Source organism: Lissotriton vulgaris, chromosome 6, assembly GCF_964263255.1.
Source record: "Lissotriton vulgaris chromosome 6, aLisVul1.2, whole genome shotgun sequence".
NCBI lineage: Eukaryota > Metazoa > Chordata > Amphibia > Caudata > Salamandridae > Lissotriton > Lissotriton vulgaris.
Genome location: NC_141694.1, coordinates 1067585173 through 1067657261, shown reverse-complemented (window position 1 = coordinate 1067657261; position 72089 = coordinate 1067585173). Strand labels below are relative to the sequence as shown.

At 43.2% G+C, this 72089-nt stretch overlaps 1 protein-coding gene across 1 annotated transcript; it reads left to right on the top strand.

Annotated features, from left to right (window-relative positions):
* Window positions 1–39091: 39091 nt before the first annotated feature.
* Window positions 39092–40015, top strand: LOC147708424 (uncharacterized). The gene has a single exon (XM_086925342.1). The coding sequence runs from the start codon at window positions 39092–39094 to the stop codon at window positions 40013–40015; it is 924 nt and encodes a 307-aa protein (XP_086781468.1).
* The last annotated feature ends 32074 nt before the right edge of the window (window positions 40016–72089 follow it).

Below are 72089 nucleotides of genomic sequence, written 5' to 3'. Positions count from 1 at the left end.
TACCGAATCGGTAAATACCGATTCGGTAATGCCCATTGATTCCTATGGGCTTCAATGCCCATTGGAATCAATGGGCATTACCAAATTGGTATTTACCGAATCGGTAAATACAGATTCGGTAATGCCCATTGATTCCTATGGGCTTCAATGCACATTGGAATCAATGGGCATTACCGAATCGGTATTTACCGAGTCTGTATTACCTACACCCCCCCCCTCTATTTTGCCACTTCTTAAATATCGATTCGGTATCATTCGGTATTTAAGAAGTGGTAAAATAAAATTACCTACATCGGGCCCTATGTCTTCTGTAACGCTTGATTTTAACCAGTGTGATTTGTGACTAAATATACCAAAGAGTGCACTACCTCTTGACGTTAACTCCCTTCCTTGTTTATGCTCCATCAATCATCCTTGAATAATCCCACCACAAAAACTCCAGCACCACCAAATGTAGAACATAGAACGCTTGGATGTATGTTTACTGGCACTGGGGGAAACTGGGTTATCGTGCAGCTCCGTCTCATCCAAAGAGCCAGGTCTTGAGACACTTCCTGAATGCTTGCGGAGTGGAGGCTCATCTGATGCTGAGCTGGAGTTCGTGCCAGGTCTTCTTTGTCGCGATGTAGGAGTAGGTTCTTCCTCTTGTTCTGGTCCTGTGGATCCGAGGGGTTTTGGCCAGGGTGAGGTTGGCGTAGTGGAGGTTTCTCTTGGGTGCGTAGAAGGAGACTCTTCATTGAGGTATTGGGGCCCTTTGTTGTGAAGGGATTTGTAGGCGTGAGTGAGCAGCTTGAAAGTCACTCTCTTCTCGATGGGGAGCCAATGCAGATCTTGCAGGTGCTGAGTGATGTGTCTTGTTGTGGGATTCTGAGAACAAATCTGGTAGCGGTGTTCTGGATGGCCTGGAGTTTGCAGAGTAGGGATATGTTGATTACGGCATAGAGGGTGTTTCCCTAGTCCAATATGCTGGTTGTGAGTGCATGGTTGATGGCTTTTATGGTTTGAGGGGGGATCCATTTGAAGGTCTTGCAGAGGATGCATAGGGTGTTGAAGCACTTGGAGGAGATGGCGTTGATCTGTCAGGTCATGGTGATGTAGGAGTCGAGCATGATGCCGAGGTTGCGGGCGTGGTCCGTGAGTGTCGGGGGGGTTGCCTAGGGTGGTAGGCCACCAGGTTTGTCCCATTCGGAGGGGGTAGATCCGAGGACGAGGACTTCTGTCTTCTCTGAGTTGAGCGTCAGGCAGCTACAGCTCATCCAGGATGCGACGTCTTTCATCCCTTCCTGGAAGCTGAGTCTAGTGGTGTTGGGTTCTTTGGTGAAGCAGAGGATGAGCTGGGTGCTGTCAGCATAGGATACTGTGCTGAGTCCATGCTTTCGGATGATGGCGGCTAGGGTGGGCCCTGTAGATGCTGAAGAGAGTGGGGCTGAGCGTGATACTTGGGGTTTTCCGCAGCTGATGTCTGTGGATTCGGAGAGGAAGGGCGGAAGTCTGATTTTTTGGGGTTCAGCCGGTGAGGAATGAGCAGATCCAGCCTAGGGCAGTTCCTTGTATGCTGGCGTCGGGGAGTCTGGTGGTGAGTGTGCATTGGGAGAAGGTGTCAAAGGCTGCCATGGGGTCAAGGAGGATGAGGGCCATCATGTGGCCCTGGTCCAGGAGAGTGCGGATGTCATCTGTGGTGGCTAGGAGGGCGGTCTCAGTGCTGTGGTTGCTGTTCATGTAGTGGGATAGTGCTTAGATGGTAAGGGAATATGACTTTTAATAGAACTGCGTTCTGATCTGCTAAAATTGTAATTCTTTTTCTTAATGCATGATGATTTTGCAGAAAGTAATGATTTTCTATGCAAGAATACTGTATATACACCCTTAAATGGGGGAGGGGTGTTGTGCCAAATGACTTTCTTGGTTCACTTGGGGGATACTAGGGATGTAGTACAATTTCTTACTGATTTTGCTGCTCATTTGGGACTTGAACCTTTTCTGATTTTGCACTTTTTAATTGCTATATTTGTTGAAGTCATCATGCCTGCAGCTTCATGCATTCACCGTTATAATTTCTATACCACACATTTTTAATTTTTTTTAATTAATCATTAAAATTTCTGTTCCTGCCCTTAGAACTCAATTATTGATCCGTCCATACTTAATATTCTGTATATTTGATATGCTGTATTGTGCCTTATCACGGAGACACGTTGTCTCATGAAATTGAGGTTTAACACTGTCTCTCAGATTCATACACCAGTGGAAGTGTTATTGCAGTATTATTTTAGGTGTACACTTTTGGGCGTTTCCCATGCTCACACTACATATCTATTTACCTTAACAATATGTTTCTAGTTGAGCGCAGGTCGATATAAAAAACGAAATATTTTGGTTTTATTGTGTTTTGATGTAATTTTTTTCTAAATTTTCAGTAACAAGCATTATTTCAAAACTCCTGTAGGAAAGGCACCCTTTTAGTGGGCACAAATGTCACCCTAATGGAACTTGGAGACTTGAATTCCAAAATTGGAGCTTAGGACACGGCATTCCTTCAAAAGCTGGTACTCCACTGAAGAGTGGAGTAAATAAAGGAAAAGAGATGAAGAAAAGATCAAAAGATACAATGATGGATAGATAGTCTGATGCTCTTCGGTTTTCATTTCTCCTGGGGAGTGGGAGCGGCCTTGTTCGTCTCTGGGAGATTGACATGTTGCTGTTTCCTGCCTTTTTCTGGGTTCAGGGTTCATGCTTTTGAAATATGTTTAAAAGCCATTCAACGGTCTCTGCACCTGCTCCCAATAATCAATCGGCACAGCCAGCGAAGTAAAGTTAGGCAGACATATAATTGTCCGCACTGATGTCTTTAAACAGGGATTAGCGCTTGGTTGTTTAAGATGTCAAGAAACAAAGACATTTCACCAGCCAGCAATGATTTCATTGACACAAATGCGCCACTAGCATTGTTTATTCATACCCAGAGCTAGGTATTACAATGAGGGCAGGCTTCAACGTGAATTCTAGAGCTTTGCGTGAAAGTCCTCACCTGCTTGTAGGACTAAAAATAGCTTTAAAAAAACACAGTAATTGACGAATAATTAAGATTTAGCAGAAACGGGTCCGTTTTTTACCCCAAACATTCCTTCTTTATAATGTACGCACTTGCAATCTTTGCACTTTTCACCAAATAAAAGGTTTTCTATGTAAATGTAATCACAATGACAATTTCAAAAGAGATACCCAGATTCGCCTTATTAAATGCAAACAGCAGCTCAGTGAGAAACATATTTTAGGACAAGTGGTGCAAACGCAAACTAATAATCCATTGCCAAGTATGGCTTTAAATTGTACAGACTCATTGTTCTTAATAATTAGAAATTTCCACCTTAAGATCCAAAAATTTGCAGATTTCATTTGTAGTTTACAAAAAAAAGGTGCGCAATAGTTTAATTAATTTTTTTTAAAAAAGAAACATGGATTGGCAACAAATCGGAAAGAACCCTTACATCATATTTCCACCTACTTGGAAGAACAGGGTGATTGCTAAAAAAATGTACTCAACACCCCCATTCTGCACCTTCATTGTTTCTGTAAAAAACTGGAAACCCGACTGTTGATACTCTGTAGTAAGTTTAGAATTCGAACAGACATCACCACAGAGTGTTTGCAATTCACACTTGATAGAATTGAAGCTGGTTATAAAAGCAAGCCTATAAAATGCAAATATAGTACTTCTTTAAAACACTGTCTGTTGCTTGAGCAGTTTAGGCTTAGTGATGTACTTAATGGATTGTTTTGCAGAATACATTGTACCACATATGTTAGACTAGATGCATTTTTTTGTATAACAATGTTTTTATTTGAGTTACATACGGAACTTATAAAACACCAGCTGATCAGGTTTCACAACATATATCAAATCAAAAGACTTGCTAAAAGAGAACAATCTTGCTTTACATAATTTCATAATTTTAGACCTCCGTTTTTGTTTACCAAATGTCATGTTACTTGCGGGGTTGGGGGGGAGCATTTGCAAAGGTGAATTTCCACCAGTGAATACATAATCAGGATTGGTTGAATTTTACACTGGAGAAGGGCATTTTCAGTTGGCAGAAATTCGACCAGTATGGTAGAATTTTCTCATTCAGAATTGTGATGTATGGGAACTGGATTTGTGAGCCTTCTTAAGAGGTTCTGCCTCAAAAAGGGGGTAATCACCCAGTACTTACCCAGTAATTACCTCCTTTACATAGTTGTCCACCCTGGAAATGTTTGCCGATGTATTCATGTCGAGGGCCAGGAGTGAGTGTGTATCATATGTAGGCATGGGGAGTGAAGACACCCACCCTCATTCTACACTAGCCAAAGAAGGTAAGCTGCATACTGCCTCTAGCCTGCCTGTTTACTTGCATGGTTATCAATGCTCTGTCGCTCATACCATTTATCAGGCATATGCCATTCTAGCTAAATCAACATTTTGCATTTCTTTGCTCTCAAATGTCTTACGGCCTATAGTCCTCAACCCATCCAGGCGGATTTGTCACTGCCTTTGCAGATTTATTTTACCCGTTTGTGCCTCCAATCCTCAAACGTTCTTGCTCTCAGCAATTTAAAAATCTGTGATTTAGAGTGCATATAAAAGTCCATCTACTTGGCACAGTGAGTGAGAAACAGCAAAATCTATCCAATCGAATGTCAGTGAGTCAATATTTGAAGTATGTGGTGGTATAGTCTTCCATGCTATTAACATGCAGAGAAATCATATTGATGTCTCTTGGCGCACTGTACACTGCAGGGAGAAATCACTATATTTGGAATTTCACTATATATAGTTATAAACCAATTCTGCATCCTCACTTCACTCACAAGTATTATATGTATGCCCTTGTGACTAATGGTGACACAAGACTTTTTGTGCAATAAATGTAAGGATATGCACCAGAATCCATTTTTTCACCACACACTTGACTTGTATTTTGATGTAAAAGGAGATAAGGGGCCAGATATATCAATAGTTTGCCATAGTGAACACTCACAAGAAGTGACACAAACTGGCTCAAAGTGTTGATAAAGTATTTACTTTTTGGAGCAATTTATTTTAACTGTAACCTAGCTCCAAAACTAACGCAAAGGGGGGCATGGCCAAGATGGTGGATTACTAGGAGCTCCTCTATGAAGCTCCCCAGCCTGAAGACACCAGCAGCCAGAGCAGCCCATTTATTGGACCTGAAGCACTGTAGGGGGCCTGGTGAATAGGAGCAGACCCCTCCCCCATGACAGCAGGCATGCCTCAGAGATCCCAAGCTGCCTCCTTCAGCAAGAGAGCGGCAGCCGCCTCCCACCCAGGAAGTGGTGCTGCAATTTTGAAGAGGGCTGAGCTGGAGATTGGCAGTCCTCGGCCTGTGGAGCCATGGGGGCCCATGGGTGGGCCGTGCACTGCTTCAGCCCTGGCCCAATTCCACTGTGCTGCACTTGGGTGGCCATGACAAGACCAAGGAGGCTGTTGTTAGGGGCCTGACCATGGCAGGTCGCCCCACTGCCTGATGCAAAGAGGGCCACTGAGGCCGAGAGAGCTGGGGCCTGCTATGGGGCCTGCACCACCCCTGCCACCTCGACTTCACCGTCACAGATTGCGTTGATCTAATGTCTTGCTAAGGGGCCCCCTTACTTGATGACAGGGGAGGACCTGGAGGGTCACGTCATCTGCCTATTTCAAGATGTATATCCAGAGCTGGCTGAGGAAGAGATTGTGCTTAATTTCACACACACAGAGGGCCACCCTGCTACAGCGCAGGGGCAGCTTCAGGACATCTTAACTTATTGTCATAAATACAAGATGAAGGAAGTTATAATGGCAGCAGCCAGAGAAGAAAGTCCTGTGATGTTGGAAGGAACCAAAGTGTGGCTCTATGAGGACCTGTCCCCTATCACCTTACAGTGACGCTGCCTCTTCAGACCGATAACCACTTTCATCTGGGACCATACCATAAAAGCCAAATGGGACCCTCCTCCAGGTATCTCAGGGTACTTAGACTGACTGGTAAGGATCCTCAAGAACAATAAAGAAATGGATACAACCCTGCCGATCCGCGGATCTAATGGACATACACTGAGTAATCGGATGGGCATATATTTGCCCACTTGTCACCCCTCTCTCCCTATCCTCCGCCTTTCCCCCCCCTTTCCTCCTCCCCGTACCTTTCCTTCTTCCCCCTCCTGCTGTCACATGGGGACATTGTCGTCTTCTCTAAGTTAGCATTCGCACGCTGCAGATTGCCCGCTGCTTTGCGCACGTTACTACAAGACTTTATTTTTGTAACTGTCTCTATTGCCGTTGTCACATGAGAACCCAGCGCTGTGTACACACTCTGCAGGTTCCTGGGATTTGTCTGAACATTGTAAGCAACGTCGAACAACAATGCCCCTTGTTATTTTGTTCCGGCCAGTCCCTAGCATCTAGACAAAATATAATGATGCTTCTGTTGTTTGGGACAACGTAATTTAGTCTTATTGGATTACACAAATAGGTAGCACACACTTGGAGAGGGACCTTTCCAGAGAGAAAAGCGAGATAGCACTTATAATGTAGATCTTCTATCTATAGGCTAAGGTATAGGGTCTGCAGACAAAGCCCGGAGATTTTCTAGTATATAATAATACTACTTCTATGCAAGGGGGGGTAGGTTAGGCTATACTGTCTTTTCATAGCGACATCTCTGTTCATGATTTATGGACTAACTGCTAATCTGACCGTATTTGTATTAAGCATTTTTCTGCTTGTTGTGGCACGTATACTGCATATTAGAGCATGTTAGTTAAACGAAACATTTTCAACTTGTTCGTTTCTCTGTCATATCCTATTGTGGCCAAGTGCAAGAGTGCGAGCAAAAGGATGTGTCTTGCCACCGCGATTCAGGAGTTTTGTGTTCTGGGGTGTCTAATCATTTGTTTCTCTGTGAGTGAGTAGGAGAGCCAGTGAGACACTATAGCTAGTCGGTCCAGGGCTCCTGGGTACTAAGGTAGTAGGAGGACTCAAGGTTCTCTTTCACTACCTACCCCTCTCCAACCTAAATATGTCAGTACCTCCCACCTAGTTGTTGTTCCTAGTCATATACTGCCCTCACTGGCCAATGATTGTAGGTGACTGTATGTGTTTCTCCTAAAAGTAATAAAGGGATTTGTACTATAAAACTAATGCAAATAGCTCTTTAGGCTGCTATGTGTTACTTCATATCAAGGCAGTATCCCATGGGTATTACATTGTCATTCCCTCACTACGAACCATGGTTTTTGATGCAAGGCCTTATCTACTAACAATGGAGCACAAAGCTTTTGTCTTTGAGAAAAGCAAAGGAATGCCTCATACTGAGTGAAGGAAAGCGGAAGCTCCAGTCCTGTTTAAACATGAGCATGTCGACGACGTTTGTTCAGTTCTCTTTTTAGATCTGGTGTTATCCAAGACTAGTAAAGTTATACATAAATATACTTGCTTATAAGGGCTTTCCCTAGCTATGTCTACATACAGAAAGAAGGCAGAAGAGAAGACCCTTCAAAGCAGCGGAAAATGAGGCAAAACAAGTTTACCAACTCTGAACTAGACAAAGAAACTTCTGGTCTACGTGCCTCTACTGTTACCCATGTTTAGATCCTGGAACAACATCGGAGCACAAGGAATTGGTCAGAGCTTAAGCATACAACCTCTGTAAAACAGTAACAAAGTTTCAGAAGGTAGTTTAATGCTATTATAAAAGACAGGGAAGATGGTTGCTGCATGATCAATAACACTTACTTATGGCCAGTTTACGAACATTACAGTCTTAACTACATCAAGGGCTAAGTTAAGAACTTCTTGATCCCTAAAAATCTACCAATACTTTTTTAAAACATTTTCTTTTAAAACAAATAAGTACTATGAGCAGTAGCGTTAACATAAGCCCCTGCAGCCCCCGCAGTTTGGTGGGTCCCGAGCTCCAGGTGGCCTCCTCAACACAGTAGACTGAGTGGGTTTGGGACCAGTTAGTGTTAGTTTGTGTTCAATGTTTTGGCAGTGGGACAAAGTGGTAAGTGGTGGGCCAGGGTGGGGACAACTCTATGTACTTTGCAGGGGGGCCCCCTCAAGTTTCATTACACCACTGCCTGAAATCTTTATCATACTCTTTCCATCCCACTCCCCATATTCGTCATGCACACGTTATCCTATTTTGATAGCATGATAGCATGATAGATAGCAAACGTTCAGCCATTATCGCTTGGTATTTAGAGAACCCTTTTATCGAGTTAACGGCCCAACAGAGTTGTGTATATAAATAAATAAATAAATAAATAAATAAAACCAATAACATTATGTGAACTACAACGCCAAATTTGCGATGCAGCGCGCAATGTAATTTGTTTTATTTTGTTGGGCTGCATTCAGGATTTTACTACCCCCCCTGCCCCTCCCCTGCACCGCCCGCAGCACTCCTTCAAGGAGCCGCCACTGATTGGATGCAACCCATGCAAGTGATGATGCTACAGTAGGGTCAAAAAGTGTTATTTACTATTGGCAAAATGTTGGCCTTGAGGATTCTTGCAATGCCACTGTGTGAATAGATAAAATATCATTTTCTATTTGCTTCATTCATTGTGGCCCACCTGCCCCACTTCCATACCTAACCTGGGCAGTCTTCAATCCCCTTATGGGGCCTCATTTATGAAAGCATTGCGCCACCGATGCGTCACTTTTTCCCATGTTAAAAGTGACGCACCGGCGGCGCAAGGCCTTCATAAATAAGGCCCATAGTGTTTTATGCGCAATATTAAGCAGACGTGAAACCAAACCACACATTATTACCAATCCATTGATTAAACAGCTTCCTAATATCTATAGCTTGCTACTTTGGCTTTGCAATCATTTCCTTTAGGAACAGTCGTATAAAGCCAGTTAAAAGGTAACCTTTTCTCAAATCTTTTCAGAAAATGCTAAAAAAATAAAACCAGTTTGCTGACATGAAGTCTGTTCAAACGGGGATTCCGAATAAAGGGTTTGAGAACAGTCACAATATGCGGATACAGTTTTTTTTTCCTGGAGTTTTATATGACGCGAACTTGACCCTAAGATATCACGTATCAGAGCGCTTTACATGGGCACCAGTTGTGTTACATAAGGACACATTAATTGTTGTTAGGCACGGGGAGATTAAGTGATTTGCCAATGCTGAGCATCGTTGCCGAGCCTTGAACCCAGTGTCCCACATTTGCGATGGACCACCCTAGCCGTTAGGCCACATCCTCTGTAGCGCCCGCAGTGAGCAACAGGCTGGACTTACCAGCAATTTCAACTAAGACGTGGACAATATTCGATTATAAAAGTTTTAGAAAAACTAGCCATGACATGAAGAGGACTCTTGAATCTCTCAAAGCCTCCGCCTTGCCACACAGGAACGCCACAATGGCGAGACAGCTTCTTTCAAGCACTCGGCTGAAAAGCGAGTGTGGATTTGGGAAGTGTAACACAAAAGAGTGACCCCGGGTGTGCCTTTCACGCTGGAGATGTTTTGCACTTTAATAGGCAATAATGTTGTTGATTTGCATACAAGTGAGAAGGACCTTAGCACGTTAATTATTTCCTCTCCACCTACATGAGTGAGCCTCTTCCTTTTGATGTCGTGCCACCTTTTCTCTTTCTCACTTCGCTTCATGGGAATACAACTTAATTCTCTTTTAAGCTTCCGTGTGCATATCAAAACTCTTAATGAAGTTCCCTCCTAAACGCGATTCCCAGACAACTTCTCTCATCCGCAGAGACCTCCTCCTCCGGCGCCCAGCTTTCAGTCAGACACCTCTGGCACCATTCGCAACGTCCCGCCAACCCCCGTCCAATACACACTCAGACGAAAGCCCAGTCCTGTCTGAGTGGGAGAGCAGGCCTGCACGATGCACCTTCGGCCTAGTCAGGATGAGCGCGAGCAACTCGACAAAAATGGAGAGCAGTGATTACACCATAAGAAAAAAAACACTCTCTGGGCGAGATTTAAGTGCGTTTTTCATGCCAGCCTTTTATAAGGATATTTGTTATAGGGTTGTCCCTGCTAGCAAGGCCGTGGCTTGGGGTGTGGGGATATACACGGGATGTGAACCCCTACTCAATTTAATGCACTCTTGGCTCGGTAAATGGGCCAGGGGACCAGGGTCGGATTGGGATCACAATTCGGCCCGGGCACTGACGAAAAAAGTGGCCCACATTCAAGGGGCGTGGCCCATATTTAAGGGGCGTGGCCCACATTCAAGGGGCGTGCCCTTTCATGAAACACCATGTGCACAGACAAGGAATGAAAGTGGGAGGATACTGTTCTTGCACACGACACAGGGCCAAGGTGACAATGGCCTACATGCTGAGCAACTAAAAAAAATAGCAAGGCCCCTTTTTGTCACAAAATTATTCCAGCCCTCCAGCACAGGAGCACCTGAAAAGCAGCAAAGCCCCTGCTATTACTAACCTACTCAGCCCTCCAAAGACCTTCAGCTCAGGAGCACATGAATAGAGGTAAGGCCCCTGCAATTAGTAAATTAATCAACTCTCCAGGCCTTGGGAAAATGTCCTGGCAGGGGAGCACAAAACACAGCTTTCTGGGTCATCCAAGGTAGCCAGGTAGCCAGGGGAGAGGCTGAGGTGAAGCTGGTGCATGGGAAGTGCCTTCCCAGTGTGTTCTGGCAGTTTGAATATTTACCATTTACTGTAGTATTACCCTTGTACCTGTGTATGGTACCCTTTTGTAACTTGCACAAGTCACTTTTCTCTTGTAACACACTGTTTGCTACCTCTCACTTTTGTTTGCTTTAGATACTTGCACAAGTGCCACCATTGCCTACGTAAAGTTTGTTCTTGTGCTGGAGTGTCTGCCATTAATTGCAGTATTATACCTCTACTTGTATTTTGTGCGCTTTTGTAACCTGCACACATATCTTTTTCCTCCTGTAATGTATAATTTGCTCCTCTTGTATTTTGGTTGCTCACTATTGTCACTTTTGATTCATGTAACTTAACGTTTGCTTTTGTAATTTGTCCACTTATAATTTTCTCCTCATGTATTATTGCTGTTCCTAGTGTGAAGCGCTCTGACACCTTTGGGTAAAGTCCGCGCTGTATAAAATCGCATAAATAAAACAAAAAAATTCCAAACATCACCAGGCCCCCACAGCAAGACCCATTCTTCCTCGCCCACTATGCCCTGAATGTGAAGGGCTGTGGGCGAGGTGTTAAGACTAACACTGTTTCTGGGCTGCATGGGCGCCAGGGGGCCGAGGTGCAAATGGCTCAAAGGCCTGAGAAACACCTGGCCCCCAGGGAGGCCGATTATTGCAAACAATCACCTCTCCCCAGCCCAGCCTCAGCTTGATTGCTTGGCAGGGTAGGGGTGAAAGAACCCACAGCTGACAATCGCTGTCTGGCCGCACAGCGAGGCTGCTTTCATTTCCTCAGTCTCTGTGCACTCTGTGGGCCGGTTTTTTTTCTCCCCTTTCCTAGTCCACTCTCTGTGGACTAGGACAGAGGAGAAAAAAAACGGCCCACAGAGGGCACTGAGGCACCGGCCCTTCGGCCCATTCCCGAATGCCCGCCTTGCCAATCCGCCCCTGCAGGGGACCCTGAGTCAGGGCCATGGGCGGATTGGCAAGGCGGGCATTCGGGAATGGGCCGAAGGGCCGGTGCCTCAGTGCCCTCTGTGGGCCGTTTTTTTTCTCCTCTGTCCTAGTCCACAGAGAGTGGACTAGGAAAGGGGAGAAAAAAAACCGGCCCACAGAGTGCACAGAGACTGAGGAAATGAAAGCAGCCTCGCTGTGCGGCCAGACAGCGATTGTCAGCTGTGGGTTCTTTCACCCCTACCCTGCCAAGCAATCAAGCTGAGGCTGGGCTGGGGAGAGGTGATTGTTTGCAATAATCGGCCTCCCTGGGGGCCAGGTGTTTCTCAGGCCTTTGAGCCATTTGCACCTCGGCCCCCTGGCGCCCATGCAGCCCAGAAACAGTGTTAGTCTTAACACCTCGCCCACAGCCCTTCACATTCAGGGCATAGTGGGCGAGGAAGAATGGGTCTTGCTGTGGGGGCCTGGTGATGTTTGGAATTTTTTTGTTTTATTTATGCGATTTTATACAGCGCGGACTTTACCCAAAGGTGTCAGAGCGCTTCACACTAGGAACAGCAATAATACATGAGGAGAAAATTATAAGTGGACAAATTACAAAAGCAAACGTTAAGTTACATGAATCAAAAGTGACAATAGTGAGCAACCAAAATACAAGAGGAGCAAATTATACATTACAGGAGGAAAAAGATATGTGTGCAGGTTACAAAAGCGCACAAAATACAAGTAGAGGTATAATACTGCAATTAATGGCAGACACTCCAGCACAAGAACAAACGTTACGTAGGCAATGGTGGCACTTGTGCAAGTATCTAAAGCAAACAAAAGTGAGAGGTAGCAAACAGTGTGTTACAAGAGAAAAGTGACTTGTGCAAGTTACAAAAGGGTACCATACACAGGTACAAGGGTAATACTACAGTAAATGGTAAATATTAAAACTGCCAGAACACACTGGGAAGGCACTTCCCATGCACCAGCTTCACCTCAGCCTCTCCCCTGGCTACCTGGCTACCTTGGATGACCCAGAAAGCTGTGTTTTGTGCTCCCCTGCCAGGACATTTTCCCAAGGCCTGGAGAGTTGATTAATTTACTAATTGCAGGGGCCTTACCTCTATTCATGTGCTCCTGAGCTGAAGGTCTTTGGAGGGCTGAGTAGGTTAGTAATAGCAGGGGCTTTGCTGCTTTTCAGGTGCTCCTGTGCTGGAGGGCTGGAATAATTTTGTGACAAAAAGGGGCCTTGCTATTTTTTTTAGTTGCTCAGCATGTAGGCCATTGTCACCTTGGCCCTGTGTCGTGTGCAAGAACAGTATCCTCCCACTTTCATTCCTTGTCTGTGCACATGGTGTTTCATGAAAGGGCACGCCCCTTGAATGTGGGCCACGCCCCTTAAATATGGGCCACGCCCCTTGAATGTGGGCCACTTTTTTCGTCAGTGCCCGGGCCGAATTGTGATCCCAATCCGACCCTGGTCAGGGCTGCTATGTCTGTGTCATATTTTGTCACCACACACATAGAATAAAAAACAAAACAGTGACCTTGCATGTAGCATAGGAGAGAGAGCGTGAGAAATGAATCCGGAGGATGACTTTTAAATAGTGAAACCAGATAACCTGGAATCAATAGTGGCTGCGATGCTTGTTCAAATGGTGTGATCCTAGGAAGATATTCTATTTCATAGTGCCTCTTTTTTCTTTTTTATCATATAGGAGAGCATTTTCAAATACCTGACTTCAGGATGTGCACTGTACAAACACCTCTTATGGTTGATTGAATAGATATAAAATTGCTCCATCTATAATAAGAATCTAGGCCACGTTTAGGGTTTACATAACTCCTGACTTGCCTCTTAGTTCAGGTATGGCAATGTTGTTGCAGGGGCGAGTCATTAATGTTTCTAAGTTTATGTTTTAAAAAATGTCTCTCTACGTAGTGATATAATCTGATATACTAAGGTGAAAATCTTCCCGCATGTTAAAGAAACAGACTTTTTTTAATTTTTAACAGACTGTATCATATTTTTATATTATGTTTGTTGCCACATATTTTTATGGCTTGACTTGTGCACAGATTTTTAGAGTCAAGTTAGATCCTTGACTCGCCTCTGGTTCAGCACACCCTATTAATTTGCTGGCTCGCCCACCACTATTTGCAACTCAGGCTTAGTACACAGGGCTACCAGTTACTTGATTAAATGAAGTGTAAAAGGAGAGTACTGGAAACTTGGAGCCCTGTCAATATGATCAGATTTGACAACACTACAATAATTTGAAACTCCTCTATTGAGGCTTGTCTTAGCAGAGACGAAGAAGAGTGCGTGCAGTGAAAATACATTTAAAATAAGTGATCCCAGGGCTAGAACTCCAGGCCATTGTGCTGCACATGACCATAGTCAAAAGTTCCAGTGAGAACTTTCAAGCCCGGGTAGAATGGGCAAGGATGTCGCTTCCAAGGTGTTTTTGTGGTGTGGTGCAGCCAAAATGCATTCTTGACTTGGTAGTTGGGTCTGCTATGTCTGTGTCAATTTTTCCAATTACTCTCATTACACTAAGAGCTTTTAACTTTTCATTTTTTGGAGTGCAAACTTAAACATTTATAGTGACTGGTTTACCAAAACAATGTAAATCTGATCTCATAGCTTTACTCCTTAACCGCATCGCTGCTGCGGTGATTTTTGCGCTGTGCGGCTGTTTTCCCTTTTCCGCGTTACATGACGAGCTCAGCTCGTCATCAGCACACGCCACCCGTGGCTTATGACGAGCTGAGCTCGTCATCAGCATCGAAGGGGTTAAATGGTTGCAAAGTTACTACTTTTTTAGAATTCACAAACATTGTCAGTACTAGGCTTGGAAAACTGTGTCAGCCTCAGGTTTCCAGGCATCCTACTGGCAATCAAACACTCAAAAGTTGATGAGATGAATGCTTGCAAATAGTCTAACTAGTGGCAATTGCTCAGGTTAATATTAGAGCCTATAGTTTTTCAACCACTTCGCCACACCAAATAGAGGTCCACCAAATCAGTAGTGATGCTATTCCTATTGAGAACAGTCCATCCTAAACCTTGGTAAATTCCCCCCTCCACCCTGCAGTCCACTGCTTTTTAAGCCCTGTCCAAATCTCCCTGATTACACTCCATCCTGGCCTGTTTTATGTGGTCTCATTATTGATCGTCGAAGCTGGGTCCAGGTGGCTTATCCAGGCTTCAGCATCTGAGCAACAAATTGTCAGATTCTAGGAAAATCACTTTCGTGTAGTGTCTTCCGAGTTAAAAAGTGACAGCACCCTTTTGGCTCCTGCTGAACTCCATAGATCTGTGATGTAAGTGTTAGAGCAGAATGCAATGAAGGCTGATTTAGAATGTTAATTTCGCAGATATACACAGAAGGGTCAATACGTGTAATACTAAACTCCGTGTGTGGTGTAATTATCGGCTGGTACCCAGGCTGAAGAAGATGCTACAAATTGGTGACAAAATGGTAGATAAGTAATCCAAAGATCGATAGTGTTCTCCCAGAGAGTTTGCTGTGGTCCAAGCAAGCTGCTCGTGCATGCCACATGTACCGTAGTCAAAGTACGAAATTTACACTTAATGCATGTGGAGTCAAAGCGCAGCTCCAATATCTGTGAAGCAGTTGAAGAAAATGAAAGCACTGCAGAGAATCTACACGTCGGTGGACGAGAACCTATTGGTCAGACCATACATAAAGGTACGGTTCTGGCACGCAAGATAAAGTCATACGTTATACGGAGTGGTGCTGTCAAAGGCGGATTCGTACACATACAGAAAAGAAGCACTAAAGGCTGCAGAAGTCAAATACGAATAAAATACATAAAGTGCTGGCTGACTAAACAAGTGACAAGAGAGCACTGTCATTGCACTTAGCAGATCCTCTATAACTGGAGCTCTACGACCTCAGCACTGGGCGAGGAGACCAAAGAAGAAGCACAAAGGTTGTTGAAGGAAGCTGCCTCTGTATGTGATATTGCCACTAGGAGATAATACCGTGCACAGAGTCCAGGGGTTCCCCAAAAGAGTACAAGGATCAATGTAATTCCCAAAGTTCTCGAATTAGTGGTAGTGTCTGCAAGCAGCCTTATGACTAACACAGAGGAGTGTAAGGCATTTATTACACAACAGTGATCAATAATGGACACACAACTCTAGAAGGAGATCCAGACCAATTTTAGAAAATTATACTTTGTTTCTACTTTATTTTAAGACCAAGATCTTCGTAATAAGATAAGTATGTTTTTAATTAAAAATACTTTGCACTTTGAAAAATAGACACTTAAAAACTTTTCAACACAGTCCAATGTTATCATATGGGGGAAACAATATTGCGGTTAAACAGGTAAGTACTGCACTTACAATCCCAGTCTTTGGAGCCATAAGTCAGCAAGGGCCAGGGGTCAGGTGAGTACCAGAACTGCACCACTACCAGCACAGGGCGGCCGTTTGCAGAGGGCAAAATCGGAGTAAGGACCAATGCTTTCCAATGGAGACAGGCGATGCCTGGAGCCACAATTCTCTCTGGTAAGTAGATCGGTTGCAGGGGCCAAGCTTTGGAGGTTAGGTTAAGCACAGGGGTGGGCACAAAGCAGCGCCAAACAGACTCCACCAGCGGCAGTAGGGCAGCCATGTGCAGGGTGCAAATTCGACCTCAGGCGACCAATGCTTTTTAATATCGATTCTTCTTTTGGCACAGAGGCTGCAGGAGTGGCACCGTAGGTTGCAGGAGGAAGATCAATGACAGCAAAGGTATGTAGAGATGTATTGAGTTGTATAGGCACTGTCAGTTCAGCTTACCAAGGCCTAGGGGCTTCAGATGCAGAGGTACCTTTCAACATGGGAGTCTTCTTACTAGAGCAGGTCCAGTTCAGGGCAAAGTCTCTGGATTCACAATGTAGGCGCCATCGTAGGGCTCAGGAGCAGTCAGCCAATGCTGGTCACAAGGTAAGGATCATGGGGGAGAGTTTACAGAACAGGTGAGCCATTCAGACTTCAGCTTTGGGCGTCGGATGCAGATTTGTCAGAAGAAGTGAATCCGCCTGGATCCGGAGACCTTGGAGTAGGTTTCTTCTGGACAGGTCCGCAGTCCAAGGAAGATTGGAGTCTTTTCCGAAAGAAGCCCTCCTCCCAGGGTTTTCAGAGGTTGCAGGCTGCAAGATGAGACGCAGGTTCACACAAGCTGGAGACATGCCGGTAGGGCTGGGGCCAAGGCAGTCATCATCTTCAGTCTTCTCTGCAAGACAGTCATCCTTTTTCTTAGGTCATCACAGATCTAGTTTCCAGGTCTGGGGGAGCCACCTAAATACCAAATTTAGAAGGTGTTTTAGGGGAGTAATAGGTAGGGCTAATGGCCACCTTACCTGGGGTGGCTACACCCTCTTTTATGCCACCGTCCAGTGGGAGGGGGCACAGACCTAGCCCTGAGTGGGGCGGTCTCCCCCTCTTCAAGGTGGTGGAGACTGAAAGATGTGCTTCACCCACCTTAGGGGTAGAGTTGGCATAGGTGGGCTCACCTCCTACTCTTTTGAGTTTTCCCACCCAAAGTGGGAGTGTAAACCAAGGGATGCCATCTGCTGCTAGCAGCAGAGGCTGGGGGATCACATTACAAAGGCACCAGGCCTTTGAAGCAACCCTCTTCGAGCACTGGCCATTCCTGGGGGAGGAGGCGTGATACCTCTGCCCAGGATGTGCATTGTTTCTGGTCTCAGAGAGCAGGGGCTCTCTACTTAGAGGTTCAGAAATATGCCTGGTGGTGACTGGCTACCTACAGCCAGTCAGAGACCACACCAGGGTTGGCAAGCTTTCAGGGGGTACCTCTAAGGTGCCCTCTGAGTACATGTTTTAATGAATCTCACACTGGCATCACTGGATTTATTACAAGAAGCTGTTTGGTAAAAACACTCCTGGGTTTACTGAACTCTTCATGGTGCTGTAGAATTCGAGTTTCCAAGTTCCCAGCCCATGCACTCTCTTTGGCTTCCCTGACACTTAAAATATTAAGGAAGAGACGCTAATACTGTAGGGGTGTATCTGCACATGAGGATATGCCCACCCCTGGGATACAGTGCACCCTGCCTTAGGGCTGGTAAAGGTCTACTAGACGGGTGACTTACCTATATCTTATACAGTTCTAGCCGGCATGGCACAAAGGCAATGGACCATGTTGACTTGGTTGCTTTTTTTACCTCACAGGGACAGCCTCCAGACCCTAGGTACTGAGGGTATCACATACTAGGGACTTACAGGGGGGAAGAAGTACCAATTGCAGACATGTTTTTAGGGAAATACACTGGTACTCAGAACCTGGACAGCAGGGACCCAGTACTCTACAGTCAAAGTTGCATCAAAAGCCAGGGGAAAAGTGGAGGGGGTACTGCAACATAACCTAATTTTCTCACAGTTTTGCTTACTGAGTTGTCCAATACCTTAAGTGGCACACCACCAAAGCTGTGAGGTGGCGTCTCAGAACAACTTCAGAGGTCTCCAGAAAGTGAAGGGCTCCGCTAGAAATGAAGCAGGAGATCACCTTATCACAAACTGTCCAGGACGCCGATCCATTGCAGGGCCTCAGAGATGGTGCAGAGGATGCAGGTCCTAGTGGGCAGCAGCCAATCTCTGAAAGAGTTCCACCCTAAATGTCAGCCACTCCAATAAATGGCTACAATTCTGATGCCTTCCTGAAACCACCACCACCATTCGATACAGCCAAAAAGCAAAATTTTGGTGATAGATGGATTGTTTCGATAGAGATATTTGAAGATTTCTTTGATACACTGATAACAAAAAGATTAGCATATACCTCAAAATCTTGCTGGTGATGGTGTAAAATAAGTCATAAGGAAGATGCAGCAAAATGACAAAGAAATCACTTACCATCAAATTAAATAAAGTTTGAATCTCAAATTCAATCCTATGCCCAATGTAGATTACGGAACATACATTTTAGTTAAGAATGACAGGAAGTTGATTAAGCCATCGATGAATTTGTGGAGAGCCTTGACACACTCATCAAACACTGAAGTTAAATAAATTTAATGACGAAGAAGTTATACGTCTTAGAGTTTTGAATGGATGCTTGTCAGGTTTATTCAGATGACAAATGCTTAGAGAAACTCTTAGTCCAGAGCGAGTGTTAATGGCTGCCAGAACTCACGTGTGCCGATCGACAAGCTGCCGACATGTAAGATGGAGGTGCCCAGAATGAATCAGTCATGAGTGTGAAAAGAAAGCCAAAGCAAAAGACTGAAGGAAACAAGGTGATGTCTACAAATAAAAAAAAGTTATTTTTCAGTTGTGGATTTTCATTTCCACATGAAGGTAAATGTCCCATCATTGGACAGATATTTAAAGGTTGTGGGAAGAAGAAGAATTTTGTGATGGTTTGTAAAGACAAGGGAATGTCCCAGAAGCAACATCAGTTAAAGCAAATCAACACTAAAGAAAGTCACTTTTCATCTAATTTATCATCAAACTGTTTTTCTAAATCAGTACCAAGTGAAAGTGAAGAAGATAGTTGTGTCATGTCAATGTTTACCTCAGAAAAGCATGCACATGTTGGACTGGTCGCATGTAAAGAAAAATGTCAGTCAAATAAAAGTCGACATGCTAAAGCACCAAAGTCATTCAAACAATGTCCAAAGATTACACTGAAAGTAAATGATTGTTTTATACCTTTCATCATCGACAATGGTGCTTCTATAAACATTAGAAATATAATGAACTGTCTCTATTACCACAAGACCATTAAAAACTAAATTATACACATGAGCTGTCTCCACAACCTTAGAATGTCAAGGTTCATTTGTAGCAATAATGAAACAAAAGAAAACAAACATGCAAGCACCCATCATGTGCTTCAAGGTACTGCGTCCAGTGACTGTCTACTCAGCTTCAACACTGCTTCTGATTTGGGACTGATTTCCATAAACTACAACATGAATGCTTACCACAAAATAGTAAGTCAATTCCCTTAATTATTTCATGGTTTCGGAAAGTTGTTGACAATGAAACTAATACTGCATTTTCATGAGGATGTCAGTCCTGCTTTTGCAAAGACGTAGACAAATTGTGTTTCATTTACAAGTCTCTGCTAAAAAGGAACTTGAGCAGTTACTTAAGCATGATCTCATTGAGTGTTCTACTGGTCCCACGCCCTGCGTTTCTCCCATAGTGGTAGTGCCCAAAAAAAGACACTGAAGGAGCAGTACGCTTATGCGTTTACATGCACCAGTAAAACAAGGCAATTGAACTAGAGCGACATCCAGGTCCACACATTGCTGGTGCAATTAAATGGTGCCAGTGTCTTCTATCACCTTGATTTGAGTAAAGGTTATCATCAATTGCAGGTACATCAAATTGCAGGTACATTTCAACCTTTTCTACGAATGCTGGTCTGCTTCAAAATAAAAGGGTAGGTTTTTGGGGTGTCATCAGTTTCAGAACTTTTTCAAGACGCCATCTGACGTATCATACAGCTTGTCATGAATGCGTTCAATTATAACAATGACATAATGGTTTTCGGAGCTACACAAAAGATGTATGATAAAGCTCACACACAAGTGTGTCATTTACTTGCTAATGAAGGTTTCACTTTGAATGCAAATAAATATGAGTTCTACAAGACAAAGTTGAAATTATCTGGGCATATCTTTTTTGATGGGGGTATGGCGCCTGATCCTGTTAAAGTACAAGTGCTGTTAAATGCTGAGCCCCCACAAGATGTTTCTATGGTGCGTTAATTTCTTGGCATGGCAAGCTACTGTTCTAGATGTATATTAGACTTTGCCACTGTAAGTTCTCCATTGAGAGAGTTGATAAAAAGAAAGCTTCATTTCATTGATCACATGAACGTGAGAAAAGTTTCAAGAAAATCAAACAAGCCTTTGAGAATGCTACTGAAATGACATATTTCAATCCGAAGATTCATGCAGAGGTTGCTGTTGATGTTAGCCCAGTTGGGTTATGTGCCATGCATGCACAGCACAGCGGACACCCGAATACTCAAAGGCATATTGTGGCATATGCAAGTAGGAGTTTGTCCCAAACAGAATGTGCTTATTCACAACCTGAAAAAGTAAGTGTATTCCTATATGGAAAGCCTTTTACGCTGGTCACTGATCATCAAGCTTTACTATCTATATTTGGTGATCCACAGGCCAAGATACCTCCTTGCATTGAGCGATGGGGTCTACGATTACAATAGTATAATTATAATGCTGTGCATCATCCAGGTAAGGATCAGAACCCTGCTGACTACATTTCTAGAGTGCATATACAAGGTCATTGTTCTCCATCTAAAATTGCTGAAGCCTGTATCAATTTAATTGTAAAATCAAACACACCAACTGCCATTTCACTGTCATGAGCCATTATAGTGATGTGCTGAAGTTGAAAGATATAATCACACATCTTTCATGGAACCAACTCACAGACCTCTTGTGAATATAAAAAAATAAAAAAATGTCAAAGACAAACTGTCCATATCTCAGGAAGGAGTTATATTGTGAAGTTTGAGAACCCTGATTCCAAATCGTGGAATCGTTGCCACAAAATGGGCTCTCCAAAACTGAGTCTGATTACCATATCTCGATGAGCAGGTTGAAAAGGAATTAAAAGCCTTGTTTGGTGTGTTTTATGACGGTGTTGCTCCCTGCCGGGTGTTTGTTTGCCGTGAGCATGGCTATAGGGTTCATACCTTCTAGGATCTCCCTTTCTAGCTCTAGCCATACTGGCTCGTATTCTTGTGTCTTAGTTACTCAGAAGATTCCTTGCTTTGCTGGGCATGCAGTTTGGAATGTTTTGAAATCCATGATGTTTAGCCCGCCCAGTTCCTTGTTTAGTCTCAGTTTACTTAGGCTAATCCTGGGTCTCTTTCCTTTCCACAGGAACTTGTTTATCATTTTGTCGAGTTTTTTGTGAAATTCCTCTGTGGATGTTAGTGGGAGCATGCTTAGGGTATAGTGATTACTGGTGTTATCATCATTTTGATGGTCTCTATTCTTCCCCACCAGCTAATGAATTTAGGGGACCACGAGTCTAGTCTCTCCTTTACTTTTTTTAGGATGGCCTCCTCGTTGTGTTCTAGGGTTGTTTTCAGGTCTCTGCTGAAGAGGATGCCTAAGTATTTAAGGGGTTTAGTTTGCCAGGCTAGGCCGGAGGATCACAGGACTGCCTTTGTTGTGTGGACATTCATGGGTTTGCACTCGGATTTATCTCTTCAATACCAGGGTACAATATAGAGGAAGGACACTGAGCAAATCGCTCTGGAGCAAGAAGGGAATTACTCACCCGCACAACTTGAAAAGTATGCCACTCCACTTACATTCCTTACCCTCAAACAAACACACGACTTCCCAGACATAGAACTGTACATGTTTCTCAAAATCAAAGCAGCCATAACGAAAGCGAACCTAGCGCATGCAACACCCACCATCATACAATATATGAGCAACCTCAATAGGGTTGGTCACCAGACAGCGCACATATACAGGCTGCTCCGACCTAAAACGTCTAACCTAAACACCAAAGCAATGGGATTCTGGGAAACACTGTACAACAGACGACTCAGTGAGGGCGAGAAGAAGACACTGTGGGGGTCAGCCACGAAAAACAAGATAACGCCGCAGTTAGCACAGACCAAATTCTGGCTCCTGCACAGAGCATTCTGGACCCCAGCCAGACTAGCAGAAATGGGCATCAGGGAGGATGACACATGTTGGAACTGCCATAGAACAAAAGGAGACCTACAACACCTCATCTTCGACTGCCCTGAAGTTAAAACTTTCTGGGATAGAGTAAGGGACCTTATAAGCACAGTGGTAGGCAGGGTCATACAGCCAGGGCTTATCGGAGTGGTAATAGCCTTCATGGCACCAGATCTAGACAGCAGGGAGGATATAGACCTGGTAGACCTCCTACTCACAGCTGCAGTTAAAACCATTCTAGCAAATTGGAAGAACACAGCCAAAGCCACATTCAGGAGCTGGATTAACTGGGTCAGCTTCCTTAGAGGAGCCGATAACATCTTAGCAAAGCTTTCACCAAGCCACACAGCTAAGTATGAGATGTGGGCAGCCTTAAACATACATCTAGATTCACACAAACCCCCATAGGCACACAACCAACAACAAGAAGAACATGGAACAAGTTGGGCTGATGGAGGTCAACTAGATCCCGGGACCCGCCACCCCACCCCCCTCTCTTTCTTTTCTCTCTCTTCTTTCCTTCTTTACCTGTCTCTTTGCCCTCCTCACTCCAAGGAGGAGCGTAAATGTAAATCTCAACAAAGCCTATCCAAAGTAAGCCTAATGTAACCACGAAGGCACCGATTACAACGTCAGTACCCTTGCAACACTTTATTTTTGTACTGTATAACAATCTTTGAAATAAAAAAAAGAAAAGGAATTAAAAGCCTGTCATCTGTGCAACTATCTTTCTACTAAAATTATTCAACACACCTTAAACATGTCACAGATCCCGAAGCATGCCTGCGAGAAAGTAGTATTTGACTTTTTCAGTCCACTTGACAATGGACATCAACTGATGGTGATTATGGGCAGATACTCATAATTTCCATTAATTGACAATCTCTCATCTACCATTCATGACTGAGTCATTGAGAGACTAGATGGCATCTTTGTGACATTGGGGTGTTCCAGCCATATTGAAATCTGACAATGGCCTGCTGTTTAAAAGTCATGAGTTAAAAGATTTCAGAGAGCATCTGAATATAAAGAATCAGAAGAGCACATCTATGTGGCCACAGACCAGCGGAGGTGTTGAGCACTTTATGAGTACGCTAACGAAAGCAGTGCAGTGTTCTACTCTTGAAAAACTCAATTTAAAAATGCTGTTAATCTACCTTAAAAGCTTAACGTCAAAACCTCACTCACTGCAGGTGAAAGTCCAGTGGCATTGATGTTTAGGAGAGAAATGGCACCCAAGATACCTTAGTGGACCAATCAGCATGAGAAAGATGAGAACACAACTCATGAGAAGTAAAAATATGAATGCTGATAAAAGACAACATGCGAAGAACATTATCTTTAAAATTATCTTTAAGAAATGATATATATATATATCTATCTATCTATATCTATCTATCTATCTATCTATCTATCTATCTATCTATCTATCTATCTATATATCTATCTATCTATCTATCTATCTATCTATCTATCTATCTATCTATCTATATATATATATATATATATATATATATATATATATATATATATATGTGCAAACCAAAACTCCAGCACTTCCCAATGGCGAACTGAAGAAAAATGGACCGCCAGGACCTTTGATTGGCAGATTTTTTTATTTATTACTTTTTCCTCATTCCATGACGTGTTTCGGGCATCGGGTGCCCTTGATCACATACAGAGTAAGCAGTACGCCATGTTATTTTATACATTTTTTTATTTTTCAAAAGTAACACCATGTGATCTATGAACAGTGAAGAAACACTTTCATATAGACATTGAGATTTTTTCACCATGCAACATAGCTCTTATTCATCATTGTAAACCACATTGTTTTTGTGAGACATTATCACTCATGCATTTTTATGTCGCGAAAAAACCATGAAATGCTCGCATTTCACAATATTGTGTAATTTTAAATAAATAAATAGAATAAATATATTCAATATTTAAAATTACAATAAATATGTATTAATATTATAAAATATTCATATTACCACACATTAATAAATAATGATGTAAATTCATGAAGCAATGTGCAAATACTGCGATTATCATATTCCAGCAGAAATGCTTGTTAATCCTGTAACAATTGATGATTTTAATATCTGCAAAATACAGTTTTTATTGGCTTTTGAAATGTAAAGTGCATAGTGCCATAGTATACAACATTAATCTATAATTATATGTTTCATTAAATGAACCGTGCCTCAATTTATATTTTTTCTTTTTCTTCGTTTTCTTTTTAAAGTGCATAAGGCAATAAATTTATATGTCAATAAAACAATTCATATTTGTTTATATACCGTATTTTCCGGCGAATAAGACGAATTTTTAACCCATGAAAATCTTCTTGAAAGTCGGGGGTCGTCTTATACGCCGGGTGTCGTCTCATGCAACTTAACATTGTGAGGAGCTGCGCCCATAGGTCGATGGCAGGGGTCAGTTGCTACTGAAGGTGGCTCCTGCAGAAGGTACTACAGTGCTCTGGACTGCTGCGCCATAAGCGGTGAGAGAAGTGAGGCGGACTTGGTGTGCTGAGTTACGCCCATGGTGCTTCTGAAACTGTGGGGGACACTGGCAATTACTGCTGTGAATCGCAGAAGCAAAGTTATGCACGGCCCATAGTCCTGGGTAAACGCAGTAAAAGGTTGGTGGGGGCTGGCGGCCCCTCCTGGGTGGCTTTGGCTGCGAAGTGGAGCACAGCAGAGCAGACACTGGAGTCTTGGCTCCCTGGTTGGGGGACGAGCAGATCGACCGCTGCCAGGCCTGCACGGGCGCACTCTGATAACAGAGGCTGCCACACTGATCAATGCCGCTCTGATTAAAGGCTCTGACACCGTCGGGCAAAGTCCGCGCTATATAAAAACGCATACTGTAAAATAAATACCGGTAAATAAATACCGTACCTATAAATATGCTGGTATTGGGCGTGCTGTAACTTCAGGGAGAGGTGCTGTAATGAATTACCGTACCCCAGTTCCACCGCTGCACCTGAGCGCAGTCTGAATTACACCCCAGGATGTAGGCAAAGTTATCACAGCTAATCGCAGCCCAGTCACTCCGGTGCCGTAATGAATAGCACACTTCGGCCACTACCAGCCCCGCGCGGGCGCATTCTGATAACAGGTGTGCATTGGAAGAGGGGTAGTCTTGTACGGCAAGTGTAGCCCAAACCTTATATTTTAACAAGAAAAGTAGGGGGGTCGTCTTATACGCTTAGTCGTCTTATACGCCGGAAAATACGGTATGTGTAATGGTGATGTTGTACAAAAGTGATAAAAAGAGTATCTAACAACAAAAGGCAGGTAGTCTAAACCCAAAATTATTTATGGTGGACAACGGACAAGCCTACATACCTCCACCAAAATCTCAGTTTGCCCAGCAAGCCTGCTGGTACAATTGCTACAAATGTAATAATTGGATTTAAAGAAATCAATATGTGCAAAGAAATTATGTGTTAAAATATATCCCTGCTATCTCAACTTCACAGGGTTGAAATGTCCTAAAATAACACATAAAAAACACATAAAAAAGCACCTAGAAAACACATTAAGAGAAGACAAAGATCTAAATATGTGAGAACATAATATGAAACTGGACAGCTCTAAGAAGGTTTATAAAAAGGTTTATAAAAAGGTTTATAAAAAGGTATGCATGTCCTCTGTATTGTTTAAACTGTTCGGGAATTTACTGTTGAGTTCTAAAATAAATCTCGTTTCTCTCTGTCTTAGTAATTTTTCCCAATTGCCTCTTCTACGAGGCGTAGGTACAGAGTCAATGACAAAGTATGTAAGACAGTTGACATCATTTTTATGTGGTTCCTTAAAATGTCGAGCGACGGGGTAAGACGGATCATTGTTTACGATGGCCCGAAGATGTTGTAAAATTCTCATGTGCACATGTAGCTTTGTGCTTCCCACGTATCTGAGCCCACAGGTGCACGTGAGAACGTACACCGCATGATCCGTTCTACAATTGTAATTACCTTTGATCTTAATCTCATTCTCTCTGAATGGAGTCTTGTATTTGGATGTATTTACTTCAAATTTACACGCACGACATGATGCACATTTAAAAAAACCTTGTCTAGGTTTGAGCCAAGTTTCCCTCACAGCTGTCTCAGGATTAGTCTTAGTTAGCATTGACCCCATACTTTGTGTTTTTCTAAACGTTACAGTTGGTTTAGATGGGAGTCTACTGCTCAAGACATTGTCAGTTAGCACTATAGGCCAACTTTTGTTGATTATAGACCATATTTTCCTTTCTTGTCGACTATAAGTTGTAATTAGTCTAGGAGTGTCATTGATGGTATCAGGAGTGTTGACCTCACCCTCTTCTCTTTGTGGCAACAACGATTCTCTTGACCTCGCCTCAGATTTCCTAACAGCATCAACCAGCATTTCATTAGTGTAACCCCTCTTTCTTAGTCTGGCTAAGGTATCCTGTTTGCACTTCTCAAATTCCTCTTCTGCATTGCAAATACATTTCAACCTTAAAATTTCACCAAACGGGATACTAGCTATTAAATGCTTGGGATGGAAACTAGTGGCATGCAACGTTGCATTGCCTGTTGTTGGCTTTCTATAAATTGTAGTGGCAAGTATTCCTTCATGCACAAAAACGCGAACATCTAAAAACTCTATCCTGGTCTGACTAAAATGTGATGTGAAGTGCAAATTCATACAATTAGTATTAATGGTTTTCACAAACTCCTTTGCACTTTCAATTCCATCATTCCAAACAATAAAAACATCATCGATGTAGCGTAACCAATGTACAATTTTTTGTGCGAAAATTTCCTGGTATTGCACCATGAGGACCAGCTCCTCCCAATAGCCCACGTGTAAACACGCGTAGCTAGGGGAGAAGCAGGCCCCCATGGCCACACCCTGTATTTGACGGTAAACATCCTTGCCAAATGAGAAGAAATTGTTATTCAGACACCATTCAATCAAAGCCACTAACATTTTGTTACATTGGTAATAATCACAGGACCTTGTTTCTAGGAAATGTTTGTCAGCAGTTAAACTCAACTTGTGATCAATGCTGGTATAAAGTGATTCTATGTCTAATGTTATTAGAGTCAAGTTGTCTGTCCAATGAATGTTCCCAATTTTGTTAAAGAAATCCCCCGTATCCTTCACATAAGAGGGCAGTGATTTGACGAGATCTTGTAAATAGTAATCCACATATATGCCCACGTGCTCAGTCATACTCCTAATGGCTAAAATTATTGGGTGACCTGGAATTGGAGTGACAATTTTATGGACTTTAGGCAACAGATAAAGAAATGGCAAAACTGGATGTTTATTAAACATATATTGAAATTCACCAGTGGTAATCAAACCCTCTTGTTTCCAATATTGTAACTCCTTTTTTATAGATTCTTTCGCTTTGCTGTATTCTTTCATAGTTGTTTTGACATAGCATCTTTCATTGTTAAGCTGTCTCATTGCTTCCCGTACATAGTCCTTTCTCGGCCACAGCACTATATTCCCACGTTTGTCTGATTTTTTAATGACAACTTCCACATCTTTACTTAGTCTGTTCATCAGATTTTGCAATTGTACTTGGTTGTATTCCAACTTGCCTTTCTTGTAATTTACTTTGCGGTGTAATTTTTTGATTTAATTCATGACGCAATCGTGAAAGGTGTCAACTGCGTCTTTAGGCATTAGTGGTAGAAATGTCGATTTGGGTTTGTATGGGCTTTCTCCAGCTCCTTTCTGTAATAGATTGATTTTTTGTATTCTCTGTTGCGTGGACTCAATGTGTGTTTCTGATTGGCTGACCACATTCAGTTCATTACAAAGGTCATGCATATTCAGTAAGGTCTGTAGATCCGATGCCTGTAATTTTGATATAGTCTCAGTTTCACCAGACTGTGCACTTTTGGTTGTTTTTTCTGGTCCAGTTTTAATAGTGAAGAATTTTTTCAGTTTTAATTTACGGATGAAACAAAATACATCTATCCTTGTTCTAGCATAGTCAAAACTATTCCCTGGACAAAAGTTAAGACCTAATGCAAGCAGTTGTTCTTCCGCCTTTGTCAACTAAATCGTGGATAGATGGCATCTTTGTGACATGGGGTGTTCCAGCCATATTGAAATCTGACAATGGCCCGCTGTTTAAAAGTCATGAGTTAAAAGATTTCAGAGACCATCTGAATATAAAGAATCAGAAGAGCACGTCTTTGTGGCCACAGACCAGCGGAGTTGTTGAGCATTTTATGAGTACGCTAACGAAAGCAGTGCAGTGCTCTACTCTTGAAAAACTCAATTTAAAAATGCTGTTAATCTACCTTAAAAGCTTATCGTCAAAACGTCACTCACTGCAGGTGAAAGTCCAGTGGCATTGATGTTTAGGAGAGAAATGGCACCCAAGATACCTCAGTGGACCAATCAGCATGAGAAAGATGAGAACACAACTCATGAGAAGCAAAAACATGAATGCTGATAAAAGACAACATGCGGAGACCATTATCTTTAACATTGCCTTTAAGGAAGGATATATATATATGTTCCATTACGCTGCCACAGCTTGAGGTGCACACAATGACAGGCAAACTCAGCCATCACGGTTCAGTCCTTTATTTCGGCACAACAGGAAACAGCGCTGAATATTTCATTAAGCCCCAACGCATTTCGGAGCTCCTTCTGCTCCTTGCACACGGGGTGGCACACAGCGGACAGACGTCAAAAGACGCTGTTTCCTGTTGTGCTATAAAAATAGGACAAACCGGGGACTCGTTTTCTTTCGACGTCTGTCCGCTGTCTGCCGCCCCGTGAGCAAGAAGCAGAAGGAGCTCCGAAACGCGTTGGGGCTTAATGAAATATTCAGCGCTGTTTCCTGTTGTGCCAAAATAAAGGACTGAACCGTGATGGCTGAGTTTGCCTGTCATTGTGTGCACCTCAAACTGTGGCAGCGTAATGGAATGTATATATATATATATATATATATATATATATATATATATATATATATATATATATATATATATATATATATATATATATATATATATATATATATATATATACACATACATATATATATATATATATATATATATATATATATATATATACATACATACATATATATATATATATATATATATATATATATATATATATATATATATATATATATTCAATGAAAAAACCATAGGTTATAGACCATATATAGTTAGGGATTTGCATTTACAAAACCTTATTTTACTCGCATAAAACCATTGAAATTCCATATATAGTTAGTTGCGCTAACTATATATCGCGCACCCGCAATCCACTGCTGATGATGTCACATATTACATCATTCATGACATGGTCAGTGACATCACTGATGACATCACTGATGACATCTCAAATGACATCACTGATGACATCTCAAATGACATCACTGATGACATCACTGATGACAACTCAAATGACATCCCTGACAACATCACAGATGACATCATTCATGTGTTAATACGATGAACCTCTACAGACTCTGATATAACCTTAGATACACTCAGTGAAAACAGACACTCACAGATTGTCACTCATCCATGGAGTTACTCATACACCTAGACAGTCATGCAAAGAATCAATCACACCTCCAATTCCTCAACTATACAGTTATACACACCTTACTTATTCAAACATATACTAACACATATTTACTCTCTTATACAATCCCTGATACAAGTTCACAATGATCAATACAGCCACTCACACATTCACTGGCTCTTATGCACAGTTATTTATATATGTCAACTCTCACATGTACTGTGTTTTACATATGTACTTACTTTGACATGTAGCACTGAGATATCCATTCACTCACCAATACACTCATGCACACAGTCAACCGCCCATACAGCTGTTTCCACATGCACTTTTGAACCCATACATCTAGTGTATCAACTGCTCACACATCTATGCACAGAGTCATACACCTCCCAGCCACCCACACACACACTCAGTCTCCCATACAAATACTTGGGCAACCAATCAATAATCCATATAGTTACTCATATAGCTACTGATCAACACATGCAGCAGTTTACAGAACAACAGACATAATGATGCACAAATTAAGACAGTTTAGTCACTAACCCATGCACTCAGTGAGACACATTTAATCACTCACTCATACAGTCAGTCATGCACCTACTAAATCCTTCATCCAGACACTTATACATCCACTCATTCTTCAATATGTAAGACATATTTTAACTTTACAGAAACATACAAACACTGGATGATGTCATCAGTGATGTCATCAGTGATGTCACTGACCATGTCATGAATGATGTAATATGTGACATCATCAGCAGTGGATTGCGGGTGCGCGATATATAGTTAGCGCAACTAACTATATATGGAATTTCAATGGTTTTATGCGAGTAAAATAAGGTTTTGTAAATGCAAATCCCTAACTATATATGGTCTATAACCTATGGTTTTTTCATTGAATTTCAATGGTTTTTTAAATGCAAATTTCTAACTATATATGGTCTATAACCTATGGTTTTTTCTGTGAATTTCATTGGTTTTTTAAAAGCTAACATCTGTAGCTGTAAAATGTATTCTTCTTTAAATCCCAAAATATATTTAGATGTTTATTGATAATTTTTTTTTTAATATTTTTTTTCTTCGCTTCTAGTTCGCGAACCGGGAAGCTTTCCGTTAGCTCATCTTGATGCCGCGATCTAGTCCGCGAACCGGTCAACGTTACGTTAGCGGAACTGTGACGCGTCGCGGAAGCGCGACGTATCACGTTATCGCGTAATGCGTCTAATGACGCGCCGCGTTAGCGCTCCCGGAAGTGCTCCGGACCGCGAACCGGAAGCGATCTGGGACGCGGCGCGCGCCGCGTAACGTAAGCGGAACAGGTCATGTGACTTGTTTATCAAACTTTTCATTGGTTCATTTCACTTTTGGTTTCCAAATGATGTATGACTAGGTCATGTGACCTAAAAATAACACTTTTCATTGGTTCAGAACTTTTGCTTTCCCCAAATCATGTAAACCCCTCCTTATTTCCTCACTCTGACTTTCATCTTGGTGAGAGAAAGACCATTTAGCTAGAATTGAACAATGGCTTCTGTACTTGCTGCAGCTGGTGGAACCCCACCACCACCTCCACCTCCTCATAAGAAGAGAGGACCACCTAGTCAATTTATCACTAACAGAGAGGAGGAAGAGGAGGAAGAAGAAGAAGAGGACAGAGAGGAACAACAATTTGTCCAAGAGTTGCCCCGGGTTTCAAAGCGAAAAACAAGTTTCATCTGGCAGTTTTTCTTCATCCCTCCTGGATCAAAGAAGGTGAATGCTAAATATGCCACCTGCCTCATCTGTGATTACAGATTGTCGAGAGGCACAGATAAGAAATACAGTATGGGCAACTATACGATGCATCGACACATGAGCAGGTGGCATCCCTTAAACTACAGCCGGGCTGAGTTAAGGGATCTTCAAGACAATCCCACGACAACTCCTGTGGCCAGATCTACCTCCACAATGTCTTTGACGGGAAGAGAGGCACAAGAAACTGTGCCAAACATTCAACCCAACTTCCAGCATATGAAGTTAACTTGTATATACTGTGGTGGTATGCTGTCGTATGGCAACATGAGCGTCAACCTGATGAACATGGCGTTCGAAAATCATAAATGCCCTAATGCACCCAAGAAGTAATTTTTTTTTTTGCTCCAGTTGAGCCGTTTTCAATGCCTGTTTTTTGTTGTCTCCCCTCCATAAAAAACACAAAAAAAACATAAAACAGTTCTAAAAATACAAAAAAATCAAAAAATGTTCAAAAAAAAAAAAAATAAAATAAAACAACAAAAACAAAAAAAAACAGTTCTTTTCAGAACTACCTCCCCTTTCAAACAAAATTGCTAGAATGTTTATCACTCTGGCAAGCTCTATTTCTTTTGGTTCGCTTCAAGTTCGCTGACCGGTTCGCGAACTTTAAGCGAACTAAAAAAATATTTTTTAAAAAAAAAGAAGAGTTAGTATAAGGGAAGTAAACAGAGAATAATGTAAAAAGAAAGACAGCTATAGAGAGTAAATGAGAGATACTGTCAATGACATCATCAGCAGTGCATTGCGGGTAAAAAGAGTAGAAAACATTTACCTTATAATTCTTGTTACCTTTTTTAAATATTTTTTCATACTTTCAATCTGTAAAACAAAGAACAAACATTTCCAAAAATATTAAAACATGTATTTAAAAATTAGAAAAGACAAGGGAAAAGGTTCAAAAACAAACAGTTTTTCAACAACTTTGACATTTACAGAAGTCTCTGCTTCTCTACGTCCCCTACACAATCCTAAAGATATATATTCTAAAGAAACTGTATCTTGATGTTGATGAACTGAGGCCTATTTTGGAACATGATGTTTTTCTTGCACTGCTAATGTCTCACAATAGTGATGCAATAGCAGCGCAAAAAAGATGTAAAGCCATCATAAAATTGTGTCTAAATGTTATTAAATTTTGAAACACAATCACAACAATAAAAAATTGCTTAAAAAATAAAAAAATTAAAAAATAATCAACAAAACCAACAAATAATTAACATACAGTATTAGAAAAGTCTTTCATTCTTTTATCCATAAAGTTCGCTGCCCAGAACGCTTTCCGGTTCGCGAACTTGGCGCTTACCACGCAAAAAAAAATTTTTTTATTTTTTTTTTTGGACCCTCCTAGGCCCTTTTAAAACCTCCACATAAAACCTAGGGGGTCAACGAGGATCTACTATGCCCCCTTATGGTAATTTCCCCCTTTGTTTTGGCCTCCTCTTGTCTCTCGATCCTACCGAGAGACAAGATGGCGGCCGCTCCGGACTGTTTAGAATGTTGACAGACACCGGAGGGCCAATCAGCTTCGCATCGCAAAGTTCCGATACGCGAAAGGTTCGCTAACCGGATCGCTGCCCGGAGCGCTGTTACAGATATATATCTTGATTTAAACGTTAATTTCTCAAAATCCACTGAAGCACATATATTGAGACCTAGCAAAGGCACATCGGGCTAACAGTCCCTACAATTTTGCCAAGTTTCGTGAAAATCCATTCAGCCGTTCGGGCTAAAAGTGAGTCCAACCGCCCTATGGAAAACTCAATGCAAAAAACGCGTTTTGGGACCCCCCTTTTTTCTCAGCCCCCCCTTGACGAAACCCCACCAAATTTTCAGGGGCTGCTCAGAAACAAAATGTGCCATTTTCCTGAAAATTTCAGCCAATTCCGTCCACAAACGCAAAAGTTATTAGGCATAGAATTTTCAGAAATCCCATAGGGAAAAAATCCTAACTATATATACCTACTGGCGACCGCCAGTAGGTAATATATATATATATATATATATATATATATATATATATATATATATATATATATATATATATTTATTTATTTGTTTTCACTGAAAAAACCATAGGTTTCACACCAGTTATAGTTAGGAATTTGCATTTAAAAAACCTATTACATTCACTGAAAAAACCATAGGTTTGACACCAGTTATAGTTAGCTGGAAATTTTACTGACATAAAACCAATGAAATTCCCACGTTATAGTTAGTTGGACTCACTATAACTTGCGCGCCTGCAATGCACTGCTGATGACGTCACATATTACAACACTCATGACATGGTCAGTGACATCACCCATGACATCACTTTTTTGAACCTAAATTACTCAAAATCCACTGGAGCACATATCTTGAGACAATGCAAAGGAACATCGGGCTACCAGTCCCTACAATTTTGCCAAGTTTGGTGGAAATCCATTCAGCCGTTCCGGCTAAAAGTGAGTCCAACCGCCCTATGGAAATTAACATGGGGAAAACACGTTTTGGGACCCCCCTTTTATCTCGGCCCCCGCTTGACGAATCCCCCCCAGACTTTCAGGGAAGGAGCGGAGCGCAGCGAGGCGAATTTGAGGAAAATTTCAGGCAGATTCCTCAACCGGCGCCAAAGTTATTCCCAATAGAATGTTGCGAAATCCCTATACAAAATAATCCTAACTATAACTACCTACTGGCGACCGGATTTGCAGTTCCTCGAGGCTTTGAGGAGTGCCACAGGTGTGCTGTACCATTACTGGGGGCGGGGCGGACATTCATCCAATCCGTACGAATCAGGACACTGATAGTGAGGCCATAGCCACTTTGACTGTTGCTGATAACATCGAGGGCGCTGATGAAGGCTAGATGCCAAAATGCATTCGCTCGTTTTGATGTGTCTTTAATAAATTTCCTCCATGGTGTCTCCCACTGCTGGCCTCTGCCTTTGCTTTGAGAAGGTTGCTGTTGGATATTGTGCACTAGGGCCAGAATCGTGCTACAGAGGCCCCTGCATGTGAAGTTGGCCTTGGCGTTCTGGAGTTGCTTCGGCTGTGTTCTTTTCACCAAGGTATTGGTTTGCCAAGGCCCCTGTCCCTGCTGGCAGATGGAGAAGGCGGTGAGGGAGTTATCCAACTCCAAGCCGGGCGGATAGCACTGTCTCCAGCCCCCGCTGAAACAACACCAGCCCGGGATGGTATGCGGTTTAGGAGACCCGAGGAGGAATTCGCATGTCAGAGGTCAGATGGAACATTCCTCTGCAGCGCTTCACTCTATCCTGAATATACGAACATTTACTTCAGCATTTTCCCCTGCACTTCTTACCTGGCTCCGGACATGGGATGCTGGGATTTGCAGTTCCTCGAGGCTTCGAGGAGTGCCACAGGTGTGCTGTACCATTACTGGGGGCGGGGCGGACATTCATCCAATCCGTGCGAAGCAGGACACTGATAGTGAGGCCAAAGCCACTTTGACTGTTGCTGATAACATCGAGGGCGCTGATGAAGGCTAGATGCCGAAATGCATTCGCTCATTTTGATGTGTCTTTAATAAATTTCCTCCATGGTGTCTCCCACTGCTGGCCTCTGCCTTTTCTTCGAGAAGGTTGCTGTTGGATATTGTGCACGAGGGCCAGAATCGTGCTACAGAGGCCCCCACATGTGAAGTTGGCCTTGGCGTTCTGGAGTTGCTTCGGCTGTGTTCTTTTCACCAAGATATTGGTTTGCCAAGGCCCCTGTCCCTGCTGGCAGATGGAGAAGGCGGTGAGGGAGTTATCCAACTCCACTCCGGGCGGGTAGCACTGTCTCCAGCCCCCGCTGAAACTACACCAGCCCGGGATAGTATGCGGTTTGGGAGACCCGAGGAGGAATTCGCATGTCAGAGGTCAGATGGAACATTCCTCTGCAGCGCTTCACTCTATCCTGAATATACGAACATTTACTTCAGCATTTTCCCCTGCACTTCTTACCTGGCTCAGGACATGGGATGCTGGGATTTGCAGTTCCTCGAGGCTTCGAGGAGTGCCACAGGTGTGCTGTACCATTACTGGGGGTGGGGCAGACATTCATCCAATCCGTGCGAAGCAGGACACTGATAGTGAGGCCAAAGCCACTTTGACTGTTGCTGATAACATCGAGGGCGCTGATGAAGGCTAGATGCCGAAATGCATTCGCTCGTTTTGATGTGTCTTTAATAAATTTCCTCCATGGTGTCTCCCACTGCTGGCCTCTGCCTTTTCTTCGAGAAGGTTGCTGTTGGATATTGTGCACGAGGGCCAGAATCGTGCTACAGAGGCCCCCGCATGTGAAGTTGGCCTTGGCGTTCTGGAGTTGCTTCGGCTGTGTTCTTTTCACCAAGGTATTGGTTTGCCAAGGCCCCTGTCCCTGCTGGCAGATGGAGAAGGCGGTGAGGGAGTTTTCCAACTCCACGCCAGGCGGGTAGCACTGTCTCCAGCCCCCGCTGAAACTACACCATCCTGGGATGGTATGCGGTTTGGGAGACCCGAGGAGGAATTCGCATGTCAGAGGTCAGATGGAACATTCCTCTGCAGCGCTTCACTCTATCCTGAATATACGAACATTTACTTCAGCATTTACCCCTGCACTTCTTACCTGGCTCTGGACATGGGATGCTGGGATTTGCAGTTACTCGAGGCTTCGAGGAGTGCCACAGGTGTGCTGTACCATTACTGGGGGCCGGGCGGACATTCATCCAATCCGTGGGAAGCAGGACACTGATAGTGAGGCCAAAGCCACTTTGACTGTTGCTGTTAACATCGAGGGCGCTGATGAAGGCTAGATGCCGAAATGCATTCGCTCGTTTTGATGTGTCTTTAATAAATTTCCTCCATGGTGTCTCCCACTGCTGGCTTCTACCTTTTCTTCGAGAAGGTTGCTGTTGGATATTGTGCACGAGAGCCAGAATAGTGCTACAGAGGCCCCCACATGTGAAGTTGGCCTTGGCGTTCTGGAGTTGCTTTGGCTGTGTTCTTTTCACCAAGGTATTGGTTTTCCAAGGCCCCTGTCCCTGCTGGCAGATGGAGAAGGCAGTGAGGGAGTTATCCAACTCCACGCCGGGCAGATAGCATTGTCTCCAGCCCCCGCTGAAACTACACCAGCCCGGGATGGTATGCGGTTTGGGAGACCCGAGGAGGAATTCGCATGTCAGAGGTCAGATGGAACATTTCTCTGCAGCGCTTCACTCTATCCTGAATATACGAACATTTACTTCAGCATTTTCCCCTGCACTTCTTACCTGGCTCCGGACATGGGATGCTGGGATTTGCAGTTCCTCGAGGCTTCGAGGAGTGCCACAGGTCTGCTGTTCCATTACTGGGGGCGGGGCGGACATTCATCCAATCCGTGCAAAGCAGGACACTGATAGTGAGGCCAAAGCCACTTTGACTGTTGCTGATAACATCGAGGGCGCTGATGAAGGCTAGATGCCGAAATGCATTTGCTCGTTTTGATGTGTCTTTAATAAATTTCCTCCATGGTGTCTCCCACTGCTGGCCTCTGACTTTTCTTCGAGAAGGTTGCTGTTGGATATTGTGCACGAGGGCCAGAATCGTGCTACAGAGGCCCCCGCATGTAAAGTTGGCCTTGGCGTTCTGGAGTTGCTTTGGCTGTGTTCTTTTCACCAAGGTATTGGTTTGCCAAGGCCCCTGTCCCTGCTGGCAGATGGAGAAGGCGGTGAGGGAGTTATCCAACTCCACCCCGGGCGGGTAGCACTGTCTCCAGCCCCCGCTGAAACTACACCAGCCCGGGATGGTATGCGGTTTGGGAGACCCGAGGAGGAATTCACATGTCAGAGGTCAGATGGAACATTCCTCTGCAGCGCTTCACTCTATCCTGAATATACGAACATTTACTTCAGCATTTTCCCCTGCACTTCTTACCTGGCTCCGGACATGGGATGCTGGGATTTGCTGTTCCTTGAGGCTTCGTGGAGTGCCACAGGTGTGCTGTACCATTACTGGGGGTGGGGCAGACATTCATCCAATCCGTGCGAAGCAGGACACTGATAGTAAGGCCAAAGCCACTTTGACTGTTGCTGATAACATCGAGGGCGCTGATGAAGGCTAGATGCCGAAATGCATTCGCTCGTTTTGATGTGTCTTTAATAAATTTCCTCTATGGTGTCTCCCACTGCTGGCCTCTGCCTTTTCTTCGAGAAGGTTGCTGTTGGATATATATATATATATATATATATATATATATATATATATATATATATATATTATTCACAGAGTTTGTCCCGTCCAGGCGGTGGCAACTATGGACACAATTCGGGAGTAATTTATCCCTTATTATCCCTTGTTTCCTATTGTTTGACCTAGCCTGTAAACCAACGTTGGTATTGTGCCTTCTAACGCATACTGATCTATTTACATTTACCTATTACGTTATGTATGCAAGGCACATATGGTCTTTTGTCCTGGCTGGACGTTGCATTTGTGCCGTTAGTACTGAAGTGTGCCCACTGGGGCCTGACCTTCGTATGAACTATGTACGTAATATAACTGCCATTCATGTTATCTAAATGTACGATTTACACATTGTTATTAGGTGCATTGCGCCAGCGGTACAGAAATATGTTGCCCACCTGGGCTAGATTCCTTTATTTTGGATGTATTTTGCACTACATTTGAGAGTATTACTAGTCGTTTTATTTAAACGTATAGTATTATTTGCACAGTATTATTTGCACAATGTATTTGCATTACTTACCAGTCTGGTTCTAATAATTTTCGGTGAACAAGGTATTTTACTCAAACACAGCCTGCAGGTATACCAACTAGTCTGTTTTCCATTGCTTTGGTATGACACGAATACCATGTGACTGTATATATTGTACACTTTTCAGTTGGTTCTTTCTCGTGAAAAAGCAGGTTTGACCTGCGAAACGCATCGAGAAAGCCGTTGTAATAAACACGCTTTGCATCTCTAAGTGGCCCGGATTTCTTTTCTTTACTGGAAGAGTATTTGGCTGTATAGATTGGGATTCGCTATCCCATCCGAGGCCCGTCTCTGGAAGTGGCAGGGATCCGAAGCGACTTGTTTGGTTGGATGTATTGAAACAGGAACCCCGCCCGCCTTTGAACTTTGACACAGAAACATTGTGTCAACGCTGTAACAGCAGACAAACTTATCGTGTTTTGTGGAGAATACTTCTTCAAAACGGAATCAGGTTTATCGCAACGGAGTACAACTTTAATACGAGCAGGACGCTTTTTACTGCCCGTATCCCGTTACGAACCCAGTCTGCTACACGCTGTTACTCACGAGCACCGACTACAGCGGATACAGTTCAGAAAGGCAAGTGGCTTGATACACGTAACGCATACCTTTGTGTTAGTGTAATCACGAGATCACGAGAGCTAAGCGGGCGGGTGCCAACATTTCCCGCAAGATTTCAAACTTTAATCCACAATGGCATCCACAATGGCATCTAGCAAGAACCAACGGCGGTATGAAGCAGCCAACCGTATTTTTACTGACCTCGAAACCCCAACAACCAATAATTCTTCTGAGAATGCCAATCAGAAGAATAGTGGCCCAAACAAACAAAGTCTTTGGAATACCCTGTGGAAACTCTTGGTGACAGAACAAAATAAGTGGTGGGAAGCCAACACACTTCAAAAATATATTGATGTTAATAGGGTACCCAGGGGATTGCGGATCTACACAACCCCGACATTCGCAGACCCAGACCCAGACATGGTGGAAGAATGGGCGGGGAACAGTCAAGAATGTTCAATGAGAATGCTAAAAATTCTCGTGAAATATGCCAGCAAACACTGTGAGAAACTGGCTGAGGAAATTGAAGTCATTACGAACCAATTGAAAGGTCTTTACGACAATGAAAAGGACTTTGAGAGTAAAATGGCAAAATTTGACGCCAAGCTAGAAAAACTCGAGAAAGAGATACGGGATAAAAAAGAAAGTAAATTTACAAGAGACCGCAATGATTATGAGCGCGGCCAAGTATTAACATTCCCTAAAAGATACGACCATCTACGTACAACAACTACTTTATCTGAATCAACACCACCCCCTTCGACAGAAGGGACAACTACAACAGCTGCAAGGGTTCCCAGTGATCCGGGGGAACAACCTACTGCCCCAGCGGGATCCAGCACACATAGAGCACAGAACCCAGAGCTCATGAGCCCAAAAGACAAGATTTTAATGGAATTTGCGATGGTGGCCCAAGGAAGACTGACCGGGCAAAACAAACCCAACGCAGGAGGAGCAAAAGGACGAGGTCAAGGCGGGAGAGGCGCCGGAAAAACCAGCACAATGAACACCAGCAGCATTTCAAGCCCAGTGGGATCCAGGATGAGGGGCCAGAGGAAAGGGAAATAATGGATTCACAGACAATAATCAACCTATCGACCAGAGAATTGGACACAGCCGAAAAAGAGGTATTGTCCCTTGGATTATCCTTTTGCCCCACCTCCTCCTTTGACTATACCCAGAGTCGTATTGATCTCTTTTATTTTACCTGTAAGCTGCGCTTAAAGAAATGGCATGCTACAAAGCCTAACATTGAGACTCGTGAGTTGGTACAAGTACCCACTAGCATCACAGGAGCAGATGTGGAAACGTTACATTTACTTCATGAACTGGAGGGAGACTTAGACACACTCGACAATCCCATGCTCAATCTAATCCATGATGATGTTGATATTGATCTTAACTGTCAGAGTGGTTTTAGACCTAAATCAGTCTTTTTACCTCAGATTGTGAATGAACCCATCGATATCTTTGAAAAAGCAATGGTTAAGGAATTTGATAAACTGTCTAGGCGTAACAACTTTGTAAAATGTAATTTAACAAATGCACAATTTAAGGCTATCAAAACCTTGAGCAATGATAAAAGTATTGTCATCAAAAAATCGGATAAAGGGGAAAACATGGTGGTGCTACCCCGTAATCTGTACATAAACGAAGGCTTATCCCAGCTAAACGACTGCACGAAATATGAAAAAAGCAATAAGGGTATCTATAATTTAAGTGTTTCTAAATACACAGAACAACTTAACGGTTGGAGGGAGAGTGGGCTTATCAGCCGTGAAGAATATAATTTTATCTTCAACAGATACCCCAAAATACCTGCCCTCTACCTACTACCGAAAGTGCATAAAAGCATGACTGATCCTCCGGGGAGACCGATCGTATCCTCTAGAGGAAGCTGTTGGGAAAACACCTCCAGGTATGTTGATTTTTTCTTGCAGCCGCTGGTACAAAATTTACCCTCTTACTTAAAGGATTCCGGCGACTTTTTGCAAAAAATAGACAATATGTCGTGGAATCCCAGTTGGCTATTTATGACCTTAGATGTCAATAGCCTATATACCTGCATTCCCCATCAACAGGGCATCGAGGCCTGCAGACACTTTCTAAAAGTACGTTCCATCTCTTATCTCCTTCCTACTGAAATGCTTCTTGATATGGCATACTCATGCCTTACCAAGAATTTCTTTCTCTTCAATGATACCATCTACCATCAGCTACTGGGGACCGCGATGGGGACTTGTTTTGCGCCCAGTTTTGCTTGCCTTTACCTGGGATTGTGGGAGGAGAAAGTGGTCCACCAATCCCAAGCATATCTCACAAAAATTGTCAGTTGACTCCGCTACATTGACGATATTTTAATTGTCTGGAGCGGGAGTCAACAAGAGGCATTGGATTTTGTTAAAGACCTTAACACCAATGACTTTAATCTCACCTTCACGTGCCATATTAATCCAGTATTTACTGAATTTTTGGACGTCAAGGTTGAGAATATTGATAACGTCTTGACCACTACTCTATTTAGAAAAAGCACAGCGGGCAACAGCTTGCTGCATGCTTCTAGTTGCCACCCAGCCAATCTCATTATTTCCATTCCTATGGGAGAATTTTTGAGAGCCAAACGCAACTGTTCTAACGAGATTGACTATAACAAAGAGACACTTATCATGAGTGAACGCTTCAAACAAAGAGGCTATAGTCGTAAATGCATATCCAATGCCCTTGCCAAGGTAAAAGTAAGAGAAAGACCGAGTTTACTCAAACCTAGAGAGAAGGAACGTCAACCTATATCCAGTACCATCAGCAGATTCATAACTGACTACCACTCTGATTCTAGGGAAGTGAGAAAAGCTTTGAACAAATACTGGAATGTACTAAAATTAGACAAAGACCTAGATCTCAGAGCATCCCCAGCTGACCTTCAGAAGACCCAAATCCCTTAAAGATCTCCTCTGTTCTACTCACTTAACTAAAACTGTGAAACAGAGAAACCCTGTGCAAGGTTTTTACATTTGTGGCAGGTGTAAAGCCTGTCGCAACAGTAAAAACATAAAAGAAGTTCAACTGTCGAAAGACACTGACAAGTTCAAAATCACCAAACACGTTACATGTCTGACAGATCATGTAATATATGCCCTGAAATGTCCCTGCCAGTTATATTATATTGGCAGCACTAAACATCCCGCCAAGAAAAGAGTGCTTGAACATATGCGAGCAATTACCAATGGGGATAAGCAATATCCTATTGCTAGGCATTTTGAAGCACATCACAAAGGAAATGCCAATATGCTTTCCTTTTGTGTACTTGAATCAGTTCCCATCAGGGAAAGAGGAGGAGACCGAATCAAAGAGATGAGGAGACTTGAATCAAGACTCATCATCAAATATAGGACAACACAACCTGGTGGCCACAATTTACATGAAGAACTTAGTGTGCATTTGGGTTAGTAACCTAGATTGACTGTATATACATATCTGCCGTTTTTTAAAGTATTGTTTTAATCACTGAATTACTCACACATGTATTACAGTCACTTACTGTTTAATTTTATGTTTACAGAAATTGTTGGTGACCGTATATGGGAATCTGTTCGACTCTATTGAGCACCTGCACGTATAACAGAACTGTGTGACTGGACTACCCGATTTTGGTAGTGTTTGGTGTCTTTACTGGTGCCCACTGGGGCCTTATTCAGAGAGTTTGTCCCGTCCAGGCGGTGGAAACTATGGACACAACTCGGGAGTAATTTATCCCTTATTATCCCTTGTTTCCTATTGTTCGACCTAGCCTGTAAACCAACGTTGGTATTGTGCCTTCTAACGCATACTGATCTATTTACATTTACCTATTACGTTATGTATGCAAGGCACATATGGTCTTTTGTCCTGGCTGGACGTTGCATTTGCGCCGTTAGTACTGAAGTGTGCCGACTGGGGCCTGACCTTCGTATGAACTATGTACGTAATATAACTGCCATTCATGTTATCTAAATGTACGATTTACGCATTGTTATTAGGTGGTATACAACGTTTACCACGCATTTTTTACCACGCACTACACTTACAACGCAGGCATTACCACGCATACCATTACAACGCATTACGCTGGGGGCGCTCTAGGATAGGGAATAAGTTTAATTTTATATCCAACACCTTCCCTAGTGTCCACGGGGACCGGAGTTGGAATATAAAATTATACCTACCACTATCCAGCAACTCAAAGCGCTATGCGTTGTAACGGTATGCGTTGTAAATACCGCGTTGTAATGGTATGCGTGGTAATGGTATGCGTGGTAACGTCATACATCCTTATTAGGTGCATTGTGCCAGCGGTACAGAAATATGTTGCCCACCTGGGCTAGATTCCTTTATTTTGGATGAATTGTGCACTACATTTGAGAGTATTACTAGTCGTTTTATTTAAACGTATTGTATTATTTGCACAGTATTATTTGCACAATGTATTTGCATTACTTACCAGTCTGGTTCTAATAATTTTCGGTGAACAAGGTATTTTACTCGAACACAGCCCGCAGGTATACCAACTAGTCTGTTTTCCATTGCTTTGGTATGACATGAATGCCATGTGACTGTATATATTGTACACTTTTCAGTTGGTTCTTTCTCGTGAAAAAGCAGGTTTCACCTGCGAAACGCGTCGAGAAAGCCGTTGTAATATACACGCTTTGCATCTCTAAGTGGTCCGGATTTCTTTTCTTTACTGGAAGAGTATTTGGCTGTATATATATATATATATATATCTATATATATATGCTGCAAAAACTCCTCCTGGAAGAAGCAGAAACCACGCGGGGATTCATGTGGAAGCTAATTTATTGCTGGCAATTGGCATAATGCATTTCGGCCTACATGGCCTTCCTCATATGCTTCCATATTCTGAAATGCTGCCCCACCCACATTTAAATGTGTCCTGCAACCTTCCCATTGGTGGGAAGTCGCCCAACCCCAAAGCATGTGACCGTGTACTCCTTGCAGATTGTTGAAAACCACAAGTCCCAGAGTTCTCTTTGTCAGGCAAGTACTACGTGGGGAATTAAATTGTTGAACTTGTCCAGTGAACTGGCAGGGAGCAGGACATTACGCGGTGAGCCAAAAAATCAAAGTCGTGATCATCTTTGCATCCCAGAGCTTCCTCAGGCTCCCAGACGTTCAAGCCCCCTTGATGACAGATACGCGCCGGGCAGGGGCAAGACTGACAATGCATCTCACCCTTCGTGCAGTCACGAACTGCACGGCAGCCGCCCTTGCTGTCCCTGGACCAGGAGGCGGGCCCGGGCCGATCCAATTCCTTGGGAAACACGAAATTCTGCCGGAGCAGGAACCAGTAAAGGACCGGGCCAACATGCTGAACGGGGCTTCTGTTACGTGTCTCTGTCTGACACGGACAAAATGTGCTGCAAAAACTCCTGGAAGAAGCAGAAGCCACGCGGGGAATCATGTGGAAGATGATTTATTGCTGGAAATTGGCATAATGCATTTCGGCCTACATGGCCATCCTCAGATGCCTCCATATACTGAAATGCTGGCTCACCCACGTTTAAATGTGTCCTGAAACCTTCCCATTGGTGGAAAGTCGGCCATCCCCAAAGAATGTGACCGTGTACTCCTTGCAGATTGTTGAAAACCACAAGTTCCAGAGTTCTCTTTGTCGGGTAAGTACTACGGGGGAAATTAAATTGTTGAAATTGTCCAGTGAACTGGCAGGGAGCAGGACATTGCGCGGTGAGTCGGGTAAGTACTACGGGGGAAATTAAATTGTTGAAATTGTCCAGTGAACTGGCAGGGAGCAGGACATTGCGTGATGAGTCAAGAAATCAAAGTCCTGATCGTCTTTGCAACCCACAGATTCCTCAGGCCCCCAGACGTTCAAGCCCCCTTGATGACAGATAAACGCCAGGCAGGGGCAAGACTGACAATGCATCTCACCCTTCGTTCAGTCACGAACTGCACGGCAGCCGCCCTTGCTGTACCTGGACAAGGAGCTGGACCCAGGCTGATCCAATACCTTGGGGAACACGAAATTCTGCCAGAGCAGGAACCAGTAAAGGACCGGCCAACTTGCTGAACGGGGCTCTATATATATATATATATATGCCCTTCAAAGTTTCCAAGTAAACACACACTCAAAGTTTTGGATTGCAAGTAGCTCGTTTATTATTTGTTACGCGTTTCGACAGAAATGTCTTGATCACATGATCAATATATATATGCAAAAAAAGAAGCAGAGAACTCTGGGCAGTTCTCAAGTTTAGGTGGAAGGCAGCTCCAATTTAGAGCACTCTCAACACCAGCGACACACTAATCAATCAATCAATTGTAAGCTTTATTCGGTTTTAAAAACACAAACCATAAAAGCATCCTAAGATCATAAAACTTTGTAGATCACAAAGTAATAAAAATTCATAAAAAATGACAATTTATGTTTAAAAAATAAACACTTAGCAGTTTACCCCCGCAAGCTTTGTATCCAGAATATCTAATTAAGGATTTTCCTATCTACAACTCAATTCATTTTTTTTTTAATATAAAATATTTAATAATATGGTACAAGGAATAAGGAATAAAGTGCAAAGTACAAAGGCATATATTTTAACCACAAATAAGTATACAGTACAAACATCATTTGTCATATTATGTACCAGTGCTTCGAGATATGAATTATTGTTTGTCCTCTGTCTTTCAATGGTTAGCACATGCCCAGCTGAAATGCAACGAAAGTAAATCTGAGATCTTGTTGTACGGCTCTTTCCCTGAGGACTTTAATGAGCGTCTCTGGCCTGCTGACCTACCCCCCCCCAAAAGCCACATCTGGCCCAGTAAAAAACCTAGGAGTCTGGTTCAGTAAGAACCTTAAGTTTGAGGACCACATTAAGAAACTCACGGGGGTTTGTTTTGCCACCCTAAAAACTCTACGTAGGTTCTTCCCTCTCCTGCCGAAAGAAGCTAAAGAGACCGTTATTCGCGCCTTGATTCTCTCTAGGTTGGATTACGCGAATGGACTGTTTGGCGGATTACCAGCATACCTGATTCACCGCCTCCAGGTCATTCAGAACGCTGCTGCCAGACTCTTGTTCAATGTTCCTAGGCGTTCCAGTGCTCACCCCCTGCTGTGTGCTCTCCATTGGCTTCCTGTTGCCCTCAGGATTCAGTTCAAAATCCTAGTGATGGCCTACCGAGCTATTCATCAAACTGGCCCTATCTACTTGTGGAAAAGGTTCCGTCTGTATGTCCCTAATCGCCTTTTGCGATCGGCCAACCTGTGCCAAATGTCCGTTCCCAAATTCAAATACTGCAGACTTGGCGGCCAATCTATTTCGGTAAGAGCAGCAAAATCCTGGAACACCCTTCCCCTTCACCTAAAAACTGCATCGACTCTCAATGTTTTTAAGAAAGGACTAAAAACTCACCTTTTTAATACAATAGTTTAAACTTTTTCTTATGTTCAGCTATTAGCCATTAGTCCTCTCCCAAACTGTTCTGCCTTCAGCGCGCCAGGATACTATTTTTTTAGTAATAGAGCGCGATATAAAAGCCTTTAATAATAATAATAATATTGTGTCTCATTTTAATTGCCTTCTGAATGAAGATCGCCACAGCATTACAGACTTTAACATTACCTAGACTGCAGATATATTCAAAAGCGGGTCTATATAAATATAACCTCTTGTTTAAGAACAGAGGTCGTAAAAGACAATTCCTAAGCTCCCTTTAAAAGTTACAAAACAAAATAAAATGTAACGCAGTCTTGTTTGATTTGCCAACACAGGTGCACTTTGGCAAATTTTGGCTCCACATGCCCATTTTTGGAAAAGCTATTAAAAAGTGAGCCAGACCCATCCGCAATCTTATAAGGTAAAATCTGTGGGTTGTGTTTGTAACCTGCAATAAATAATCTTGTGTCCCAGTCCCAAGTTTTCTCTCACAGTAATCCTTTGTCAAGGGTTTCACATTAGCATCTACTTCCCTCAACCAGTTACGTGAGTCCACCAAACTTCTTTTTAATTAATTTTTATCATATTCGAGTACTTGGGAGGAATTTTCTAGGTCAACATCCTCGATACATTCCTTTAAAAGATTTCTCATATATATTAACCACAGGATTTTATTCCCATGGTCAAGGGCAATACAGTCACTGGTTACCTCTTGTGTAAACCTTGCACCCTCTTTACTCCATATCCCATAACAAGTATTTAAACTTACGGTACTTATAAAATCACTAATGTACGGTGCCCCAAGTTCTTTATGTACACTATATGTAGGGGTGGAGTTTGGTACAGCAAGCAATCTTCGTAAGAAGTTATTTTCTTGGGTTTGGAGGGATGAACAATTTGCCACCCCCCAAAGTGCTGCTCCATAACAAGTTCCATTTACACATTTACTACTATATAAAGTCATGATTTCCCTAATAGGTTTATTTCCAATCTTTTTTGAAAACCTAAAGACTGCCTCTGTCGACCTGGTAAGCTTTAATTTGCATTGCTCAATCTGGATTCTCCAGTGTCCTTGTGCATTGTAAACTAACCCCAGATATACAAATGAGTTTGTTTCTTTAATAGGAACACTATTTACATGGTGAATCTTTGTTTTTGATTTCCCTTGTCCACACACCATCAAGAAGGTTTTATTCAAATGTAATGCAAGGTCCCTATCCTGGATATATTCAGCAAATTTTTCTATCAGGGACTGTATTCCATTCGCCGTTCCTGATAGAAGAACTGCGTCATCCGCATTTAGTAAAATTGGAAAGGCACGTTTACCTACTCTTGGGGTGTCAGCATTTACATTTTGTAACTCTGCATCCACTCCGTTTACATATAGGGAGAATAGAAGGGGGGCAAGGACACAGCCCTGTCTAATTCCCAGAGTTACCCTAAAACTTTATGTACACTCTCCTCCAACCCCGTAACGCACTCTAGTACTCAGACGACTGTACAATTGTAAAAGATAATTCACAATGTCATTTGGTGCCCCCAAGTTAATCAATGTTTCCCACAATTTTGAATGATTTACTAGGTCAAACGCACATGTGAGTTCAATAAAACAAAGATGTAAGTGACCCTTTTTGCGCAATTGTATATTTGGAAATAAGAAGGTGTAGATTTATGCACTGTTCTATTGTCCCAATCTCCCTTCTGAAGCCATATTGTGTTTCAGTAAGGATTTTGTTCTCTCCTACCCACAATTCCAATCTCTCCAGCAATATCCTACCCATTACTTTAGATGTTGTGTCAAGAAGGGAGATTGGACGATAACATTTGGGGTCATTCCTATTTCCCTTTTTAAAGATTGGGACAATTATACTTTCTGTCCATGCATGTTCTTGGGATCAAACCTTCAGCAATACTATTGAACACATTTTGTAACAACGGACCCCATAGGCCCACATTCTGTTTGAAGATGTCTATAGGGACACCATTAACACCAGGTGCCTTTCCATTAGTACATTTTTCTAAGGCCGAAGTGACTTCATTTACAGTAATTGGGTCTAAATTAACGTTATCAAAATTTATGAAGATATTATTATAGTCTGATTCAGAAGAATATATTGTGTCACTATGAACTGTTAATACAGAAATTTCATTTTCTGAGTTAAAAACCTTTGTAAAATGGTTAATATACTCTTAGGGTTGTACTAAGCTTTCAATCTTTACAGCACTATTGTCTTTAAAATATGAATGGTTTATTGTTTTCCAAAAAAGAGAAAAGTCCCAAGTATTTGCTACCTGTGTAAGCTTCTCCCATGCCTCGCTTTGAATTTCTCTCTTTCTTCTTTCCACTGTCAATTTATATATCCTCCTCCGATTTTTAATCTGTTCGATGTCTTTTGGTCTAATCTTCAGAGCATTCTTTATTAGGCGTTTTGCCTCTGTACCTTCTGAATCAAACCAACTAACTATCTTCTTCTTATTTTTATTATTCTTTACTTTTAAGCCAAGAGAAATTGATTCGGTTATTTTGCGGAAAGCCCTAATAATATCTTTATTTGTAGAATCCCAGCTGTTACATAATTCTATATCATTTTTACACTTGCTCAATAATCTCTCTATAAAATTGGTCTGATTCATCCCAGACCATTTGATCGAAATACCATTTTCTCCCTGGGTTTTTATACTTTGTGCCAAATACAATCCTCCACAGGGGTTATCATTTAACCTCACAGTTAAAAATACTGGGTTGTGGTCGCTTAAACAGCTTTTTTCCATCTCTATTGTTTTACTATCTGGTTCTGGCCTTGTACCGAGATTATTATATGGTCAATTATTGAACACTGGCCATGCCCTTCAAATGTTAGTAACTCCACTTGTCCCTTCTGTAGCGTCTGATCCACTAATTACAAATTATATTTGCACAGAACCCAGTTAATTGATTCCCCATACGTATTATGTGGGAAATGAGTATAACTTCCTCCGAACTCATTCTCATATCCACAGTACTTCCCTTCGAGAATGTCACATTTCCTACAATTAAAATCTCCAACCCCAAACAAAAGGTAGTCACCCTTGATCTGTTTTAGAAATAGATCAAGCTTCTTTTAAAGGGATAGAATTACTTGATTTCTATTACTGTCAAAGACATTATTATAAAAGTTAATTATCATAAAACACTGATGATCATTAGTGTTTAACCACAGAAACTGGAAATAATGGGAATCAATATAAACATACTTCAATGTCAGCGGACATGTAACCGCCAGTAAAACAGCTAAGCGACACATTAAATTTGCCGACCTCAAATGTCTGCTTTTCTATCAAAGTCTTTGAACATAGGATCAGCACAGTGCCATCCATGCCGAGATAGAAAGGCACAAAGTCTTTTGCCATTTCTACAGCAAAGTCTTTAGGCATAGGATTAGCAGAACGCTATCCATATCGAGCTGTAAAATGGCCAAAGCCTTTTACCACTTCAGGCATAGTATTGCAGCTTTGGATTGGTAAAATACCAGCCAAAACCAACCTGAAATGAATAAAAGCAAACCCTGACACGTGTTTTGCTCTCAATATAGCTCTTCAGAGAGGTATAACTTTGTCCAGACACAAGGAAGCGCACAGTATAAGGCAAAACAAAACCTTTTCAGGCATAGAGTGATGCATAAATTATGCACAAAAAGAAGCAGAGAACTCTGGGTAGTTCTCAAATTTAGGTGGAAAGCAGCTCCAATTTAGAGCACTCTCAACACCGGCGACACTTTACATTTTCTCACCTCAAATGTCTGCTTTTCTATCAAAGTCTTTAAGCGTTGGATTAGCACAGTGCCATCCATGCCGAGATAGAAAGGGACAAGCTAACAGATGTATCAACATTGCATTTTGCGATTTCATAATAGCGAATTTTACTGATTCGCTAATATGGAATCGCAAAATGCAATTTGTGTAGCTTTCGCAAAACAATTTCCGATTCCTACATATTCCTTAATAGTGAATCGCAAATTGCAATTTGCAATTAAGGAATCCCTTCCTATTCAATCCAGAAATGAATGGGAAGACATTTACAATTTGCGATTACCAAATTGGTAATCCCAATTTGCAATTGCAGTTTCAAGGGTGATATGGGGCCAAAAGGCCACCCTGCTGCACCCCCAAAAAAGGTAAGTGTGCACATGTGGCGCACATACATGCCATAAGGGCATATGTGTGTGCCGCATGGCACTTACAAAAAATGCAAAAATGTTTTGTTTTTTTAAGGATTTGCAAATTACCACCAAGTTGAAGTTGGTGGTATTTGCGATTTCCTAAAGCAGGGTTCCGATTTTTACCTGCTTCCTGCACTGCATTTGAGGAATCGCAAATTGCGATTCCCTAAATGCATCCGCAAAATAGGTCATCGCAAAAATTGTGATTCCCTATTTTGTGATTACCTTTTGGGATGATACATCCCAAAAGGCTTTTTACTGTTCACAAACGGCCCGATTCTGCTAATTGGCCCGTTTGCGACCGGTAAAAAGCTTGATACATCTGTCCAGAAGTCTTTTGCCATTTCCACAGCAAAGTCTTTAAGCATAGGAATAGCACAGTGCTATCCATGTCGGGCTCCAAAATCACCAAAACCCTTTACCACTCCAGGAACAATATTACAGCTTTGGATTGGTAAAAAACCAGCCGAGCCAACCTGAAATGAATAAAAGCAACCCCTGACACATGTTCCGCTCTCATTAGAGCTCTTCAGAGAGGTATAGCTTTGTTCAGAACCTTAGTTCTGGACTAGCATTCTACTTACTGCAAAGCACTTCAACACCTCGTCATGGGTAGCAAGCGCAATATAAATGTAATTTACAATTACAGTTACAGTGCAGTTGTTCCCCCTGCCAGAATATATCTTCCCCATCCCTCCCATACTGTCCTTACCCCTTTCGGTTCATCCGTGACCCACACAGAAGCACCCACACACATTTACCACTTGAGCCAATGGAGTAGCGTGCTCCCAGTCAGCAAAGTGCTTTAGGGCCTTATCAGGGGTAGTAATCACTACATTAAAAACGTAATGCACTACACCAAAGTCAGTGGCTCAACAAGTTCAGCTCCAATTTTGACTCAGTGGACATGCATGCAAACAACAAGAAACCTGTTGCACGCCATTCGGAACTGCAGCCAACCAAGTATATTAACTATGCAAGATATAATAATTTTTTCAAATCCAGCTACTTCTGAAGTTAGTATATTGTACTCAATACAATGCTGGATTATTAATAATTAGGCACCAGCTTTGAAATGATTGAAATGAAATTAGGCACCTATTTTGAAATATAGAGCAAGGTCCATAGTGCACATGTAGCTCACTTAAGTACATATTGTGAAAAAAACTAAAGTTAGTAACCTATATCTGCTGTCATATCCTGATTCTGTTCTCAGGTGTACGCTAGAGGGTTTAATATGCTGATAACTGTGTATCCTTTCCAAAATGATTTGATCTTACACATGGATGTTTTGGCACATCAAAAAATAAATCAAGCCATGGAGATAAACCGGGTACTGTATTATCAGAATAACAAAACATGATACATGTAGACATTTACAAGAAATTTCCATTACTCTGTTAAAGATAATGTAGCCAGGGGCTTTGGTATCAATAGTAAAGTAGGTGCAGTTGAACAAGGGACCAAGTGTTTGAGGCACCCTTGCAATGATTGTCTTTTACTGCCCTACCAAGGGTGGGAGACCATTTAGTATGCTTCATTATTGCGTATGGTTCCCTTGATGAGATACTGAATGTACCCTCAATATCGAATATCACTGCTTTCCATGGAGGAAAGTCCAGTTCTAAATGGTTTCTGCTCGATTTACCTTTATTGACTGAACATATATAATACAACTTTCACAATAAAATATGCTACCATTGATGTTAGAACATTATATCTCACATTTATGGACCTGAGCAGTGCATTCAATAGAGTCAAGCGCTCCAAATTGTGGATCATTCTTAAGCAGATTGGTTTGCAGCAGGATTTGGTTGACTTTTTGCATACACTGCTTTGGAAGGTTTCAGACACTGTGAGGTATGACACAGATGGAGCATGCACCCAATTGTTTTCACTAGCTTGTGGTGTCCGTCAAGGGTGTGTTATGGCCCCAATTCTTTTTCTTTTATATATAAATGTTCTAGAGTCCTCTCTTATTAGTAATTACAGTGACTTAGATTTAAGACCTCCCCTCTGCCGGCACGTCTCTATGCCGATGATGCGGTGTTGCTTGACAGCACGCCAAATGGGATCCGGGGCCATGTTGATAATTTTGTATCCCTTATGGATAAATTGGACCTGGATACCAACATTACAAAGTCTCGTTACAAGGTGCATGGCCCCGACCGCAATAAGGTGAGACCTATAAGTATTAAAGGCGCTAATATCACCAAGGTCAGTGAATTCCCCTATTTGGGTGTAACTTTTGATTATAAGAATTGCTTTGTGCCTTGTCTCTTTGATAGATGTTCACGATTTACCAGTGTAGTGGGGTCTCTATTTAGTATATCTATGAGCGTAGGCAGCAAACCCATTGCCACCTTATCGGAAATATATAAATTAAAATGTTTACCTGTTCTTACCTATGGGATGGGAATTTGGGGGTATAAGGATTACAGCAGCCTCCAGGAGGAGGAAAAACACTTTTGTAGACATTCACTTTGCATTGGTCTGGGTAGCTCACGTCATTTTATTCATGATGACCTTGGTCTGTCCTGTGTTTCAGATCTGGTGGGGCTTGCCCCTCTTCTATTATGGATCTCTATCTGAAGCAATTCAGAGACCTCCTTTAATCGTGATATTATTGAGGACTGCCTGTTTTGTCATCACGGCTTAAGAATCCCATGGCTGAATTTCTACAAAAAACTTTGAACGCCATTGACAGACCTGTTCTTTAACCAGGACTTCATATTGATGTAAGAATCCGCTACGGTTGAACATTTATTTTTAACAAAGAAAGTTTTGAACAGGGAAGATATGGAGATTATGAGGCCCAACATGAAAGAATTAATGGGTTTACAATTGACACCTGGGGTATTTGTTATATGTAAACAACATAAGGGATAGAGGTCTATTGACAAAGTTTCATTTAGGTTCCATCCAATGTCATTTGTGCTTCCATCTTGGCCAATTTGATCTGAAGGACATTATGCTCCGCCCTTGTGATGAAGTTCTACCCCAAACCATAGCGCATTTTGATATTTTTGTCAATTTTATGTAGTGGCGAGAAAATGTTTATTATCACCAATAGTTTAAAACTTTGGATTTCATCAGTATAGACTGGACCTATATTTTCTATGGACACATCGGCTCCCTATGTGATCTATTCGGTGGGCACGTTTCTGAGACATGCACTTTATTGGCACAATTTTATTTCTTTTTAGATTCTGATAAGCTGTTCAGATTTTTTTGTGTTTTTAGTCAACTTTAATGGCAAATGTAATTTGGTTATTTTAACTTGGTCTGTTTTGTAGTTTTATGATTGTATATTATATTCGAAATAAAGTATTGAATTGAATTGATGTCAGAACAATTTTGAGGTTGTGGGTACTAAAATCATTGGGGCTTATTTACAAGCACCTTGCACCACCAGTGCGTCACGTTTTGTGACACACAGGAGGCGCAAACTGCTACCCCCATATTTAGAAGGACACGTAAAGCCACCCTGCGAGGAAAGGGGCGTGGCATGGGTGTTGCCGTGGCATTTCCCATGCAACACCCCTGGCTTCTGCCAGATTTATGAGAAATCAAAAACCTGGAAATGCGTCAGAATGCTATGCGTCCCCGGGGGAGGTGCAAGGCAGAGAAATATTTAATTTCTCCTCGTTTTCCTTCCTCTTTTTATGTCTTCTGCATTCTGCAGCATACATAGATAGGGAAATCACCTCTTGAGGTTTTTTATGTGCAGAAAGGGGCACCTTGGTGCAAGGGTGCTTACGTTGGCGCATGGCAGCAAATTGTGCGCCACTGCAGGGAGAGCAAAGGGATCCATCATATCGTTGTAGATGTGACTCATCCCTGTGCATCAGAATTAACGCAGCACAGCACAGCCAACTGGCTTGCGGCACCGCGCTGCGTTAATTCCTTGTAAATGAGGCCCATAGATTTTTAACTGAATATAAATCAGCAATAACAGCTCTCAAATACTGTTATCTCCCTTTGTCCCATTCTAATACAGCAACTGGAACCTATAAAAAAAATTGTAACATGTAATGTGCTATTTGTACAGGGTATTACTGGGTCAGTAAAACAATTCAGGCTTACTCCATAAGTAGGGCCAACAGAGGGTGGACCTGACATGGCGATAGGTTGGGACCTGAAGTGCATAAAGGGGCTCAGATATACATTTGTAAAATGGTTGCCTTTTATAAAGCTAGAATTGGACCATGGTGTGTCGAAACCCGCAGGCGGCCTATGCCTCTCTGGCCCCATGAGAGGGCCTGCTAAGAAAACAAGAGTAGCCATATAGCAGAACCTTTGCAATGGCACACACACACTTCCATTATTTTGCACTATTTCACTGGTGGTGAAATACGAAATAAAGCGATTTTTGTCCCTGACCACATGATCAAAAGCGTTTTGCTTTGGCACAAATGGATAACATTGGATTGTAGACCCATTCTTAAACTATGTAACACATGCTCTTGCTTATACATTATTTTTCTGTTGTCCCAGATATTTTATCAAAGAAAATGTCACTCAAGAAGTACATGTAAAAAAAAGAGCAAACTGATTTTGCACTGCTTTCACCACTCTTCGAATAAGAATGGAAGTACATATTTTCCCCAAAACAAATTCCCATTTTTTAAAAATTTGAAACGTGGACCAAAGAACATGAATTCATGCTCTTGCTGCAGTTTTTTTGCACAGTTGTTTTTCTGAAACGGCGCCAGATAATTTTATTCCTGAAAAAGTGAACAGGACTAGTTGTGCATCTTTATTTTAGATCCCAAGGCTTCGTAATCTATTTTAGTAGCATTGATAAAGCGCATCAGAATTACGTGTCTTACAGAAATCCTTCTGGTCCATTGCCTCTAATAGGAGGCGGAGTTTGCCAGTGGCATTCCATTTGAAGGGAGGACTCACCAGGTGAATTGGGACCAGAATTAGAGATACCCCTTAAAAGTTCTCCTTTTTTAGGGGGCCCTAAAGGTTCTTACACTCCACTATACCTCTGGCCCCTCAGAATTAACACTGCCTCTAATAGTGGTAATTCCTGCTGTCGGCGGAGTTACTACTAGGCAGGTTTAGGACCTCATATGAGGCTTTTAGAGCACGGGAAGAGGCTTGAGGGATAGGGCGCGTGTCCCAGCGCTATCATAAACTGCCGGGATTTGTATTTCTGGAAACTAAATAAAGATAAAAGCACCTTAAATACAGAAGTTGCTATAGAGATTTGTATTTACACTGTCGTCACTGGCAGCCCTTGCTCACGGGCAATCAGGCCTCAGCTATCCAGGGGCTTTAATGCTCCATTAAGTTAGTGACCTAAAATGCTAAAAATAGAGAGTCTCTGGGAGGAAACCTGGCGCGGACTGGATGAAAAGGCACTTTTTTCACTCGCGGCATCTGCTGCTTCAGTGGCGCATTGTCGTTTCGTTTAATATTTTAATGGGCCTGGCAGTCTGCAAACACACGCGGCAGTGACCTTTTCAACCGCACCAAAGGTGCAGAGGCTAATGAGCACCTCCAGTCTGCGGGTGGAGGAGCAGATCTTTTTTTCTGCTTTTTGCCTAGTAAAAGGCAGTTTTAGGTTAACAAAGAAAACTCAAAATGACTGCCCTGACTGAGCGTCCGGCCTCCTGGTCCCCTGTGTGTTTTCAAAAACCCGACAAGGCGCCACATAGACGTGCAAATCATTTCAGTCATATAGGTAGCTCGAAAGCATCCCAGACCAGAGACAGTTCTATCGAAAACTCCAGTGACCTTTTGCAAATGTTTTACTGTACTCTGTAATATATGAAATGGGTCATTGGTTGGTATTTGAATGAAATGACAGCGATATTCAAGGTCTCAGGGGCACTTTAGGGGCTCTATGCCCCAGTGCCACTGAACCTGCTGCACTATTGGAAGCTACACCCCTGTACAGCTGAATGGACACTAATGTTTGAGCTAATAAATCAACTGCTGTCGATTTCAAATATTTTAAGTTGGCAATTTTTCATCAGTAGATCTTTCCTTGCTGAACAGGTGGGGACAATTTCCAAAAACAGATCAACAAGTCAATCCAGTAGGAACTACTCACAAGTGGTCAATTAGAATTCCCAACTGGTGAGTGACACGTATTCCCCTTTCTCCTCTCAAAATTCAGGGATAGACAGCATCTGATCTGTACATGCTCAATACCGCTCCCACTGAATATGAAGCCCAAATTTTGATGACAATTTTTTGTCCTATATTTTCGAGTTTCAGGATCTTGTTTCTGGCGTTTGTAATTTTCCCTCTACTGAGCTCCTAAGGAGAAAACTCCAGTTGATGGAGATACATCTCACAAATGATTACCGCAGATATCATTTAAGGCAGGGCAAAGTGGGCTCTGGACCAGGGCCCCAGCCATTCAGGGGGCCACTGATAGAGCCGGCTCTGTTCTGCAGAGTCTTTCCATGATGACCTTGAGTAATTCTTAAACAGATTGTTTTAAATGCTGTTTTCCTCTCATTTACTTTTAATGTGGGTGATGTGTGACAGTCTATTACAGACATTTTTCAAAGAAATGCTGGGGCAGATCTACAAAAAAGAGCTGCTGGTCGGCACCGCAAGCCCTTTGGCCACACCACGCTACAGCACTTTCAGAGCACAGGAATGCGACATATCTACAATGATATGTCACATTCCTGTGCTCTCCCCTGGGCTGGCGCAGAAACAGCTGCCATGCCCCAGCGCAGCACCCTTGCACCATGGTGCAAGGATGCCTGTGCCATGGGGAGAATACTTTTGTGAAGGAAAGGGCCCTTTCCTGCACATAAGCAATCACTGCAGGCATTTCCCTCTTTCAATCGGTGTTGTAGAATGCAGCACGCATTGAAAGAGGAAAAAACGAGGAGAAATTAAATTTTTTTTCCTTGTTTCCCTTGGCTACGCCTTGGCCACCCCTATGGTGGCGCAGCAAACTGACGTATTTCCAGGTTTACGATTTCTCGTAAATATGGAAATGCATCAGTGGACATGGGTGTTGCATGGGAACACCCACAGCAACACCCATGTCCCGCCCCTAACACGCAAAGTGTTGCGTGAACAGGGGCGATATATACAAGCACAGGTTAAGTCACGCAGGGTGACTTTACCTTAGCAGGCTGCGCCACCAGTGCATCACGCAACATGATGCACCAACGGCGCCTGGGGCTTGTAAATCTGCCCGCTGTGTTTATGTTTCATGCAGCATCCATGAAAACGTTTCTTTTAGATAAAAGGATCAAAACAGGGCCTCAGAAATAGGAGGGTGGCACAGAGATAATTTCCTGTAATATTAGTGAGCTGCTGCTATGTTACAATATTGAAAACACACATCACTATCCCCGAATATTAAATGTAAACACCTTTAGAATTTGGAGGGGTGTCTATGTGCACTTTGAGTGATGAGCATGAAAACGCTGAAACTGGATCATAAATTCAAAGTTTGTCCCGCACAGGGCCCCCCAAAATACGATTGCCCAGTCCCCCAAAATCATTAAAATGTCCCTGGGTTACCAATGTCTAAAGAAGGTTGTTAGCAAGCAGGGGCCGGCATCGGACACGCCGCATGTATGGTGGTCGTGCCGGCCCCCGATGACGAGCCAGGGAGGCATGGCTGTTGCGCGCAATAGTGACGCGGGGGCGCACCTCATGGGGATTGGTTTGTCCGGCTCGCGCCCCGGAAGGGATAATGATCACTTCCAAGGCACGTGCTGCACAAGTGCCGGGGGCCAGTTAGAAATGGCTCCTGGCTGGACCTTAAGGCATAATAAAAGGCTGGGGAGCGGCGAAAGCTGCCTCTTTGCTCGCTCCGCCCCCAGCCTACACAGGCATCCTTCCGGCCTAGCTAGGAGGCTGTATTTAAATTTCTCTGTTTGTTTTTTAAGGTCGGCACGTCGGATTGCAGGACGGCTCCTCGGAGATCCCCAGCCTCACTGGGAGGCTTTATATTACTTGTTTTTTGTTTTGCAGGTTGGCGCTGGTCCACAGCAGATTAAACCAAGAGAACGAAGCGGCTTGTGGGACTCCTCAAAATTTCACTTAGAGATCTCACCCGTGCTCCTTTTGAACAGCGGGGAGTTTTTCAGGGGGACCTGCGCGGTAGCAGCAGGATTTTGGAGCACCCGAGCTGCACTGTGAAAGTGGAGTCTGTTGCGGCGCGTGAGCAGCGCGATTGGGGGAATTTGCATCAGCAGTTTTGGGGGTCAGGGTCAGTGTCCCTTAATGGTACTGGGACCTCCCCATCATCACTAAGAGGCCTCACCTATTCTACCTTTGTTATTTTAGAGGCAGGATCCGGCGCCCAGCACAGCATGCGCCAAAGCGCCAATAAGGGGTATTAGCAGCATCAGAGGGGGGAGAGCAGCCAGGTGCAGTGCAGGCAGCTGCCTCGGACCCAGGAGGCACAGCAGCTCCTTAGCTTCGCTTGGAGGCCTCACTTGATCTGTCTTTGCGTTCTGGGCAACAATCAGCTCCTCAGCCTCGCTTGGGTAGCGCTGAACACGCAGTTGTGTAGACAAGAGCAGCTGGTGTACTTTCGTTTGATCTACAATCAGCAGCGTGTTTTTGCATGACTTCTTCTTGGATCATCAGTGCAAGGGGGGCCTTAAGGGGACAAGTACAGGCCTGCATTCCAGAGCTTCTGGGAGCCCTATGGGTTTGAGTAATACCCACCTGACCCACTGGATTAGCTTGTGGGCGTGGCTCTGGTTGTGTGGGTGCTTGTGGCCAGTTGTGGCTACCTCCTATGAATTTACAAGGTAAGGGCCTGGGCAGTGTCCCAGCCCGTGGTGTGCTTTGTGGTGTGTTAGTGTAGGCTGCTCCAGGGGTGCCTGTTAGCCTGTGGGGGGCACTGATAGTTTGGGGTAGTTGGTTACACATTACACACTGGTGTTTCATGCATCTTACAGTTGAAGGTACAATGGCCAGTAAGGCTAAGACGGATGAACAGCGCTCTCGCATGTAGAATTTGATGGAGGCAATGGTGCAAAAAATGGTTGATATGGAGGATAGATTAAAAAAGGTTGATGAGATGGGACAGGCCATTGCAGACCTCAGAGAGAACGTTGATGGGCATGACTAGGTTGAAGACAGGGCCAGACAGTCCAATGTGGCTCCCAAGGCAGCATTCCCTCCCCTACCCAAAAAAGAGTAGATTTAAAAGGGGGGGCATAGAGGGGTGAAGGGGCAAATGGCCCCACTGAGCCAGTGGCCCCTCTGCCAGTTCCACACACAAGCGGGGAAGGGGGATCCAGGATCATCTGGGGGTAGTGAGCCACCGGGCAGTGATGGGGGTGTTCCTCCAGCAGGTACAGGAGGACAGCCGGGAACGGCTGGCAGTAGCCTGCAGGCCCCAGTTGCCCCTATGGGGAGCCCCACAGGGGTTTCCCCAGTTCCTCAGGATTTGGCATCTAGTTTAGCGGCGGTTCTCCCATGGTTGGGTAAGGTTGGGAACTGGTCCCCGGCAGCTGGGATGTCTGGCAGCGGAGAGGACTTACTTAATAAAGCCAGGCAACTAGTTGCTCAGTTGGATGGGGCATTGGGGGGTACACCAGGGGAAGGGCTGAGTGCTCTTACCCCTGTCACTCCAGTGGGGGATGCAACCCCTAGTGGGGCCAGCAAAGAATTGGCAGCAAGCAGCTCAGGTGTAGACTCAGCAAAGGAGAAGCCAGCAGAACCAGCGAGGGCAGCCGCAGCAGGTAAGTGACAGACTTTGCCAGTGTTAGGTGTGGGGGAAGCGCGCACCCCTAGGGAACAGCTGGCAAGACATGTCACGCAGGAAGTGAAAGAGAAGATTTGGAAGGGGAGCTATGTCAGTATGTTCTCGTTGCTGCTTGATGAAACTGAAAGGGAGGAGACCAAGAAAAAGAAAGATTGGATGCTCCCTAGGGAGTGGGCAAGTGAATTGCAAAAATATAGGATTGAGGAAACTGATGAACTGGGTGAGGGGCTTCTCAGTTTACATGGCTGTTATGGCAGAGCGTTTCCCAAATTTGGCTGCAGAAATGGCATGCTAACAGAGAAGGATCACTGGGGCACACAAAAAATATGGTGGGATAGGATGGAAGGAATATGATAAAAGCTTCAGAAGAGCTAAGGCCTCAGATCCTGCCCTCACTTTGGACCAAATTGATATGACTTCATGGTTAGACCAATTTGGTTGTGTGTCACAAGACAGTGCCAAGGGCCAGTGCATTCAGTCTTTTCAGTCTTTTCCCCGCTAGCTCCAGTAGTGGGGAGGTAAAAAAGGGGCGTATTGGGAATTCAACAGGCGCACACGCACTAGGAATCCAGGCACGTGTAAGTTTAAGCATGCATGCTCTTTATGTGCCAATACATCACACCCCAAATCCAAGTGTTTTAAGAAGTCAAAGAATAGAGGGAGAAAGTTCTCCCATTATAACAACTGCATTGATCCCATGGTTAAATAGAAACTCTTGTCCTTCATCTGCCAGATTGTTTCTAGATGGTTTCAGATATGGTTTTAGGATTCCCGAGCCAGATTATGCAGGGAAACCTGAGTGCAAGAACCAGCTATCGGTAAGGGCCAACCCAGTTGTGGCTGCAACAAAAATAGAGAAAGAACTGCGCCTTGGCAGAGTAGCAGGGCGATTTGTCACCATCCCAGTTAAAAAAGTGTCTGTTCCCCTCTGGGGGTGGTCCCAAAAAAAAGATTTAGGGCACTTTAGGTTGATTCATAACCTGTCTGCACCTTGGGGGAAATCCTTGAATGATGCTATTGATGATGAACTGTGCACAGTCAAATACTCCTCCTTTGATCAAGCTGCTGAGATGCTCAAGGGTTTGGGCCCTGGTGTGCTGCTGGTGAAGTCAGACATTGAGTCAACTTTCCACCTGTTACCAGTCCATCCTTTAGACTTTCATCTTCTGGGCTTCCAGTTCCAGAGGAAGTTCTACATGGACACGTGCATGCCTATGAGTTGCTCGGTCTCCTGCGCCTACTTTGAAAAATTCAGTTAATTTTTGGAATGGGTTTTTAGACAGGTAACTGGCCACCAGTATGTCTTGCACTACTTCAATGACTTCCTCTTCCTGGGCTCATCAGGCTCCCAGGAGTGTGGGAGGGCACTGCGGGAATTTTGCATGCTCATGCAGAGTTTTGGGGTCCCATTAGCACCAGGGAAGACGGTCGGGCCATCCACAATGATTGAGTTCTTGGGGATAGAGTTAGACTCAACCCAGGGTGTTTTCGGCTGCCCACAGAAAAGATCACTAAGTTTAGGTCAGCCTTGCAGCAGTGCTTGGATAAATAGAAGGTTTTTGCTGCATCAGCTGCGGCAGACAGTGGGTCAGTTGAACTTTGCGTTTGTGTCATCTCTATGGCACGACCATTTTCACGATACATCTCACAAGCCATGTCAGATCTCAAAGAGAAACACCACCACACCAGGTTGTCTGCTGAGGTTAAGCAGGATATGCAGATTTGGATGGCATTCCTGCGTGACTTCAACGGAACGGTAATAAGGCCCCGTCCGCTCACTTCTTCCGCTGAGTTGGGTTTAATGACTGATTTTGTGGGCAGTGAAGGATTTGGCTCTATTCTGGATACTGAGTAGGGGGCACAGCGGTGGCCGGCATGGTGGGTGAACAACGGTTTGACAGATAACATTGGGTTTTTAGAACTGTTCCCTATCTTTGTAGTGTTGTCAGTGTGGCCAGGGCAATTATGGAATCAGTCAGTGGTTTTCTGGTCAAATAACATGACAGTAGTGGAATGCATCAACCAGCAAGCAGCCAGGTGTAAGATGATCCTCCGTCTGTTGAAAGAAATAATCTTGTTATGCATGAAGTTAAATATGCAATTTAGGGCTAAGCATGTCCCAGGAGTGTTAAACCATGCTGCTGATGCACTCTCTCGCTTTGAGATGCAGGTATTCAGGGCACATCTCCCGGCTTCGGCAGAGAATACGACACGCTTCCCAGAACGGCTTTGGCAGATTGGTGCCCCCAACTACTAGACCTCGTGGCAGCTAGCCTAGCACCCAGGACCAGGAGGGCCTATGAAGGGGTGTTTTGGGCATACTGTACCTGTTGTGTGCGGCTGCATATGTTATGAGAACTCCTCAGACAGTTTGTTCTGATGCTGGGTTTCTTTTCTGCTCATTTTACAGTTCACTGAAGTGGGTTGGTTGGCACGGCTATGTCCAGGGTCCTTCCTGGTTTGGTCACAGATGGAGCAGAGATTCCAATGGCAGGGAGAAGAGTCTGTGAGGGCATTGAACTACTCGGTGAAAAGAATTATTAACAAATTGGCAAGATTATTCAGACTCGGTCTTCTAAATCGGGCATACGAGGACGAAGCGAAGCTGGTTCTGCGGTAAAGCGAGTGTACACTTTGTCAATGTAGAAGGATTGTATTTGTATGTTTAATTCGTATTGAAGACATACATATGGGCTTGAAGAGACTAGAAGGGAAGTCTCGTTTGGGACATTCGTTGGAAGTTTTTGGAGAAATGTGAATGTGCAACAATACCGTCCTGAAGATGATCTTGGGGATCTTGTAGACTAACGAGGGACCGAAACGTCGACGCACAAACATCGCTTTGCTTATATATATATGCTGATAGTACAGAATGCAAACCAGATGAAATGTTCTGTTTGACCTCGCTTAATATGGTGTTTTGGTTTCCATATGAATTTCAAGCAAAAGGTGTTTTGTACACTACGGGTAAATGAATTAAGAATACCAGTAGTATGTCCATTGCCAGGTTGTGATTTATACTGGAAAGCTTTTTGAATAAAATAACCCTTTATATAATCCTGTGTTTATGAAGGAATTCCCATATGGATGCATTAATGATCACTATTGTGACAATATTCTAAATAACAAATGTTGTAAAATGATTCCCCTATGAACAATGATATTTTGAGATTATTCAGGGCTCCACATTCACAAACAAACCCCCAAGGGTGCATCAGGGTGTAGCTGTGCTTCTTAAAAGACGTCCTCCATTTGTACAAATTGGGAAATGAAATCTTCATGGAGAAACTTCTGGCTTGGTTAGTTGGGTATAGGGACAGGGCATGAACTTTCAGTGGGCGATGGGGGGCATGATAGCGGGCAAATATGAAGGCCTGTGGCAGTAAGGGTAAGGGTGCGGGGGGGAGGGGAGTTACACTTTCTAGTAGGCTGGTTGGCCACCCCGCACACCCACAAGGGTGCAAGTAAACGGCGCATAACTGCAAGGGCCCCTTATGGAGTTAATCTGCGGGGCATAAGGGTTGCTCGGGGTGTAAGTACATTCCCGGTGAACGGGCCCCCTGCGCATGCGCTCCCCAGTTGGAGTGCGGGCATAGTTTTGATCAGGATCTGGCGCCAGTCATTTACTTTGATGTAGGTTCAAAATAGGGATACGCAGAAAGATAAAACGTTATTTTATTATGAAATGTTTACATTCGGATAGGAATTCTATGTTTTAGAGATATGTTAAGCTTAGCAAACATGACATATGTACCTATCAAAGTAATCAATGTAATGCAATGGACTTATAGCAAGGCAGGGGCCGGCATCGGACCCGCTGCATGTATGGCGGTCGTGCCGGACCCCGATGACGATAAAGGGAGGCGGGCCTGTTGCGCACAATCGTGATGCGGGGGCGCGCCTCATGGGGATTGGTTTGTCCGGCTCGCGCCTGGAAGTGATAATGATCTCTACCGGGGAGCGCATCGCGCGCCGGGCGGCGGTTAGAACCGGCTACTGACTGGACCTTAAGGCACAATATAAGGTTGGGGAGCAGCGAAGGTTGCCTCTTTGCTCGCCGCTCCCACTGCCTACACAGGCATCCTTCCAGCCTCACTAGGAGGCTGTATTTAAATTTCACCCACCCACAATCCCCTAAAGCAAGGTTTTCCAAGGTTTTGTTTTGCAGCAGTTTTTTCATTTCAGGTTGACTTGTTTGTGTTCATCATGTGTACTGTTGTTTTCTTTCAGGAAGTTTTATTGTTTCTTTTACAGGAAATGTTTATTGTCGTATTTATAGTGCTATTCCTTGGTCAGCGGTAAGGTCATGATTGGTGAGCATTACATTTAAGGTCCTTAGAGGGCGGCACCATTCTTGAATGGGGTCGCCCAAGGGGGAGGGACAAGTGGTTTCTCACGGAACTCCAGAGGCAGTTACAGCCGGTTGGCTGGAAGGGTGCGTGGGAGGGGAGTTACGCTTTCCAATAGGCTAGTTGGCCACCCCGCACTTCCAAAAGGGCACAAGTAAACAGCACATAACACCAAGGGCCCCTTATGGAGTTAATATGCGGGGCGTAGAGGGTGCTCGGGGGAAGTACCCTCCTGGTGAATGGGCCCCGTGCGCATGCGCACTCCAGATGGAGTGCTGGCAAAGTTTTGATCAGGATCTGGCGCCAGTCATTGACCTTGCCGTAGGCTCAAAATAGGGATACGCAGGAAGATAAAACAATATTTGATTATGGAATGTTTAGATTCAGATAGGAATTCTATGTATTAGAGATATGTTAAGGTTAGCAAACATGACATATGTACCTATCAATATAATCAATGTAATACAATGGACTTTCTGAGTATTATGAAAAATTGTATAAAAATTGTTTTTGATTATTAATTTTCTTTTTTAATAAATACGGCCGGGGTTTAACGACCCCTAATCCAAAAGATTCCCTTGTGATAAATGATTTGCCGCCCTAAAAGTAAATGGGAGGCAGGTACTTTTTGGGGCACCAATATGAGGGGGCCCTCTAGTAGGGGTTGTAGTCATAGGAATAGGGGGTCTAGGCCGTACCAGGCCATATGCTATCAGTTGGTATTTTTGTTCAATGAGTAGAATTGCCAAATTCGTTCTGTACTCTGACATTCACTCACCAATAACACTTCCAGTTCCAGATTACACTGATCCACCACATGGACCCGGTTTGTCCCTTATGCCCCTTCCCTTTGTGTCGCTGACACAGATTGAGACCAAGCTGCGGATTACAAAAATAAACACACTTTAACCAGAGTAGGCAGGTTCGAGCCTGCTCTCAGGAGAGCACAGTACTGTGAGAGGAAGCTGTGGTTGGAAACCATGCTGTGTCTTTCACTGCCAGCAGACTAGCCCCTTCATGTTTTCAATCGGGAGGCAGGTGCAAGTTGTTACTGCTGCCATCACCAGCAGATGCATATCGAGCCCCCTAGACATACCATGTAAATATACAATAACAAGGAAAATTGCCTACCTATAAGTTTGTATAGGCATGCATGCAAGGGCATACTCTCACCTCCTTCTAGTGAGCTCTCTGTTAATCGATATTTATTTAAGGCATTTTATGTTATGGAAGGGACATTAAGTGAACTGAAGAATGGTGAGTTCAGTATAATAAAAACTGAAATTGCAATTTATAAGTAATTATAGGCAAGCCCATATTCGGCCCATCTGCTGCTTTACATATACTTAGGGGCAGATTTACAAGCCCCTTGCGACACATTTGTGCCGCCGTTGCGTCGCGTTTGTGATGCAGCGGCAGCGTAATTCATGCACCACGTTGCGACTTAGTTACAATGTGACACATATAGGCAGATGCGTCACGTTGTAAAGCACTGTGCCACATGAAACCTGTGTCAGGTTTCATGTGGGCGTTCTGTCGCAGGGTGGGCTTTCCCTCGCAGAAAGCCCAGTAAAACTGAGGCAGTAAAATCTACATGATTTCACTGAGTCAAATTTTACTATGTCGCTGGGTCAAACCCTTACGCCTGTTTGAAGCAGGAGTAAGTATTGACACACCACGTTAAGTATGGGCGGCCCCTGTACATTGCTGGAGTTGCATCGCACTTGCGACGCGACTCCAGCAATGCGCTGCCCTCACGCCACAAGATGCGTCATGCATCTGCCCCTCCTTGCACCATGGTGCGCCACATTGTAAATGCGACGTATCCGTGGTGGCGGAAGGGAGGGAATGCGTGGCGCATCTGTTCTGGAGCATCCCTGCTGATTTGCCAAGATGAGCCACACATTGTAAATATCCCCCGCAGTGCTTTAGAGTTTAGTGTAAAATAACTTCAAAGAAAAAAGGTGAAATGCAAATAAATACACTTTTGAATTACTCAGTTATTTGTATTGTTTGATGTTTGTATTACTGATTTGTATCTAAATTTTACGCAACTATTATATATTTTGAATATTCCTTTAATGCTTTCCATTAATGCATCCATCCTCATCTAAAATATAAGTGGGAAAAACCAAAAAGACGGTGAACAGTCATCAGGACATTGAGCAAATATATGTTCTTTAGTCCTTGTCTTCCTCTTTAGGTGTCCGCTGCAATCAGATCTCTGGCCATGAGTGATAGAGCCCAGCCTTATGCCTCTAGTCCATTTTCAAGTTCGGAGGGCATGTAAAGTGGGGTCTTAATGGTGAATATTTTATTAATCTGGTTATTTATTTATACTACAGTTTTAATAACAGTTAGCAAATGCTCCAAGCCCAGAATGATAGATAAGATCTCTCATGTACAAAAATGCAAACCATTTGCTACTTGATCGTGGTATAAACCTATGTCAAATTTGAAAGATACATTTCACAGATTCCTATCTACAGTCTTTAAAAATATGAACACGTTTGTGTCACATCTACTTTCTTATACATCAGCTGAGATTTAAAACACTCATTCCCAATCATACCTTAGCACATCGTTATGTGCTACGTTCACTATTGTATGCCAATGTTGCAAAGACATTTTAAAATATATTGTCAAGCTAGTACAAGCCTTACGATTTTACTGCGGAGGGCAGAGGCAGAACGGGCGGCAGTGACAAGGAGGCAGTGAGGGCATCGGTCGCACTCACAGCATCTCCCCAGCGACACTCCCCCGTGAGGGCAACTGCCGCTCTAAACACCATCTTTCCCTCCGGGGACTACATCTCCCAGCTGCCCCGGGACCGGCGCACCTCTGACGCTCCCGCCGCGCCTGGGGGCGCTACAAGAACGCGGAGCGCCGAGCGTGCTCTGAGGGCAGAGGCAGAACGGGTGGCAGTGACAAGAAGGCCGTGAGAGCAACGGCCGCACTCACAGCGTCTCCCCCAGCGACACCCCCGCCGTGAGGGCAACGGCCGCGCTAAACTCCATGTTTCCCGACGGGGACTACATCTCCCAGCTGCCCCGGGGACCGGCGCACCTCTGATGCTCCCTCCACGGCTGGAGGCGCTACAAGAACGCAGAACACCTCCCGCCTCGCGGGACGCGCCCGGGCGGGTGCCGGGCTAAGCCCGGGCAAAGGGTGGGCCGTCTGTGGCCATCAGGGGCCGAAGGAGGCTGGGCTGGGCCACCCCTCTAACGTTTCTACCAGGCTGATACAACTTCTGGAAGGTGTTGTCTACTTGAAGGTACATTTTTCCTCAATACCTGAACATTTATTTTATATGAGATATTCGCTTGTAACGTTTGGCTTGATCTGGGGTTTATTGACTGGTGGAATCTAAAAATGGCAAGAAAACGGGGAAACAAGAACTTGATGGATAACACATGTAATAATCTGGACACATATCTAGTTAAAGCAGTAAGTGTTTTGTCAGAAGAAATTGATCGGACAGAGAGACGATTATCTATGGGCTCTAATGTAGTGTTTGGAGACAAATCAAGGGAAAATTTCAATTTGGTAAACATAGAAGATGCTACCAATATAGGGTCACCCCTTATAGCGGAAGATGTAATTAGTCAAGCTGATGATGTAAACGATATTATAGAAGACCACTTGCGTATCTCAAAAACACCCACATTATCTATATCGGCTGCCTCAACCATTATATCTCCCACCCAGCCGCCAAAGGCCATAGGTACTAAGAAAAAACGAATTGGCCAGGGAACTACCAAGGCAAAGAGAGATAAAAAAAATACCCTACTCGTGGCAGTGTAGCAGCTATAAACAAAGACCTGGATTCTAATGTTGCTTCTAAAACCATGAGCATAGAAGCCATTTTTGATAAGTTGGTAGTCTTGCTAAGGCCGCTGTACGATAGAATAGATAATATAGCCAAAGAGGTGCACAAACTTAGTGGGTGTCTTGAGAAAATCTATGCCAAAATAGAGAAAGGCAATTTAGGTGAGCGTGAAAACGGAAAGGGTCCCAAATTGAACATCGACAGCAGTGATAACATACCCACAATTAGTAAAAATAAACAACACAACGGGAGGTTACATAATGGGAACCAAACTCACATGAAAGAACCCAGAGAAAATCTCCAACAGCTACAAGACAAGCACGCTGTTATAAATCAATGTGAAAAAGAACAGAGGGAAATAATAGAGGTGGAGAATGGAAATCCCCCTGTACCAGTTTTACATAAATTGGGTAACACAAACACCACTCCTGCTAACACTAATATAGTACCTCCATTCATTAATTTACCCCCTGATTGTGGGCCTTATGTGGCGGTCTTGGTGAACGTGCCTAAATTAGGGAAAGAACACCGGGAAAATCACGCAGCACTTAAAAATAAAACAATACATTGGCTGTCTGAGAAATGTGGCTTCCCGTTGATGGGTGCAAATCAGATATTGCTAACCCAACGGCTGGGATGGATTGGTCCCCTCAAGAAAAAATTCGAGGGAGACTGCATTATTATTAATTTCAAATCTCCAGTCTGGGCGAGGCACACCTCAGCAAATGCCCCTCCACCATCCCAATGGGAATATAATATGACCCTCTTGCCACTAGGATATTTTTATAGACACCTCATGATGAATTATGACCAAGGTGGTACCATCAGTGACCCTAAAACCAAGTATCAGACATTCCTTCCACCTCTGCCATTTTTACCCCCAAGTATTCCCATATTTAACAGATTTCAGCTATTGAGTTCCATGGAGGACAATGACTGACTCATGTCAAAGGAGGGAACACTATTAACATTAGATCCCACGGGGAGTAGGCCCACAATAGGCTATGACCTCCTTTTTTTTAAGTTTGAAGTTTATTAAGGCATAAAGAAGAAAAGACAGTACATGAAGAAACAATCAGAAGTTATAAAAACAAGAAATCTCTCTTACAACAGAATGGAATTGATCAAAGAAATAAATGTGAAACAAAAACAATATAAGTTAAAATTTCAGGAATATTGAGGGTTAGGGGAAAACATGAGAATCATACATCGTAAAAGTGATAAAAAAGAAAACATAGGATGCATTAATAAATTTACATATACTAAGATAAAACAATTCACGGTGGTTTTTGAACTTCAACAGTACGTAATGGAGAAGTGGGAGATGGTCTGGCAATTCTGGATACATATTCGGTAAGAGGGAGCCATAGAAGGTCACGTTTAATTGCTAGGGAAATAGGGGAGACAAAATTGGTGTCTAGACGATGATTAAAACAAACTGCGTTCCACCATGCAGAGAAGGAAACATCCTTAGCCTGTTTCCAATGCGATGTAATATGATGGAAAGCAATGGCTATCAGGAGATCGAGTAGCTTGTGTTTATGGTGGGGTCTAGAGAGATCAGGGGAAAGGGAACCTAGAAAAATGTGAAGGACTGAAAAGGGGAGAGTGAGTTTGAAAATGTTTTGCATTTGAGACCAAACTGATTGCCAGAAATGGAGAATGGGAGGGCATTCAAAGAGCATGTGTTTCAAATTAGCCAATGGACTGGAACAGGACCAACAAGTGGGAGAAGTGTCTGAGGAGAAAGAAGACAGGTTCACGGGAGTATATAATGTACGATTATAGATAAAAAATAAGGTTTGGGTAGTATTGGCAGCTCTAGATGTACTATGAATTTTAGACCAAATTTTATCCCAAGGAGTAGGGGGCCAATTTTGAGACAAATCATCCTCCCAAGCCAACTCAACCGTAGATTTAGTGCGTTCAATAGATGCTTGGAGAGATTTATAAAGAAAAGAAGCAGATGGGGATTGGTCAAGAGCATTAGAGATGGAAAGGTGAGGTATAGGAATAGTGTTGGTGGCAGGGAGGGAGGAAAGATATTGGGTAAGGGAGGGGATCAGTGATAAATATTGTTTACGAGAAGAGGGAGGTAACGAAAATTGGGTTTGGAGGGAGTGGAAAGGGAGAGGGTGAGTATCAGAGATAAGTTGAGAAACCCATTTTAGACCACGGGAATGCCAGGATTTCCAATAGAGTGAACGATTACGAATTTTAATGTGTTTATTATGCCAAATAGGTTGGGTATGAGTAGAAGAAGCAGAAGGGTAGGAGGATATCAAGTAAGGTTGAAGAAGAGAACGTGTGTGAGAAATGATGGGAGATCGGAGAGAGGTGACGTTAGAGGAAAAGGAAAGAACTTCATTGAATTCATAAGGGTGAAGGAAAGATGATTCTAGTGTCAACCAAAGTGGAGGATAATACGGAAGATCTGAAGAGAGCCATCGCAAGGCTTGTTTTAAGGAAAAGGCAGTATGATATGATTTAAAATTGGGAAATTTGACTCCACCCAAAGATTTGTCCTTCTTTAAAGCAGAGAGGGCTATTCTGGATTTTTTGTCTTTCCATAAAAACTTCAACAGAATAGAATCTATTGATTTGAAGTGTTGATTAGGGATGCGAATGGGAATCATAGAAATAGTGTATAGGACCAAAGGAGCTAGCATCATTTTTATGGAATCCAGGCGACCCCACCAAGAAAGAAAGAGAGGATTCCAACGATTGATGGAAGAAGTGAGCTTAGTAGAGAGGGATTCGAAATTAAATTTGAGGGTATCAGAGAGACGAGGGGCGAACCAAACACCTAGGTATTTAATCTTAGAGGGTTGCCAGGAAAAACCAGAGGTATCAAATAGATGTTTTAGACATAAAGGATTCAGGGGTAGAATTTCACATTTGTCCGTGTTAAGTCTATAGCCAGATACATTAGAAAAAGCGGAGACTTGATTAAGGAAGGAAGGTAGGGTTGTTTGAGGGTCTGAGCAGTAAAATAAAATATCGTCAGCGTACACCGATAATTTAACTTGTTGTTGTTGGGGACCATATTGAAAACCGGAAATATTCTCGTCACGTCTAATTTTGGTTAAAAAGGGTTCTAAAGCTAGAATAAACAGAAGAGGAGATAGAGGGCATCCTTGACGAACTCCTCTTCGGAGAGGAAAATAATCGGAAGTGATGCCGTTAGCAAAAATGGAGGCATGGGGGCTAGAGTAAAGTAAAGAAATAAGAGAAATGAATTTAGGTGGAAAACCGAACCAACGAAGAGCTTGAAACATAAAATCCCAGCCAATTCTATCAAAAGCCTTCTCGGCATCGAGAGAAATGGCAGCTAGTGGGGAAGTGAGAGAGGCGGCTCTACTCAAAATGTTAAAGAAAACGCGAGAATTATCTGATGACAAACGACCTTTAACGAATCCAGATTGTTCCGGACCGATAAGTTCCGGTAACAGAGGGTCTAATCTAAGGGCTATAATTTTGGCAAAAATGTTATAATCTGTATTGACCAGGGAGATAGGGCGATAGTTTTTACATAGAGTATGATCTTTATCTGGTTTGGGTATTAGACAAATTAATGCTTCTTGGAAAGTTCCCCGAGA

Excerpts from the sequence above, each read along its gene's own strand:
- LOC147708424 (XM_086925342.1), top strand. The coding sequence starts at position 39,092 with ATGGCATCTAGCAAGAACCAACGGCGGTATGAAGCAGCCAACCGTATT.